Raw genomic sequence first — 72089 nt, forward strand, 5'->3', positions numbered from 1 at the left:
TCGACGCCACGAACGAGCAGGTTCACTGCTTCACCTTTTGGTATGACTAAAGCTTTTCTGGCTGTTTTCTTGTTCAGAACTTCCTTCCGATGTTTATGGAGTTTTGCGGGAGCAGAGGATGCCATATATATATTTATATAAGACCACAATTCTTGAATTGACCCCAGCAGAAACTATAATGAGCAAAATATTACAACCAATAGACATATTGTTGCTCATGAATTTCCTGGCCGGATTGTAGATCAGTTTGATCAGAGAAGAGAGAAGAATTGTTGCAACAAAAAGTGCGTAGCTGCGATTCAAAAACCCATTTGTACAATTCTGAGAACAAATAAATCATTGACTGCCAAATCAAAAAGAAATAGAGGATTTGATGCTCTACCATCAGGGCATCAGTGTAAGTGGTGTGTTATGGTTTCATGGTTGCAATCATTCAACGTCAGGTGAAGAGAGAGGGGGGAAAATTGAGGGTATTTAAGTCTTTTTATTTTTTATTTTTTGATATTTTGGAATAAAAAGAATAAAAAATTAAGAATAAAATTGTTGTTTTACACATTTTTAATGCTACAGAAAAGTAAAATTGGACCTAAATAATACTAATTTTCGAAAGGTGTTTCAAATTAATATTTGATCAAATCTGAAAGCGTGTCAATGAAACTAACCCTTTTATTTTATTTTTAGATTGACAGATAACATTAACAACAATAGTATATAATATCTTAATGCCAATTTAAGAGAGCATCCTTTTAAACTACTATGACTTCACATGTGTGAAAAGCAGGACAACATCCGGTGTATGATACTTGTGAACAACAATAGTGAAGTATAATTGCTTAGTCTTGGGGCCTTTCAAATTTAAAATCAGGAGATGAGGTGTTCTTCTGTTGCGCTTTGTTCAATTCATGTTTTTGACTCAATGTTACAATTTGAGCTAATTGTCATTCTTCTAATGTTTAATTGAATATAAATAAAGTTTAGTCATTTCAATTTGTTCATTGATGGTGGATCACAACATGTTTCTGGTAAATTACAAGTTGTATTCAAAATGTTTATTACATGTTTCTTATACACCATATTCACCTAATATCAGATATTTTTATTGCAAAGTTTTCTACTAGGTGAATATGGTGTATAAACTTTTTTGCACTATCTGAAATAGAAGGCAATCTGTATTGGAGGTTTATTTCTGGGTTACTAGTTAATACCTGGGTTTCTTTTGTATTCTAGAGCAGTTACAACGTAGAGTTTGATTATGCATGGAGAAATTGTTTTATTAATTTAAAGTTTTGGATCTAACTCTGTAACTGTTGATGCTGATTATGTTCACTTCATACTTTAACTATAAATCGCGATAAAATATGCATTTTCTTTCACAACCTATTCATGATCACTACACTTCCTGTTCTTATGTAATTTTGTGGATCTCTCTATTCCAACCTCATTCTAGGACTTTCATCTTAAAATGGTTAATTGAATCCGCATATCCTGCTCAAAGCATTGCTCAATGCCACATTTCTTGCAGATTGTGCTGACAGTTGCTGAACATCACAGTGCCATTGTTCCTTGGCAACTTGTAGCTCAAAAGACTGGTGCTGTTTTACGGTTTGTGAGCTTAACTGGAGACGAAGTTCCAGATACTGGGAAGTTGAGAGAGATGCTCTCAAGGAAGACAAAACTTGTGGTTGTTCATCACATCTCAAATGTGGTTGGTGAGTTAATTGGAAATTTTCTTTTGTACATTAATATAAATAACCTCTCTTTTTCTTCCACTTCATCCAAGTGTGTCAGAGGAGGTTGTGGGCATTTTATCCAACGTCACGGTTGGAGTACATAGAGTTGACTTGTTTAATATTACCAGCCAATACATAGACATTCGGTCCCTCTTTTTCTTCTTCTTTTTCTTTTTCTTTTTATTTTTTGGGAGGGGCAGGGAATTGGAGGTAGGGATGAGTCTTGAGATATATGGCTGATAAGTATTACTATTGGTAGGGTTTGATCCGAATCTGTAGGGTCTTAACACGAGTAAAAATCATTATCTTGGGCCTGAGCCTTTTGTGATATTAATTACTGGTACCCTGGTTAGTTGGAGAATTTAGTGCGCCAAATTTTATAGATCTGAAACTTAGCATTTGTGTCAATAGACAACATTCTAGACATGTAACATTCTAAAAGCTGGGTCTCATTGTAGTTATTTGAAACAAACTTATATTAATTCTTGCTTAAAAGATTTAGGATTGCATGTATGTCTAGTGTGTTCTAATGTGGAATAAGATCAATGAACTTTTTTTTGGTGTACTTTGTTGTAGCTTCTGTTCTTCCAATTCATGAAATTGTGCCTTGGGCACATGATGTTGGGCAAAAGTGGTAGTAGATGCTTGCCAAGTGTTCCACACATGGGGGTTGATGTCCAGAACGTTGATGCTGATTTTCTTGTTGCTTCTTCTCACAAGGTTAGGTTATTGCCATATATTATGATATTAAAGCCTTGTGGATGAGTTCTTGAAGTCAAGTAATAACCATGCTTGATAACCACGAGTTCTTAAATATTGGCATTTCTGGGATTATTGGTTGGAAATGAGTTTCAAGTGTTCCTCTGACAATGGGGATCCCACTTTTCGCAATGCGAGGGAAACATCTAGGAAGCACATGGGAGATGGTGGGAGTTTAACAGGCTGAGGCATAGAAATGTTCCTGAGTAATATTGTTTTTCCATTCATTCCTCTTACCTGCTTTCCCTTTAATTTATTATTTATTTTTTTAAATTTCACTTCTCGTATTTTACCCTATTTTAAAAGATTCAGTATCTCATACTTTTTCTCATTATTGTTAGTGTCCTTCATTCCTTTTTGTGATGTCCCAAAATAGGTCTTCTTTGAAAGTTAAATGTAATCCAATTGTAGTTTTCCAAATTATCCGACTTCTAAAAACTTTCCTAATCAATAATATATATCCTTAAAACTTTTGGAGGGCTAGTTTTGAAATTTTAAGGGCATATGTGCATTAAGTGCATGAGGGGGAGCCTTGGCGAACAACGTAAGGTTGCTCCATTGTTACTTGGAGGTTATGGGTTTGAAAAAAGAAAACATACTGTTCATGAGCCTCCTTTTTTATTCATTAAGTGGATGTCTCTTTAGAAAATTGGAGTCCTTAAAAGGGACATTAATTTTGGGAAGGAGTACTTTTTAGAGATCACTAAAAACTAGTGAGGGTTCCCCAAATAACTCTGCAAATATGGACTATTTATGTTATGGCGAATCATCTCCTTTTTGTGATCCATTAGGGCCAGGGGCGGAGTCATGTTTCTATTAACCAGATCTGACCTTTGAATTAAAGGAGATTATTTGTCAAGTTTGTTTCTGATTTCTGGCTGTTGTGTTAGTCTTTGTTTGGATTGTTGTGCTAGTTAAGGAATCAAGTAAGAAATCTCACTTTGCCAACCATTCGTAAACTTGAATACTAACTCAATGGTCTAATTATTTGATCAAGATACATAGACCTTACTTTTTGTCAATGTGCTTTGAATGCTTTAGCAATGAGCTTGTTATAAACAAGTGGTATGAGTTGGCTGAATCTCATACTACAGTCTTCTTTCCTGTCAATTGTTGGCTGCGACATTATCTCTTACTATCTCAATCCCTGACTCTATGTTACCTTTTTCTCCTTTCCAAGGTATTCCACCCCTTAAGACTCACACAAGTGACTCAATTGGGGTACTCATTGTTTTCTACTACGCATGACCAAATCATCTTATTTCACTTGCTCTAACTATGCCCCCTCGATTTTGTCCCCACTTGGTGTTTTAAAACTTTTTACTATATCATGCACACGTGTTGTTTTGTGAATTTATATGAAAAGCTTCCTTGTTCCTCATGGTTTGAAACGATGGCTTACATCAACAATAAAGCATTCCGTGTTACACCATTTCAGCAGCCTTAAATTTAATATTAATATCAAGTATTTTAATGGCCGTGTATTATGGATTTTCCCTGTAAGTGTTTATAAGCGGGAATCCTTTTTGGCACTTGCCTTCCACCTTTTTATTTCATTTTATATGCTAGTTTGTAAATCATTGTACATGCGGCTGCAACTTGGGCGGGGCGGGTTAACCCAACCCAACCCAAAAAATTTAAAATTAGGACTTATATTCACAAATCGGGTTCATGTTCGGGTTGGGTTTTATCAAAACCCAGACATATTCGGGTTGAGCTCGAGCTCAACCCGAACCCAACCCAAAACCCAAATTTTTTTTTTTTTTTTCCTCCTTCTCTCTCCTCTCTCTTCTTTCTCTCTCTGTCTCTGCCGCCGTCCATGGACGAAACCTGAGAGTTGAAAGGGGGGCAAGCTTGAGAGTTGAGAGGGGGGCTTAAATTTTTTTTTTGCGTCCCTCGCGTCAGCCACTGATCCACCGTCGGCGTCCCTCGCCTCAGCCACTGATCCACAACCGCCGTCCCTCCGCCGCCGTGACTTCCAAAAATAAATTAAAACAAAACCCATACATACAAGTTAGCAGTTGCAGAGAGAGAGAAAGTCCATAGGTTTTGAACTTTTGATTCTTGCAGAAAGATGGATAAACAGAAATATATGGGTTTTGAACTTGTGATTCTTGGTTGATTTTGTAGCTTGCAGTTGCACACAGAGAGAGAGAGAGAGAGAGGGGTGGCAATTTCAGAGTAGAGAACGAGGAGAGATTGAGGCGATTGGGGAGGCAAAATGATTGCCCTAAAAAAATATATATTTTTAATAATAATATAATCAAATTGAGGCGATTGGGGAGGCAAAATGATTGCCCTAAAAAAAAAATATTTTTAATAATAATATAATCAAATATATATAATATACATATATATATATATATAATATAATATATATAAATTCAAAAAAAAATTATATATATATAAAATTAAATTTTTAAAAAAATAAAAATAAAAATTCAACCGATCAACCCGACCCAACCCGACCGAAAATATTCGGTCCGGATTATGATCTCAATCCATGTTAAGTATAATTCGGGTTAGCCCAACCCAACCCGATTCGGGTTGAAGTTAGGTTGGGACTAGACTAGGTTGGACCAGCCCAACTTGTACATCCACTCTTCAATTAAGGTGTTAGAATTTGTCACTTGTATGAGTGAAATCCATGTATCTAAATTTGGATATAAAGAGAAATGGAGTTCAAATCTGATGGCCTTCGTTCTTCTGTGGACACAACATATTTGATTTCTGCATGTACTCAATTAGTCGGTTACTCACTCATCTCTCTCTCTCTCCCTCTCTCTCATATATATATTTTTCATCTGGGTGGTGGGTCCATTAGAGATGGCCCTCCCTAATTTTTATGGATTTTCCAGATTCTTTTTAATCCCGACTTCAATTCAAGGCGGGATTAGTGAAAGACAGTGGTACAGCCATCTAGAAACCTTTTCAATTGAGACCTGCAATTGCTACTTGTTAAAAACAGCAAATTGTAGAATAATGATGAGAAACCTAGTATCACACAATTTTTTTTTTTCTTTTCATGAATTTATCCTAGGGTTTGGAAGCATCACTCATTCGAGTAGGGCACGAATTTCTCAATAAAGTTTTCATAGTAAATGGTGCAGCTGCAGCCTATTATTTGCATTTTGAAACTTCTTACATTATTCTTTACATTTTCTGCTAGATAATTTACTTTACGAGAGAATTTTAGGTGTTACTGATTAAGCTTTCACCTTCCAATATCAAATTAGGAAAAACTTGAGCAAGAATTTAACTGAGTTCTGATTTTTTTGGTGCATTACATTAATATAAAGCGGAGTGAATATGAGTCATATGACTTTAGAAGTTAGTAATTCTAAAGGTATGCTATACCAAGAGGGATGTTTGTATGATTCGGTGGCTTTTGATTCCAATTTTGTGTTTCCAGGTAGAACTGTCTAATTATCTGTATGAAAACCTACGATCACTCCCCAACGTACAAATATATTGCCCAGTACCTTCCCAAATTGTCCAGCGAGCTGCGCTTTTTTCTTTCAACGTTAAAGACATTCATCCTACAGATATTGCAACTTTTCTTGATCAACAGGTATATACAAAAATTCAGGACCTTTCCAGTGCAGTAGATTTATGTGTTGCATATTATTCTAATGTTTCAGGGGAGGTAAGTGGAATTTACAGTCAGCTTCTTCACATCTTTCAAGTAGGTGAGAACCTCTGAATGCTGGATGTGTCTAAATTGGGTTCTTTACTTTGCTTATGTTATGAGAGAAAAGTATATTGTACAATGGAGGTTGGAGAATTCATGTGGCCGAACCCACTGTTATGGGATTAAGGCAATAATGATGATGATGTATAATGGCATCCGCTTTCTTCCTTTTGTCTTTTTTTTTTCTTTTTTCTTTTTGTAATCATAATAAGAGCTATTCATGAGTCATTAAATGATTTATGAGTACTTGTACATCAACTGTTGGCATGATCTTTTGTCTTGTGGTGTATAAGCTTTGGTATATTAATGAAAGATGGTCGTCACAGGCGCCTAAGTGCAAAATTCTGAATTGAGAATGGGGTTGCAGAAGTTGGAAAGAGGGCTTGTTACAAAAATTATTTTCTCCGGACTAAACCAAACATGTCTTGCTTCGCAACTTCAATTGTCAGTCTCAGCAAACTTTCGAAAACTAAACCAGAGTTATTCACTATAAAATGAGAGCTTAGTGTCACGGACCCAGAGATTTGGCGCAGCGGCACGGCCCGTGTAGCACCAAGGCGTTGCTTCAGCTCGCGTAAGCGCCCTGGTCAGCCATTACGACCTGCCCTCCCAAAGATACATGCTGACTGGTTTCGACCTGCCTTGGTCTCATCAGGGGAACGGCTCCAGCTCCCAACCAATTTGTGCATGGATGGCTAACTCCCTTCTTCATAGTCAAGTCCACGACCAGCGACACACACCACGAACTGAACCGAGTCAACCTGCTTAAACTCTTAAGAGGTACCATCCTGTTCTCCTACACGCCCCTTCCCTGGAACCATTCCTAGTCAAACTCTGCTCTTTGCCAACCAGCATGCGTGTCTTCCATCCTCCAAGCGTCTTAGGAATCACTTCGTGACATTCTCCCCCACCTAAATCCTGCGACGCCCTCGTCGTAGTGCGGCGCTTCATTACTGCGCCCACTCTCTTCCAAAGTCTGCCTCCATGCGGTATGCTCGTTTTCCTACCATCGCTTCCTTGTGCAGCTCCCTGCACTGCACTCGCCCAATGATAAGCCTCGGACCAAGGGGACGTCCACTCCTCAAGGACACCACTCCTCAAGGACGTGACTCTTCTCCGTCATGCCGCCTCCACGACATCCCGAGCAAGCAATGGCCTCCTGCCGATTTGATGCTCGCCCTTCACCATGGTTTGCATCACCCACGGACTAAGCACGAACTTTGGTGCGCGCGGCCCTCCGGCCCTCCAATGCGCAACTTCAACGGACGCCTCTTCCTAGGGAGATGGAGGCTCTCCCCCCCAACTGCATTGATTCCTCCTCTTCGACGCAGCTTCAGTGCACCGTCTTCATTCTCTGACCCCTCCCAGACCGACAAGGGGGCACCCCACCGTGCCTTACCCCAAGTCCTGCTCTGATACCATTTGTCACAGACCCAGAGATTTGGCGCAGCGGCACGGCCCGTGTAGCACCAAGGCGTTGCTTCAGCTCGCGTAAGCGCCCTGGTCAGCCATTACGACCTGCCCTCCCAAAGATACATGCTGACTGGTTTCGACCTGCCTTGGTCTCATCAGGGGAACGGCTCCAGCTCCCAACCAATTTGTGCAGGGATGGCTAACTCCCTTCTTCATAGTCAAGTCCACGACCAGCGACACACACCACGAACTGAACCGAGTCAACCTGCTTAAACTCTTAAGAGGTACCATCCTGTTCTCCTACACGCCCCTTCCCTGGAACCATTCCTAGTCAAACTATGCTCTTTGCCAACCAGCATGCGTGTCTTCCATCCTCCAAGCGTCTTAGGAATCACTTCGTGACATTAGGCTTCCGGTCACATGTTTTTGTCCATCTTATCCTCAAAAACTGGAATTGGCTTTTCTAGATTTGCCAATTAACAATTGGTATTCTCAGATAAATAGTGACCTTATTACCCAATTTGAACCCAATTCTCTTTGCTAGAAACATTTGTTCCCTATCGATAAGCTGACCATATCAATCTACAGAATAAGAGGGAGAAGGAAGAGCTGTTCCCATTCCTCTGCGGGTGCCAAAATTATTGAGATGGCTTTTTCACGTCGAATAAAAAAGGAACCAAAAATGGGGTCCCCTGACTAAATGCTCACCGGAGGCTAAGTACTCGAACCTCACTGGGATGAATAAAACCCTTACACATTGAAAGCACGTAGATGGCACAAATACAGTATAAAACCCTTGCACATTGAAAGCACATGAATTGCAGAAATACAAAAATGTTTTCAACACAACCACTTGTAGTCTACTTCCTCTGACAAATTGCTATAGACATTGTACCTAAAATTGATAAAAATGTTTATAAGTACAACAAACAAGAGCAATTCTAGGCTACAATTATTGTCCGAGACACAGAGTCCTGTGAGGCAAGGGTACTCTTCAGGTTTAACCAGACAGTCTTTCAAAACCAGATAGTCCTTCAAAACAACACGCTCTTGGAGCTGTACATTACTGCAAATAACGGAACCTTGATAGCATGGTTCATCACAACTGAATTAACAACCTGCGGATACAAGGGATCAAAACAATTTGCAATTATCTCAACTGTAGTTCTGCAACGAGTCTACGATATAAATAAAGTCCAGTATTAGTTAATAATAAAAGTTCCAGCTCTTTGTAACCAAATAATATATAGATGAAAATCCTTTATGGTTTTCTTTTTTCTTCTTCGGAGGTAGATGCTTCATAATAACATCCTCTTTACAGTAGTTTCATTTTCCCTTTACATTGGAACCTATCTGGCAGTGAGAGCCAATAACAGATCGTTTCACACTGCATTTGTCACCCATTTGTGAACCTTCCCCCAATATACACTGTGGGCCCGCATAATGAAAGCAAATAACTTTATGAGCATACTGAGAATGACCTGGAGTCGGTGAACCACAAATATTCTAATCTAGCAAGATGCAAACACCAATTTAAACTATTTACAAGTACTATTAATCACTAAACCTTTTTTGTCTAATAATTTCCTTTGTAAATAAACCAGTTACAATAAACCAACAAGTTTTCCATAAACAAAGATTGAATGAAGAGAGAGCAACTCACTGTTCTTTTTGAACCAAGAACCGCTGAAGGATGAATTATGTTATTCTGAGCAGAAAATGAATATCCTGACAGGTGACTTGCTTCTCCTATGGCCTGACACACTTAAGTATGACCATCAGCCCCACCTGATCAAACAAATGCAAGAGAAAAAAAGAAACACAAAAGTAAAACAAACTTCTAAGCACTCACAAAAAGTTTCAACTGAAAAAACTCACATCTCGATTTATGTCGCTGAAAGCTTTAATCGAATTCAAGCGTGCACAGTACTTGCTTTTATTGGCAATATAAACACAGCATTTATGGGTTTTCCTCAGAGCAGGAGAAAAACCATTGTCACCAAAGGCATAGAGTTGATGAAAGCTTGGGGTAGATGCATTTGCCAGCAGTTGAGACGGCATTACTTTGTTGCTCTGGAAAGCAACCTTCTTACTGCATCATGTCGTCTATGGGTAGCCGCCACTGCCCTAGGAGGAACATCACAAACAATATCACCACTCACAACCTGCATAAGCATAAAGAACTAATAGTTTTAGTAGAATAACCTTTGTTTTTTTTCTTGAACTCAAACACTATAGAAGATAAGAACTCCAACCAAGATATCGTTTGCAGTCAGATGACCTGCAATGGCCCGAAGAGCACCAGCAGTCCCAACATCCTCAGGGACAGCAGCTACCTGCAAACATATAAAACTGAACTTAAACTCTTTCTTAGAAGAACTTGTGAGTTTCATAGTGATGAAGCGTCCTCAAATATAAATAATGAATAATTGCACAACATAATATGAATGAGGCACGTGTTGCCAGCTCTAAGAAAGGGTGCACAGTGTGTGTGCACCCGAGAGTGTGTGTATGTGTGTGTGTGTGTGTGAGAGAGAGAGAGAGAGAGATTGATTTTGGGCAACTAATGAATCTGGATTAAAAAAAAAAAAATTGAGCTTCGTGTGCTCCTCACAGAAGAGGAATGAGAGTTCTGTTAAACAATACTAATTCTATATTTTCCATAAAGACAACACAGAAACTGCTTACCAATACTCCCCTGATATTGAGACATCTAACATCTAGCTATCTAGGAAAATTACTATGTTTATATTATAATCCACCACATTTTTCTTTAATCAATGTCACTTGCCGCATAAGTTAAGCAATTCAGAGAGGTTATTAGCAGATTTATAAGAATAATATGCCATCAGATGATGGGGGAAAAAAAAAAAACCCCTCCCCATTATTTAGTGAAAGCTGTCAGCCACTATATATTAGAACTCCATTTGATTCATTAAGGTTACTGGCTATCTTGGGTTCTTTCTCTACCATCAGGATCAGAGTCCTGGCTTCCAACCAATACATTAGAATTTCACATTGACTTGGTACCGTTACTAGCTCTCTTGGATTCTCTCTCAACCATCCAAGATCAGTTCCTTCAACCAATACACATGTACATTGATATTGACAGTGACCATTTCCCTGTTCGTTGAAAGTAGAGAGACAAGATACTGAATTTTTCAAGAGTTAACAGCAATGACTCTACTAACAGGTGCTGAACAATCTAACACTTCAAATAAGTTGAGTGAAAGAGCTTTATTGTTCAATGAGAATAAGGGGGTTCTCATTGCAACGCACCCATCACTTCTAAATTTGACATTTGAATTGCTATTGATACAGCATGACACATGGAATATAAAAATTTTCCAATTTAGATTTCACCACTGATTATTATTCTTGCCCTTCCCACATGTGTTTCCCTACTACTTACACAGAAATGCTTCCCCCTGAACCCAAAGACCATTAATTCAATAATTTTTTTCATATAACTAAGAGATGGAGCTTGAGACTCATAAAAAAAAAAAATAAATAAAAAAAAAAAAAAAAAAAAAACACCAGAAACTTAGAGATGGAGTTTGAGAAGGTAGAATTAGCAACCCTTTGATTAGAAAACCAGAAAGACATCTAAGAGATTTGTCCACGTGAAACAAAGATTAAAAGATGCACTTGTAACAAAGAGCGACAACATCAACATTTGAAGGTAGTGCAAGGTAAAAGGGAATACCAACACTACCATGAGATGGTATGGAAAAATACAGTAGTGTTCAGATTAACTCAAGTCTAACCCTAGACAGAGCAGAATGGCAAAAAAATACTCGTGTAATTGAGGATGCGGCAAGTGGCATGGGCCAAATATGGATAGCGGAAACGAGATCGGGTCGAATAGTTGAAGAAGGATCCATGCCAAAGCACCCTGGAATGGGCCGAACGTGGGGGGTCCACCAAGGAAGGTCAAGCCCATTACAAGACCCAGCCCAGAAGGAAGAGAACTTTCGGCTATAAGCCCAATATAATTGGTTAACTGCACCTATAAATAGACTATGACGGGTGGAAAGTAGAGAAAAAAGGCTAGAGAGAGAGAGAGTGGGGATGAGACTAAATCTTGTATCTTCAATTGGCGCCGTCTGTGGGAACCGAGGACGAAGATCAATTCGAGCCCGATCAGTACCATATTAGTTCAATCGAGTTTATGAATATGCAGTGTGACTTCTGGAAGTTGAATCCAGATCAGTGAGATTGTAGTTTGCTCCGAGAGAATTCTTGATTATTGTGGATTCTGAGGCATTTGCTTTAGAAGGACGCAATTGCGATTTGCTCAGTTGCAGTCAGATCCGACGAGTTTGAAGCTAGAAAAGTTCAGATCTAGCAAACAACGATCACGATTTGGTAAAGTTAAGCCCAGATCTAGCAGAGTTTGCATCGGTAAAGCTTAGATCTGTTTCGAAGTTCGTAATTCATGCCTTTGCTTCGATCCGAAATCATGATAGGGGGTGACAACTCTAATACGGTTGAGAACATCCAGCAAGTGAAACTTGATGAATTGATGAACATGATCGAAGCTCTCCGGAGAGAAAATGCAGATCTAAGGAATGAAATACAGCGTCAACAAGCTCCAGTAATTCCACGACCACTTCCGGTAGGCGAAGAAGGTGCACGTACCGATGCAGCACATCACGGTGAAGAGGTTGAAAACAATCTAGTTGATCCTCACCGCGAGGAAATCCGGCGAGACAGTCTGCCGCCAAATCTTCGTCGTATGGATGATCATGAAGGATCAATTCACATGGATCCACGGCGTGAGCAGATCAGGCGAAACGAAGCGATGACTTTTGATCCACATCAAGAAACGCTCAGCCGAGGTGAAGCAACATAGTTGATTCGTCAGAAAGCTATGCCTCCATGGCGCAAGGACTTTGTTGAGGATAGATCATTCGATCCGACCTACCGGCCTTCCATGACGACGTTCGACTATCACAGCTCAAAGAGGAGATCAGTAGACCAGAGAGCAGCCGCGGGATTCCAGAGGGAGAATGAAGCACTCCGTTCAGCAGCTCGAACGGTGGATTCACCGTTCACCGATGAGATTCTGATTGCTCCGAGTCCGAGGAAATTTTCCATAACTGTTTTCATTCTATTCGACGGAACGACTGATCCGATCGATCATGTGTATCACATCCAGCTGTAAATGGCTCTAAACACTGAGAATGATTCTTTGATGTGCAAGTGCTTTCCTACGAGTCTAGCCGGACCAGCTCTGAATTGGTTCAAGAACCTGCCGAGGGGTTCGGTGGATAGTTTCCGAAGCCTGTGCGATCGGTTCATAAGCCAATACTATGGAAACAAGCGTCCAGCGAAAGATATTTCGAGCTTATTCACAATGAAGCAACACGCTGAAGAGCCTCTCCAGGCTTTCCTAACCAGGTTTAACCTTACCAAGAGCATGGTTATTGAATGCCACCCTTCAACGGCAGTTCAAGCATTCATTCTGGCTATGAATCGTGGCACCCCGTTCCACACAAGTTTGGTGGTCAACACGCCGAGGACTATGGATGAACTCAACGAAAGAGCCGATGGATTTGTGCGCTTGGAAGAAGAAGAGGCGGCAAACGCTCGGAAGACATCCGTTATATCTACGGAAGAAAAGACCAAAGCAAAGATCAGGCAAAAACAGGTCCAACCGCAACGCTCCTCGTGGAAATCTGAGAAGAGGCCCAGAGAGGAAGAGCTGATTACTACATTGAAAGTTACCCTAGCAAGACTGTACCAAGAAAATAAAGATAAGTTCCGACCTCCTTTACCAATCAGGCAACCTCTCGAACAGAGGGATCAGTCTAAACACTGTGCATTTCATTCTGATTTTGGCCACCAGACTAACGAATGCAGGAACCTAAGGAGACAGGTAGAGATGCTGATAGCCAGAGGGGAGTTCGCAAGTTATATTCAAGGACCAGCAGTGGAGCAGAACCGGCCAATGGAGCATGTGAAGAAGAATCAAAAATCGAATTCTCACAACACGCAACCAGTTCGAGTAATTCTATTCACGGTCGGCTAGAACCTGCTGAGGAATCAAATGAATTGCTTCGAACACGCCTTCGTCAGGCACGGATGAAGAGAAGGATAGGCAGTGTAAACACCCTGCACCAGCAGAGCGCATCAACGCAGATAAAGTTTGACGCGACAGACTTGTTGCGTGTTCAGATCCCTCATGAGGACCCGCTGGTCGTAAGTTTGACAGTGGCCAAATGCTTGGTGCGCAGAGTTCTAATTGACCCTGGAAGTAGTGTAAACATCATGCCAAGAGATACATTCGATCAACTCGAGATCAAATAGGATCAGCTGAAATCCACCGGGAATCCACTAGTAGGGTTTGATGGAAAGCGAGTGGAGCCCGTCGGCACGGTGGAGGTAGCGGTACATGCTGCCGAGAGGGTTTTGATGGAAACCTTTGTAGTTGTTGAAATTCATCCCTCTTACAATCTTCTGATGGGCAGAGGGTGGATCCACAGGGTTCGAGGTGTTCCTTCCACTCTGCATCAGGTAATGAGATGCCTGGCACCAGACGGAACCAAAGTGATTGACATTCATGGAGACCAAGTTGCAGCTAAAGAATGTTACTCTGTAACGCTGAAACATGCCGGAAAGGGGAAAGCTCCCATTCGTTCAGTAAGTCCGAGATAGCAATTACAGGAGCCTCCCTCTAGGCAGAACGGAGAGGAGGAACCAGAGGGCTTGACTGAAGAACCCTTGCTTGATGTGCAGATCGATCAGTTCCGACCGGAATGGACAACCAGAGTAGGGGAACGACTCATTGAGGAGGAAAAGCAAGAATTAGTTGATTTTTTGTCTCAAAACGCAGATGTGTTCGCATGGAGTCACCTGGACATGCCCGGGATCGATCCTTCGGTATCCTGTCATTCCTTGAACGTTAATCCCAATGCAAAACCTGTAAAACAGAAGCAGCGACGGTTTGCCCCCGAGCGCAACCGAATTATTGCCGAGGAAGTTGATAGGCTGCTTGATGCGGGGTTCATAAGAGAAGTGCACTACCCCGACTGGTTATCGAATGTGGTCGTTGTGCAAAAGAAAAATGGGAAATGGCGCGTATGCATTGATTTTACCAATTTAAACAAAGCTTGTCCGAAGGATAGCTTCCTGCTGCCAAAGATTGATCAGATGGTGGATGCAACAACTGGATATGAACGCTTGACCTTTTTAGATGCTTATTCGGGTTATAATCAGATCCCCATGGACCCCGCTGATGAAGAAAAAACTTCTTTCGTTACTGAACGCGGGACGTATTGCTACAAAGTTATGCCGTTCGGACTAAAGAACGCCGGGGCAACTTACCAAAGACTTATTAGCAAGATTTTTAAGGAACAAATAGGGAAGACAGTGGAGGCTTAAATTGATGATATGGTGGTCAAAAGTAAGAAAAAAGCCGATCATGTGCAGCATCTTCGAGGCGTGTTTGATGTTTTGCGGCGGTATGGAATGAAGCTCAATCCGACCAAGTGCTCGTTCGGTGTAAGTTCAGGCCAATTCCTAGGGCACGTGGTTAATCTCAGAGGCATCGAGGCAAGCCTTGCCCAAGCAGATACTCTGACTAAGAATGCCGAGCCGACGACAATAAAAGAGGTGCAAACGCTTACGGGACGGATTGCTGCACTGAGCCGTTTCATTTCCAAATTGTCAGATCGATGCAAGCCATTTTTTGACACAATCCGAAGCCACGGCAGGCAGGTTTGGGGAGATGAACAACGCCTAGCGTTAACTGCTCTGAAAAAATATATGCAGAACCTTCCGGTACTGTCAGCTCCAGAGTCAGGCGAGAAGCTGTTTCTGTATCTCGGAGTATCCAGCATCGCAACAAGTGGCGTTCTGATCCGCTACGCAAAAGGGAAGCAATATCCAGTGTTCTATGTTAGCAAAACAATGACTGAGGCCGAAAGACGTTATTCAAAGGCAGAGCGGGTGATACTCTCGCTAGTGCATGCGAAAAGAAAGCTCAGGCATTATTTTGAATCCCATCCTATTATCGTTCTAACCACTTTCCCTATCAGAATAATCCTGCACAAACCAGATCTCTCCGGAAGAATGACGAAGTGGGCCATAGAATTAAGCTCATTTGATATCACATACGAACCTAGAACAGCAGTCAAAGGGCAGGCGGTGGCAGATTTTTTACTAGAGTGTGATTCAGAAGACGTGGAGGAGGATCTTTGTAAGTGCTTATGGAAACTCTTCGTTGATGGATCCTCAAATCAGATGGGTGCAGGCATTGGGATCAAACTGCAGACGCCAGAAGGTACAGCCTTAAGCCAAGCGCTTCGGCTTGAATTCGCAGCCACGAACAATGAGGCAGAATATGAAGCGTTGCTGGCAGGAATAAAGCTTGCCAAAGAACTTAAGGTCAGGAATTTGAATGTTTTCAGTGACTCACAGTTAGTCGTTCGGCAGGTGAGGGGTGAGTATGAAACCAAGGACGAAACGATGGAAGCATATCGTTCTGCTGTTATGCGGGAGGCACAGAACTTTGAAAAAATTGAATTCATTCAAATTCCGAGGGAATGTAACGGAGATGCCGACAGGCTAGCATATAGCGCCTCGGGTTCTGGAGAAACATTGGCAAGGGTGGTTCCAGTGGGAATATTAAACCAGCCATCCATTTTCGAAGAGCCTTCAGGCTCAGATCCTTGGCAAGTGAATGTTATTCCATATGAGCCAAGTTGGATTGATCCGATCATAACTTACATCCGAGATGGTACTCTGCCTGAACAAAGAAATGAGGCTAGGAAAATCAAAGCGAATGCTGCAAAGTACGCCATAGTGCATAACCAGTTATACAGAAGATCCTTTTCCGGACCGTACTTAAAGTGCGTTACCCCTACAGAGGCTCGGCAAATATTACGAGCTATTCATGAAGGTGTATGTGGAAACCACTCAAGGGGGAGATCATTAGCACACAAAGCAATGGCTCAAGGGTACTTCTGGCCAAACATGTCGCGAGATTCGGAAGAATTGTCCAGAAGGTGCGATAAGTGCCAAAGGTTCGGACCACTGATTCACCAACCGCCTGAAGACTTGCATGTAATGGCCACACCATGGCCTTTCGCGCAATGGGGGATGGATGTAGTTGGTCCTCTACCAACTGCCAGAGCTCAGAACAAGTATGTGTTGCTAGCTACAGACTACTTTACTAAGTGGGTGGAAGCATAGCCGTACCCGAGCGTTACTCAAACTCATGTGAGACGATTCATTTGGAGTAATATTATTTGCCGGTTTGGTGTTCCGAGGTCAATCGTCATGGATAATGGTACCTACCTTGACAGTAAGCAGGTAAGAGAGCTGTTGGAGGAGTATGGAATTAATCAAAAGCTGGCAGTAGTAAGTCACCCACAGGCCAATGGACAAGCGGAAATTACAAACAGAACAATCTTTACTTATATCAAGAAGAAACTAGAAGAAAGGAAAGGAAGGTGGTTAGATGAACTGCCGAACGTCCTATGGGCCTACAGAACGACCCCAAGAAGACCGACCGGAGAAAGTCCATTCACCATGGCGTATGGAACCGAGGTAGTTATACCGGTCGAGCACTTAGTTCCGACTGTTCGAAGCTTGGCCTGGAGCCGTGAGCATAATGACAATATGCTAAGGTTTAACCTCGATTTGCTGGAAGAAAAAAGAGACGCAGCAGCGGTGAGGCTCGCCTCTTACCAGCAGACACTTGCGAACAGCCATAACAGGAAAGTAAAGCACAGAGACTTTAGGCCAGGTGACCTGGTTCTGAAAAAGAAGGTGGGGATAGTCAAAAAGATGATGCCACCATGGGAAGGCCCATACAGAATTGCAGAGGCCATAGGAAAAGGCGCATATACCTTAGAAACCATGGCCGGAAGGCTGGTTAACAAGCCTTGGAATGCTACTTCTCTAAAGAGGTATTATCAATAAAAAGTTGAGATTCAATACTGAATTCTGTTTATTTTAAATTGAAAACAGTTGAATGTATGAGTTTCTGAGATTTATAAAGATTGCACTCCTCTTTAAAATCCTAAGCAAAGTAAGTGGCAGCTGGCACTATGAGCCGAACGCCAAACACTTGCTAAGAAAAATAAAAGGCCAAGTGGCAAGGGGCATTCCAGCCGAGCGCCAGGCACTTAAGCAAAGTAAGTGGCAGCTGGCACTATGAGCCGAGTGCCAAACACTTGATAAGAAAAATAAAAGGCCAAGTGGCAAGAGGCATTCCAGCCGAGCGCCAGGCACCTAAGCAAAGTAAGTGGCAGCTGGCACTATGAGCCGAACGCCAAACACTTGCTAAGAAAAATAAAAGGCCAAGTGGCAAGAGGCATTCCAGCCGAGCGCCAGGCACCTAAGCAAAGTAAGTGGCAGCTGGTACTATGAGCCGAACGCCAAACACTTGCTAAGAAAAATAAAAGGCCAAGTGGCAAGGGGCATTCCAGCCGAGCGCCAGGCACCTAAGCAAAGTAAGTGGCAGCTGGCACTATGAGCCGAACGCCAAACACTTGCTAAAGAAAATTAGAGGGCCAAGTGGCAAGTGGCATTCTAGCCAAACGCTAGGCACCTGAGCAAAGTAAGTGGCAGTCGGCACAATGAGCCGAACACTAAACACTTGCAAAAAAAAAAAAAAAAAAAAAAGAAGAGTTGACACAAAAAATTTGATCAGGAGTCGGCCATCTCATTAATAAGCTTCAGAAGGTTACAAAAAATGAGGTGTAAAGATGGCACATATGCCAAAGTCAGTACATTTAAAAAAAAAAAAAAGAGAGAGGTCCTAACTAAGAGGCGTTTGCCTTGTCGGCCTCTTGATGATGTTGGGCTACCTCCTCATTGTTGGTGGTGTCGCCATCTTCACGAGGTGGAGAGTCAAGGTGAATGACAGGATCGTTCAGTTGAATCCTACCCTCAGCAGCGTTGGAAGAATCATTCTGCTGAGGGTTATCTTCAGCAGTAACGGCAGATGGAGTCAAAGCGAACATAGGGAGAATGTCCAAAGTCAGAGCGGCAGGAGGAGTAGGAGTGAATCAAGAAGACGCAATCTCCTGACATTCATCAAATATCCCCTCGGCAGCGGTGGAGTCCGGATCGATATAAACACCAGGAGGGTCAATATCCAGATCCTTATCAACATCATCAGAGGTAGAGCCAGTCTGACCCTCATCCGGGATGCGATCGGCGTAACCCTCTCGGAACCCCTGAGCATATCTGAGGGCCCCAACTCTAGAGAATCGAGCGTGCAGAGCTAGCATACCACCATTTACCCTGCTGATGGTATCAAGTAAAGCGTTGCGCTCGTCCAGGGCCCTCTTCTCAAAGGCCATCCGAGCGGACTGCTCGTCATTAAGAAGGCGAAGCAGTTCTTCCTTCTCGGCCCGAAGGGATTCCCGTTCGGTCTGCCAGACACTCTTTTCAAGTTGGAGAGCACTCCTCTCATCCTGAAGAGAGTCGGTTTCCCTCCTCAGCGAATCCATCTCTTTTTCAATTTTACCAAGTTGAACCATCAACCCGGTCTTCTGAGCAGCTAAGTTATCGTTCTCCTTGTTCGCTACGCTAAGGCTGTCAGAAAGCGCGCGGACCTTGGCATTCACCTGCTCAACTTGTTTTTGCATAGCCATCATCTCGTACAAGGTCTGTAGAGATATACAGGACAACTGGTTAAGCCGAGCAGATGGTTAGAAGAAAAAAAGTGGCAAGAGTATGTAAAGATTTATTGACTAAGGGGTAAAAGTTACCTCCATGGCGGACAAGGGGAATCGGCTGAACACCTCCCTCTGGGATAGACCTTTGGCTACCTCGATGTCCTTGGGAGTCAACATACTCCTGTAGTAGGCCATCGCGGTCTGACCATCTTTGAACATGGTCTCGGTCGGTTTCACAGACGATCCGTCTGTTCGGATGAAGCGAGGGCTCCATGGCGCCGTTCTTGAAGCGGAGGCTTGCCCAGAAGGGGTGGGGGGCCTAGCTTGAGGAGGTCTCACTAGGGAAATCACATTCGGCCCAGAGGGCCTAACCCTCTGAGACAAGGGAACGTCATCCATGCTCAGAGCACTGTCAGGTTGATGCCTTTTTCCTCTGGCCTTTTCCCCGTGCGGAAGCAGCAGTAGAGCCAGGAGGATTGTTGACAGAGAGGGCAACGTTCGGGCTGGCAGTCGCCGTGTTAGCGACCGAGTCAGCAGCCGTCGCGGATGGATCGGTGGAAGGAGTGGTGTCAGAAAGAGTAGCGGAGGAAGATGCTGAAGCCGGTGAGGAATTTGACGCAGGAGTGATAGCAGGCCTGGGGGCAGATTTCTTCCTGCCGAAGGAAGGGATCTGGAGTTGGCTCATTGTCTTGCCGAGGACTGAGATGTCGAGGAGATTATCTAAGGTGAGAAGGTCCGAGCAAGAGGGGACGTTGGTCAGAACGTACCGCTTCAAGTAGTTATCCCTATCCCTGCACACACTGTAGCTCAAGTCATCACAAGGAATGCCTAAGGAATGGCACAAGAAAGAACAAAAACGAGGAATGCAGATCTCGCAAGGACAGTCACTCTTATGGTTTTTATATTTCTTGTAAAAAGAGACAGAGCACTCTCCGAAAGCGCTCGGGATAGGGAAACCCTCCGCAGCTGGAGAGAACCAGGCTCCCCTAACCCCAATAATGTTTTTCCTCCAGCCCTTCTCAGATTTGATCTTATCCGTGCAGATAGACCTCTTCTCAATGGGGAAAAAGTGGTAAAACGGTTCGTCAGTTCTGATCTTGCTGACCTTATAACAGAGGAGAAGATCTACGAGGTCTAGATCCAGACCTCTGTCACGAATCAGGAGTAGCATAGCGGATAAAATCCTAAGGAAATTAGGGTTTACTTGTAAAGGTGAAAGATTTAGCTTGTTAAAAACATAGCAAAAGAAAGGATGTAAAGGAAATCTAAGGAGATTGAGGTGGAGTAGTGAAAACAAGGCCTCGCCGGGAAGAAGGCCAGCACCGGTTCTAATATTCACTTCCCGGGGGCAGTTTCTAATTTCTACATCGTCAGGAAGGTGGAGTTTCATGCGCAGAACGTCTAGATCTACTGTCATGGTGAGAGTGGATGAGGATTCCGGGGAGAAGAAAGAAGTCTTCCAAAAGAAAAATGCAAATGAAACTAACCTTAGATAGTGAAAACGGCAGAGAAGTATTGCAAAGCCACTGGAAGGAAGATCTTTCGCAAGAGATCGCCGGAGAGGATTCAAGCAGCAAAAGGTGAGATGGAGACGGTAAAGAGGATCGAGGGAGAATCGATGGAGCTTATAAAGACGAGATGAGCCCAAGAGCCGATGAGTCAAGAAATCGATGGGTTGTCTTTTTGAATCTTGAAGCGCCGACCCCTAGATCTAACCGTCTATTCTCCCACACGATCTCCTCGAGCCGTCAGGTCATCATTAGCAGCCTCTAATAATTACCCCCTAATCAATAAGGGGTAATTATGGGGGCAATTGAGGATGCGGCAAGTGGCATGGGCCGGATATGGATAGCGGAAACGAGATCGGGTCGAATAGTTGAAGAAGGATCCATGCCAAAGCACCCTGGAATGGGCCGAACGTGGGGGGTCCACCAAGGAAGGTGAAGCCCATTACAAGACCCAGCCCAGAAGGAAGAGAACTTTCGGCTATAAGCCCAATGTAATTGGTTAACTGCAAAAAAGGGGGTCATGGCCTATAAATAGACCATGACGGGTGGAAAGTAGAGAAAAAAAGGCTAGAGAGAGAGAGAGAGTGGGGATGAGACTAAATCTTGTATCTTCAGTAATTGAACCCAAATAGTTGAGACAAGTTGAGTTGAGTATACGAAACTCTTATAATGTTTCTGTTTCTCTCCATTTTCTATTTTATAGAATTTTCTGATTTTGAAAGGGCATTTTCGTCTTTTCTCGTTTTGCATGCCGGATACTGTGGGGTGCGCCGGGTGTGTTCGAGAGTTGGTTGGGGTATTTCATTGACTTTAGGACTTTTAGAAATGCACCGGTTGCTACTTCGGCATTTTTCCATTTTTAGGGCCGGACAGTCCCGGGTGAGACCCGCTATCGGGATTGTGTACGGGAGTTGTGTCACGGGTTCATTGCATACCATGGATAATTATTTTGTGCCTAAGTAAAATTGTTTAAATGTTAAATTGTGTGGTTGTAGTGTAATTATAGCATATGTATATATATGTATAAAATTAAAAGAAAAAGTAGGATTTTTGTTGGTGGTGGGACCCACCACTAATTCATTAGTGGCCAAGAGGCCATTTTGGCCTCAAAATTCTCTCTCTCCCCGTAAGCTCTCTCTCTTCCTCACTTTTCTCTTCTTTTTCTTTTCCTTTTCTTCTCAAGCTTCAATCTTCAATTACTCTTTCATCTTTTGGAATTTGTTGGTGCCGTTTGCGGCAAATCGGAGAGCTTGTCAAGATCTACGTGTTGATAGAAATAATTCCTCATTTGGCTAACCCTAGGAATTTTGAATTTGGGATTCAAATTGGGGTTTTTTTTGCATCTTTTGAGGTAGGAGTCTCTAATCCATGCATTCTTGTATCTTTGTAAGTTAATTCTAAGTGATTTGTTGTCAAACATGCTTAATTTGTGTTAATTACCTTTAGAATGACCTATTTGTTGTGTATGAAATTCATGACTGTGTGTTACTTGATTTATATGAAAAGCATGCTTGGTGGTAATTTTTTATGCCTATTGTGAATATTTAACTTGTACAGTATTTGATTCCTCTTATATATATATTGTTGGGAAGCATGAGACATTCATGCATATCATTGGGTAAGAAATGGAAAAAATTGTTTTGAAATGAAAGAAAGGGGTTTTTTGGGAAAAAGTTTGATAAAGGGTTTTGCAAAAACCCGGTCTCCGAGAGGTTACCGAGGGACTATGACGTTAATGTGACCTAGAGGGAACTAGGGAAATCACCCTAGCGTGGTTGAGTTATCTGGGCCCCAAATGACGCCACAGGGGTATCATGGGTCAGGGACAATAGCCAATCCTTCTCTCGTGTCGCCATGGGGTCACCGAGGGACGGTTATGTTAACGGTTTGAAAAGTGATGAATGTAAGTGATTTTGAAAATGGGGAGCGGCATAGTACGACATTGCATTTCATAGCACCACATTGTTCATTTTTGGACTTGAAATTGATGTTGTATTCTCCCCCGGCATAGCATGATCCCTATCATTTTATTCCTATTCATTGCTTAGATTCACGGGGTCACAAGAAGTGTGTCAAGCACCACCTACATAACAATTTTGCTCACCCCTTTATATTAACATTTTTTAGGTCTCGGAAAAGAAGTGGCAGATGATAACCGACCACAAGCTTGAAGGGGGAATAAAAGTTCATTTTGCTATCTTTCGTGTTTTGAGCCTCTTTCTTTTGTAAAAGTATCATTTTGAAATGTATTAAGTTGCATAGCATGGCCTTGTAATTAAATTGTAAGTTTTGATCCTATTTTGATGTAAATTTGGATAAAATGTAAAGACTATTATTAATTCTTAGTTGAATCGGGTAAATGAAGGTGTTTTGTATTTAAATGATGGTGTTTATAATTGTGGCATGTAGCTTTGTCAATTGCAGAGTCTTAGAACTGGTTTAGAACAGGGTGCAAGCCTCCACATAGGCCATTTTTTTCATTTCCTCATTCTCAACATTTCCAGTGGCTGAACCACAGTTCGAAGAACCATTTCGATCGACTGAAATGAACACTTCGGCTGACTGGTTCTTCCAATAGCCTTAGCTACTGTAAGGATCACAACCGGTCGACCGGTTGGCCATTTCAGCCGACCAATTCAGGAAAGGTTTGCTTCGGCCGACCGAACTGATGCTGCTTGGTCTTCTTTGTTCCTTGTTTCAGTATTATCTACCTAGAGCCTTGTGATGTTGATTAGAATTCCTTGTGAAGCATAATTTTGACCAATGAATGAGGTTTTGACCATAGACATGATGGGAATGACTTAGGTAACCTCGAGTTTGGATAAAGACCCATTTAACGGCTCGGACCCACGGGTTTGGGTCGTTACAGAATTGGTATCAGAACCATGGTTCGAAAACCATTCAGGACGACGGGTAGAGGCCTACATAGGGTTGCGTTGGAAGTCATTTGCATTGTTATGTGGCTAATTGCTAAAGTGTTTTATTTTTTGAAAACCATGCTTAACTGTTTACTTACTTACATGCTTATGTGTTTATGTTAATGTGTTTCTTGCATAGCCTTGCATGCTAGTGTTAGTATAGTGTCGTGTTGTGTTGAGTCGTTCTCGGTTGGACCTTAGCGTCATTGTCGTTGAACTGTTTTCTCGTTTTTTTAGCACGATGCCACCGCGAAAGGAACCAAGGGGGCCCTAGGCCGACAAGGGGTGATGTTGGTGAAAGCTCTAGCTCTAATCCCGCGGAGCTAGTTGAAGAGGATACACTTCTTAGGGACTTGATTCCCCCGAAAGGTGTCTCCACTAGAAGGGACGATGTTGTGATGCCCATTGAAGAGGGTGAAGGTTCGGCGAAACTGGCACTGAATCGTTTGTTGCAAAGTGCCTTGAAGGATACAATTGCTTCTCTTTAGCAGCCGGTACCACAACCGGTGGTTCAAACAGAGGAGACAGAAGTACAAAAACGTCTCAAGTTGATTTCTGGGTTTGTGAAGCTCATGCCAGTGATGTTTGAGGGTGGCGCAAATCAGATGGTAGCGGATGATTATCTCGATCAAGTGGAAAGCTACTTGACTTCTATGAATGTGTCGGACGATCAGCTGAAGATCATCTTAGCCACTTATAAGTTTTCTAAGGACACTAAGCTTTGGTGGAAGTCGGTCATTAACCAGCACAAGCTAGACGATATGAGTTGGGATATGTCCAATGAGCTGTTTTATGAGAAGTACTTTCCGATTAACAAGAGGTGGGAGTTAAGGAAGCAGTTTGACGATCTCATACAAGGCAATATGTCGGTGACAGAGTATGAGAACAAGTTTACCTCTCTTTCTCGCTTTGCTCTTGAAATAGTGAGAAATGAGGCTGACAAGACTCGAAAGTTTGTTTCCGGTCTTCATTACCAAATAAGGCCGTTGATAGCAGCACAGTACTTCAAGGTGTATTCAGAGGCAGTGGAAAGAGCATTGATGCTAGAGGCGGAGGCAAAAGATAAAAATGTAGGAAGGGAACAGTGGAAGCAAAAGAGGAATGCAGGGCATCATCAGAGGGGCAGTCATGGAAGAAGAACAGGGGTGGTTCGTCTCAGGTTCAGGGGCAGCAGTCGGCACGATCAGCTTTTACTACTCTTATGTCAATTGGGTCAGATAAGAGTGGGGTCGTTTGTTTTCAGTGCCAACAGCCTCGACATTTCAAGTCCAAATGTCCTATGTACCCGTCTGTAGTTTCTGCAGCATCGAAAGCTTGTTATGGGTGTGGCCATCAAGGCCATATAATTCGGGATTGTCCAAATCGGGGAGCAAGTATCGATAGTGGCAGAGGATCACAGTAGGCTACAGCTCAGTCAGGTTTTAGGCCACCGCCGCCACCACAACCTGCTATGTCTTCACAGGGTTCACGGCCAGCTAGGAGGGATACTCCTGCTATGTCAGTGCAGCAGTCAAGTATTCAAGTTGACAGTTCTCAGGCACACAAGTTCTCAGGGGCGTGTCTATGCAGTTGTTCAGGATGATGCATCTTCTGGTCCATCAGTTCTCCGAGGTATTTTCCTAGTGTTTGGCTCTTGGGCCCATGTTCTGTTTGACTCTGGTGCATCTCATTCCTTCATCTCATCATCATTTGCACTTGCATTGGGGTTAGAGGCCAGTTTCATGGATTGGGCGTTATGTGTTGATACGCCAGTTGGGGTTTCAGTGTATTTGAGCCGAGTCGTGAGGGATTGTTCCATCGTGATAGCCGGACGAACTTTTGTGTTTGACCTCATCTTCCTTGAGATTACTGGCTTTGATGCCATTCTTGAGATGGATTGGTTAGCTTTATTTCATGCTACGATCGATTGTTTCAGAGGAAGAGTCACAGTTTGTACTCCCGAGGGAGATTGCTTCTTTTTCATGGGAAATCGGAGTGATTCCCACACATCATTGTTTTATGGAATTCATGGACGGGGTCGTGGTGATTACTTCTTGGCTAATCTTTTAGCCGAAGAAGATGGTGTTGCAGTAGAGGTTTATCCGGTAGTTGTTCGTGACTTTTTGGATGTTTTTCTGGGGGATTTGATAGAGTTGCCTCCACATCGAGAAATGGAGTTTACTTTTGATTTGATGCCCGGTACTGCACCGATTTCTATGGCACCGTATCGTATGGCACCGGTGGAGTTGGAAGAATTGAAGAAACAGCTTGATGATTTGATGATGAAAGGTTTCATCCGACCGAGTGTGTCACCGTGGGGCGCACCGGTCTTGTTTGTTAAGAAGAAAGATGATTCTATGAGGTTGTGCATTGATTACCGGAAGTTAAATCATGCCACCATTAAGAACAAATATCCTTTGTCGGGGATAAATGATTTATTTGATCAGTTGAGGGGGGAGCTTGCTGTTTTTCGAAGATTGACTTGAGGTCGGGCTACTATCAATTACGGGATAGGGATGAGGATATCTTGAAGACAGCATTCTGTACACGGTATGGACATTATGAGTTATATATATATATATATATATATATATATATATATTGTTAGGAAGCATGAGACATTCATACATATCATTGGGTAAGAAATGGGAAAAATTGTTTTAAAATGAAAGAAATGGGTTTTTTGGGAAAAAATTTGATAAAGGGTTTTGCGAAAACCCGGTCGCAGAGGGGTTACCGAGGGGCCGTGGCGTTAATGTGACCTAGAGGGAACATGGGAAATCACCCCAGCGTGGTTGAGTTATCTAGGCCCCAAATGACGCCACGGGGGTACCATGGGTCAGGGACAGTAGCCAATCCTTCTCTCGTGTCGTCATGGGGTCACCGTGGGACAGTTATGTTAACGGTTTGAAAAGTGATGAATGGAAGTGATTTTGAAAATGGGGAGCGACATAGCATGGCATTGCATTTCATAATACCACATTGTTCATTTTTGGACTTGAAATTGATGTTGTATTCTTCCCCGGCATAGCATGATCCCTATCCTTTATTCCTATTCATTGCTTGGACTCACGGGGTCACAAGAGGTATGTCTTAGGCACCACCTACTTAGCAATTTTGTTCACCCCTTTATATTAACATTTTTTAGGTCTCTAAAAAGAAGTGGCGGATGACAACCCACCACAAGCTTGAAGGGGGAATTGAAGTTCATTTTGCTATTTTTTATGTTTTGAGCCTCTTTCTTTTGTAAAAGTATCATTTTGAAATGTATTAAGTTACATAGCATGGCCTTGTAATTAAATTGTAAGTTTTGATCCTATTTTGATGTAAATTTGGATAAAATGTAAAGACTATTATTAATTCTTAGTTGAATGGGGTAAATGAAGGTGCTTTGTATCTAAATGATGGTGTTTATAATTGTGGCATGTAGCTTTGTCAATTGTAGAGTATTAGAACTGGTTTAGAACAGGGTGCAAGCCTCCACATAGCCCATTTTTTTCATTTCCTCATTCTCAATATTTCTAGTGGCTGAACCACAGTTCGAAGAAATGGGCACTTTGGCCGACCGGTTCTTCCATTAGCCTCAGCTACTGTAGGGATCACAACCGGTTGCCGACCGGTTCGCGCGCGCGCGCGCGGGGGGGGGGGGGGGGGTTGCTTCGGTCGACCGAACTGATGCTGCTTGGTCTTTCTTTGTTCCTTGTTCCAGTATGATCCACCTAGAGCCTTGTGATGTTGATTAGAATTCCTTGTGAAGCATGAATGAGGTTTTGACCCTAGACATGATGGGAATGACTCAAGTGACCTCAGGTTCGGATAAAGACCCAGTTAACGGTTTGGACACACTTGTTCGGGTCATTACAAATCTATTCTCAATTATTGTTGTGGAGTGTGGGTCAATTCTTTGAAATAGATTTGGTTATGTAAGGATCCTTTAAAATGAGATTTTTCTACGGGAGTTGAGGGTTGGCAAGATTCCCTTGACAATATTAATGACACACAACAGCCCCTTTCAAAAGAATCATTTTCTACAGATATTAGTTCTCAAAAAATCTCAACAATTAACAACCTAATGAAGAGGACGCAGTAATTAACTGATCCCGCATATGCAAAGGGGTGAGAAGATGTTCAATTATCTATTTGTGCATTGTCTAGTAATTAGATGTGCACATGGATCCATTAAAATCGTCAGTCCAATACAAACTTTATGGTTTGGTTCAGTTTTGTCCTCTGTGGATCAACAATTCGAATTTTCGAAATTTCCAAAAATCCCCAAAAAATCCCTAAATGATAAAACCCCCAAAAAGAAGAATTTTCGAAATCCCTAAATGATAAAATCCCCAAAAAGATGTAAAAACCCCCAAAAATCCCTAGAATTTTTGAACTTCCTAGGGTTAGCCAAATGGTGAATTCTTTGTATCTACGTGTAAATCTTGACGAGCTCTCCGTTTTGCCACAAACAGCACCCAAAAATTCTCAAAATTGAGAAAGTAAACAAGGATTGAAATTTTGCGAAGAAAAGAAAAAAGAAAATCGAAGAAATGAGAGGGAGAGAGTTTTACGGAGAGAGAGTTTTACGGGGAGAGAGAAGATGTGAGGCCAAATGTGGCCTTTTGGCCACTAAACAATGTAGTGGTGGGTCCCATTACTTAAAAAATATCTTTTTCTTTTAATTTTCTATCACAAATTCAAACACATGCTCTAATTACAATACAACTACCCAATTCAGCATTTAGCACTTAAACAATTTACTTAGGCACAAAATAATTATGCATGGTATGCAAATGACCCGAGACACGACTCCAGTGCACAACAATTCCGGTAGCGGGTCCCGCCCGGGACTTTCTGGTCCGGAAAACGAAAAAATGCCGAAATGGCAACCATTGCATTTCTAAGTCCTGAACTCAAAGGAATGCCCTAACTAACTCTCGGACACACCCGGCACACTCCACGGTGTCCAGTACGCAAAATGAGAAAAGACGAAAATGCACTCGCAAAACAAAAAATTCCAGAAAAATGTGTTGCATATTATTCTAATGTTTCAGGGGAGGTAAGTGGAATTTACCCAAGAATCTTTTGAAATGTTGTGGAAAATGGATTTTATGACAAGGAGCATATTCTGTTTCAGCATGGAGTAGCTATTAGATCTGGTCACCACTGCGCACAGCCTCTCCGTCGATTTTTAGGAATAAATGCAAGTGCACGGGCAAGCCTTCACTTTTACAACACAAAAGAGGACGTTGATGACTTCATTCATGCTCTTAATGACATAGTCAGCTTCTTCACATCTTTCAAGTAGCCGATATCCTCTGTGAATGCTGGACGCGTTTAAATTGGGTTCTTTACTTTGCTTATGTTATGAGATGAGAGAAGAGTATATTGTACCGGAATGCAAGACACTTGCCAACTGATTTTGGTTTTCAAACCAACATGATTATCATTTAGATTCAATTTGATTCATGGATAATGAAGGAACAGAAACATTGTAAAGGAAATCTTCAATTTCTTTTATCCGGTTTGGATATCAGTGAACCAAATGCAACCTTACTGTTTTTATGGAAAATATTGCAGATTATTTGAATCTCATTACAAAAAATTATTCATGGAGCTTATGATTGTACTATGAACTTAATCTAGACAGACACATTCATTCAGTATGAAGGTGGCATCCCAATCAACCTAAGAAAACTAAGGAAATAACTGGCAAAACTGATATTGATCTATTCCTCCCCAAGGAAAAAAGAATACAGAGGCCCAGACTCACTCACTGAACAGCAGCACAACTACTGAAAAAACCAAGGAGATACAAGGGAAGCGATAGGGAAGGTCATTGAGATTGGAATTTCTCTTTCCTCGCCAAGGATTCCCCCTCGTGCTCACTGCTAGCAGTAACAACATAACCTGCTCCAAACCATAGTTGTTAAAGGCTCAAGGCGCACAAAAACGCAAAGGCCTCCTGGAGCCTGAGGCGCAAGGCGCAAGGCGAGGCGCACGCCCGACTGAAGCAAGGCGCACGTTAAAAAAAAAAAAAAAAAAAAAAAAAAAAAAAAAAAAAAAAAAAACCTATATATAAAGATTCAAAAGTCAACTAAATCAATTACTTAAGTTGAATATTCAACATAAAGATGCCAAAGCCAACTAAATCAAGTATTTGAGTTCAACAGTAAATAATTAAACATAATAATATAAAGATGCAAAAGTCAACTAATGAGAATTATGAGATAAAACTAAAACAAACATAGACAATAAAATACTAGGCATCTTTTAAAGTACAAACTACATTCAAATTCAAGATAACAAAATAAATTCATGTCAATTATTGGTGTTGTAACAAAATAAACCAGATTTCAATTAACAAAACCAGATTTCATGTCAATTAGCAAAACCAGATTTCAATTTCAAAGCAATATTAACATTTCAATTAAAAAAAAATACAGAGCTGCAGTCCAGTTCCAAACTTCCAGTTCAGTTCATAAAAAAAGAAAAGAAGACAGAGAGTTGCAGTCCAGTTCCAAACTTCCAGTTCAATTCATTAAAAAAAAAAAAAAAAAAAAAAAAAAAGAGGGAAAAGAAGACACAGAGCTGCAGTCTAGTTCCAAACTTACAGTTCAGTTCAAAAGAGAAAAGAAACGAAGACACATATTTCATTAAAAAAAAAATATTAAAAAAAAAAACTGTGCACAGAGAAAGTTTGCTATAAAGAAGAAAAAGAAGAAGAATCTGCTAAAGAAGAGAGAATAATCTGCCGAAGAAGAGAGAAAAAAAGAGAGAAGAAAAAAAAGAGAAGAGAAAAAAAGAGAGAAGAAGAAGAAGAATCTGCAGAAGAAGAAGAATCTGCCGAAGAAGAGAGAAAAAAAGAGAGAAGAAGAAGAAGAAGAAGAAGAGAGAAAAAAAGAGAGAAGAATCTGCAGAAGAAGAGAGTAGAATATGCCGAAGAGAGAGAAAAGAAGAGAGAAGAAGGAGAGAAAAGTAACTTACCTGGATTCGGATTGTGATTCGTGAGAGAGTCGGCAGATTCAGATCGTGTCTTTGCTTCAAGCCTTCAAATCGCAAGCCTCTGTCTTTCTCTTTGCTTCAAAGTTTCTCAGCCCTAACCGACTCACTTCACTTTTGCACTTTCCTTTTGCGTTTATTTATTCTTTTATTTTAGTAAAGTTGTCTAAAAAGTATAATAAACAAATAATAAATAATAAACAAACAGCAAATAATAACAAAATACTAACAAATTAAAGGAGGCGGGCCTTTTTTACGCCCGGGGCCTCTCGCCTCTTATGTAAAGGCGCACGCCTGCTCAAAGGGCATCGCCTTATGCATACAAAGGCGCAGGACTTGCGCCTGTAGGCGCCTTGCGCCTCGGGCGTGCGCCTTCGGCGCTTTTGACAACTATGCTCCAACCTAAGCTTTGGTAACTCCCCTTTTGAGAGAGATCATGCAGGTGTCATGTCAAATAAAATAAATAAATATATATATATATATATATAGAGAGAGAGAGAGAGAGATCATGCAGGTGTCACGTCAAACTAACCAGCTGGCTCCTGACAAGATAAGGCAGTACATCTTGCCTTAAGCTTTGGTAACTCCCCTTTTGATCAAGAACTTCTCGTAGAGCAGATCTGCAAGAGATTCAAACAGTAGTGAGAAATAGACAAAGCAAAAACAATTTGAGATGACTGAAGGTAAAAAATACATGGAAGCAAAGAACGAAACTTCAAACCTCTTGAATGCATATAAATGAGCGTCCATCAGATGGGCACGAATTTCCATCTACACAAGGATGAAAAAGAGAGCCTGAGAACCAAGGGAAAATTTGTAATATTTTGGGGGATTTTCCAATTGGATGCTCATCTTTTTTTAAAGGAAAAGAAACAGAGAAAACAAGATAACTCAAAAGTCGGAGGAAAAGGAGAGGAAGTAGGAAAAGGTATGAATGGTTGAAAATTCTCAAATTGATGGTTAATATATTTCATCGGCAGGCAGATGCCAGGAAGAGAAAGGTAGAAAATAACTTTTCACAAAAGCATTCACAACTAATGAGGCATACAAACTAGGGGATGGGAAAAGAGTTCAATAAGCAAATGCAATTAAATGCTCTCAGTTACCCCTCCCAATGGCAAACAATACATCCCAAAGTAGGGGAAAAAATACAAGTAATGACAAGGGGAAAAAACCAACAGACAGAAAATTTTCAACTGTTGTTGCATCAGTTGTCACTCCAAGAGGACTTTTTCAGAAGTAAAATAACAGAGTGACACAAAGAAATCCATTTACCTGGCCTACTGCCCGGAGAATGCTCTTTTGAACTCTAACATCTTTCTCGACTTCAGCTCCTATCAAGAGTAACACATGATGCAAAGTAACGGAACATTTCAGATTACATGTCTAATTTTAGAAATTAGAGAACCTCCAATATACAGTAGAAACTGTCTCATGGCGTCCAGCCCTATAATATTGTATCGTCCTGGTTTCTTGGCTTTGTCCTTTCCTCCAGAGGAACCCGTATCTGATGGTCCAGTGACAGGAGCAGAGTAGAGCACTGAAGTAACCACTGCATCATGTCGTCTATGGGTGGCCACCACTGCCCCAGGAGGAACATCACAAACAAGATCACCACTCACAACCTGCATAAGCATAAAGAACTAATAGTTGTAGTAGAATAACCCTTCACCACCCTCCTCTTATTCGGGTCATTAAGACCACGAACATTCCAAGTAATAATTCGTAGCTTCATTAACAACCAGATAAGAGTAACTCCCCTCCCCCCTTCTTTAAACTCCTACTTCTGGTCCTCCCCCTTTCCTTCACCACCCCTTTCTTCCCTTCATAATTAACTTCAGAAATCAGATTCTTGATCTCCTGTGCCCCCTTCCAATACAATAGAGGCCTAGCATTTACCTCAGCGGTCACAGCAATCTCTCTTCCTTCCACTATATCATGAAGGATAGATAAAGTCTTATCATTATTACCCTCTGATTAGACACCCAACAGCTCGCTAGTGGCTCCTATATTATCAATCACCCAGTCCTTTCCCATATCTGCAGAAGAATCAGGTTGCAAAACAGCCAGGGGTTCCACATTTGCACATTCATCCTCCAACCAAGGGGCTAGCTCATTAGAGTAAACCTGTTGGATAGAACTGAGGTCATCATCGTCTTCAACATCTCCCCCATTATCAAACACCGAACCTGTGACATAGTCTTCTACTCCATTAGCCAAATATCTAACAGGTGCATTTTCCTCTGTCCCTGTAGTTGGCAAACAGTAAGACCTTCCAAAGCTACACGCAAAAGACTAACCGATTCATTCTCCGCATCCCCTTCAGAAGGCAAGCGAAGGCCTTTTAAGGCTACATGCAAACGGAGTTCTTTAAACAGAGCCAAAGCCTCAGCATTAGATAACTGAAAATGAAGATCCCTCCCCACACAAACCGTAACCCCCTCAGATGAATCCTTAACTGCGCATTCCCCTGGATCATCATTCCCTGAATCAGAATAGAAAGCAGTCCTTCCTTCCGTATTCAATCCAACCTCAACTTCAGGTTGGTTTGTTTGCAAGAAACCAAGTTGGCATCCATTTCTGACGGGGTGGTAAAAAGTTTGTGGGGAGGAAGATTTGTGGAATGGGAGGCTTTGGATGCTATAGGTTCTTCGGGTGGAATTTTAATTATGTGGGATAGCAAATGGTCGTCTAGAATGGATGTGTGGATGGGGAGATTTTCTGTTTCCTGTGAGTTTAAAATGGAAGAGAATGATTTCAGATGGGTCTTTTCTAGGGTCTATGGACCGCTTGTTGATAATGATAGACCTATTTTTTGGGAGGAGCTAAGCCATGTTCAAGGAATGTGGCCTCTCCCTTGGTGTCTGGGTGGGGACTTCAATTCTGTTAGGTCCCCGTCAGAGAGGTCTATTGAGGGAAGGAGGTCTTTAGATGTCAGTTTTCTGACTTCATTGATGAGCATCTTCTCATTGATCTACCAATGGAAGGCGCAACCTTTACTTGGTCTAGTGGCAGGGATCCAGTTACTCTCTCAAGACTAGACAGATTTCTGATCTCTGGGAAGTGAGAAGAAAATTTCCCGGATGTTGTTCAGGCGGTCTTAGCAAGGGTTGTTTCAGACCATGTTCCTCTGGTCTTGGGTTGTGGAGGTTTGTGTTCTCGTAGAACCCCGTTTCAATTTGAGAATATGTGGTTGAGATCGGAAGATTTCCAAGGGAAAGTTCAATCTTGGTGGGACGGAGCGTTGGTTATTGGAGCACCCAGCTTCATATTAACACAGAAGTTAAGAGCTCTCAAATTCAATCTGAAGCAGTGGAATAAGGATGTTTTGGGGAATCTCGAATGGAGAAAGAACAGAGCCCTTGCTGAAATTTCTGAGATTGATCGTCTTGAAGAGGCGGGTGGAGTTATGGAGTCTCTTTACACTAGGAGAACTTCCTGTCAGGCAGCTCTTGCTGAGATTGCTAGTATAAAAGAGATTTCGTGGAGTCAAAAATCTCGGGCTCTTTGGTTGAAAGAGAGGGATCGTAACACAATTTTTTCACAGATTAGCTAATGCTCATAGAAGGAGTAATCACATTGGACGCATTCGGGGTGGAAGGGAGCTGTGGAGGGAGGAAAAAGTGCGTAATAAGATAGTTTCTCTTTATCAGAAGCTTTACACAGAACCTTTAGGTTGGAGACCCAAACTTGATGGACTCCCTTTTGAGGATATCTTTGAGTTGGGGAGAGATGGGTTAGAGCTTCCTTTCACTGAAGAAGAAGTTCTAAAAGCCTTGTCAAGTTGTAATGGGGATAAAGCGCCGGGGCCTGATGGGTTTACTTTGCGTTTTTTGATGGAAAGCTGGACGGTTGTGAAAGGTGAGGTGATGGGTACCTTTCAGGAGTTTCATACTTCTGGTGTCTTTGAGAAGTCGCTAAATGCATCATTTATTACCCTCATCCCAAAGAAAGGAAGCGCTTCTAACATTAAGGATTTTTGTCCTATCAGTTTGGTGGGTTGTATTTACAAACTTATTGTTAAGGTGCTTGCTCAAAGGATGAAAGAAGTTATGGATGGGATTAGCTCAGACTCCCAGAATGCGTTTGTTGGAGGTAGGCAAATTCTTGATTCAGTTCTTATTGCAGGCGAATGTGTGGATTCAAGATTGCGCAGTGGTGTTCCCGGAGTTCTATGCAAACTTGATATTGAGAAAGCTTATGATCATGTTAATTGGAATTTTCTCCTCTATTTGCTACAAAGAATGGGGTTAGGAAGCAAGTGGAGGAAATAGATTGAGACATGTCTTTCGTCTGTAAGTTTTCAATTCTTGTGAATGGTTCTCCTGCTAGTTTTTTTTGGGTGTTCTCGGGGAATAAGACAAGGTAATCCATTGTCATCTTTCCTCTTTCTTATTGTCATGGAGGGCCTTAGCAAACTTATGCGTAGGGCAGAGAATCTTGGGCTCATTAAGGGATTCAGAGTGGGAAGAGATATTGACCATCAGGTGGAGATTTCTCATTTGCTATTTGCAGATGACACTTTGGTTTTTTGTGATGCAAATGTGTCTCAACTTAGATATTGAGGTGCATTCTAGCATGTTTTCAGGCGGTTTTCGGGCTAAAGGTTAACGTGGCTAAGAGTGAGCTTGTCTGGATTGGGAATGTTCAGGATATCTCTTATTTGGTTGCAGTACTTGGTTGCAAGGTTAGTTCCTTTCCTATTCCTTATTTGGGTTTGCCTTTAGGGGTCTCCTCAAGGTTAGTGGGGAGTTGGGACTCTGTTCTCGACGGGTATGTAAAGAGGTTGGCAGAATGGAAAAAGCAATATTTGTTAAAGGGGGGCAAAATATCTCTTATTAAGAGCACTTTATCTAGTCTTCCCATATATTTTCTTTCTATGTTCCAAATTCCTTGCTCCGTTGCTGAAAGGATTGAAAAAATTCAAAGGGATTTTCTTTGGGGCGGAAGGGGAGAAGAGTTCAAGTATCACCTTGTCAGATGGGAGCGAGTTTGCAAGCCTATGAAGTTGGGTGGTCTTGGTATTAGACGATTGATTCCTTTTAATCAAGCTCTGTTGGGCAAATGGTTGTGGAAGTTCAGAAAGGAAAGGCAACGTCCTTGGCGAAGGCTAGTATCGTGTCGGTATGGGGAAGACGTTGGCAGTTGGACTACACGCCCGGTTTATATTACGGGAGGAGTTGGGGCTTAGAAATTCATTCAGAAGGGTTGGGATGCTTTTTCTTCTCATATTAGATTCAAAGTTCGCGATGGTAGATGCGTCCGTTTCTGGGAAGATCTTTGGTGTGGGGATCAGCTATTAACTCGCACATTTCCCAGATTATACAGTATTGCAGTTGACAAACATGCTTACGTGGTTGACTGTTATCGGCTTGATAATAGTGGAATTACGTGGAATGTGCACTTTAGGCGGTCATTTCAGGACTAGGAGTTGAACAAGGTGAGTTTTTTTCTGGACCAATTGTATCAGCAAGAAGGAATTGGTAGGGGGCATGATAATTTGATATGGATTCCCTCTTCTCACGGTCGTTTTGAAGTAAGATCTTTGTTCTTATGTCTGTCTAATTTTGTTAGCTTTGTCTTCCCTTGGAAAACTATATGGCGCTCTTCGGCACCTAGTAGGGTGGCATTCTTTGTGTGGACAGCTTTGTGGGGTCAGATTCTGACGATTGATAATTTGAGGAAGAGAGGAAATTGTATTGTTAATTGGTGCTGCCTTTGTAAGCAAGATGGAGAATATGTTAATCATCTTCTAATGCATTGCCCAGTGGCATACGATTGTTGGAATCTTATTCTTGGATTGTTTGGCATGTGTTGGGTAATGCCACGTTCTACTAAGGATTTGATTTATGCCTGGAGAGGATGTCGCGTGAGCAGAGGTGTGCGCAATTTCTGGAGAAATGTCCCACATTGCGTATGGTGGAGCATTTGGAAGGAGATAAATAATAGAATGTTTGAAGGAAAAGAGTTGTCTACAGCAACACTAAAACTTGTTATTATGCGCTCTCTCTTTAGTTATGTGAAGAGGAGTTCTTGCTCTTCTTCTGATGCTTTAATTTCTTTTCTGGATTCTTTGGGGCCTTAGTCCCCGATTATTGTTTTAGGGACGCGTTCCCCTTTTGAACGCCTTTTTAATCTATTATTACTTATCAAAAAAAAAAGAATAACCTTTTTTTTTCTTGAACTCAAACACTGTAGAAGATGAGAACTCCAACCAAGATATCGTTTGCAGTCAGATGACCTGCAATGGCCCGAAGAGCACCAGCAGTTCCAACATCCTCAGGGACAGCAGCTACCTGCAAACATATAAAACTGAACTTAAACTCTTTCTTAGAAGAACTTGGGAGTTTCATAGTGATGAAGCGTCCTCAATTATTAACAATGAATAATTGCACAACATAATATGAATGAGGCACATGCTGCCAGCTCTAAGAAAGGGTTGCACAGTGTGTGTGTGTGAGAGAGAGAGAGAGAGAGACGGAGATTAATTTTGGGTAACTTATGAATCTGCATAAAAAAATAATAATAAAAAATAAAAATAAAAAAAATTGAGCTTCTTGTGCTCCTCACGAAGAGGAATGAGAGTTCTGTTAAACAAAACAAATTCCAAATTCTACATTTTCCATAAAGACAACACAGAAGTTGCTTGCCAATACTCCCCTGATATTGAGACATCTAACATCTAGCTATCTAGGACAATTACTATGTTTATATTATAATCCACCACATTTTTCTTTAATAAACGTCACTTGCAGCATAAGTTAAGCACTTTATAAGAATAATATTATTCTTATAGATCTGCTAGATCTGCAAATCCGTATAGAGGCCCATCGATTTTCCTGGATGATGATTCGGTACGAAAAAGAAGAGAAGATCTTCGATCGTGTCTGGTTGGGAAATTTGACAAAGAAGTAGGTGACGGGGCTCAGATTGCAGCTTGGGCCGAGCGTACTTGGAAGATCTCCGCAGGAGTGACGGTCTCAACTCTACCGGATTCTTTGTTGCTTTTCCGGTTTCCCTCATCGACGGAAGCCTCTCGTGTTCTTAAAGGGGGTCGCCGTGACTGGTGTACGGCATCTCTTTGTTTGGAGGCTTGGAGCTTTAGGGTTGGGTGCTCGGAAGTGTTGAAAGAGAAGGGGCTGAAGAAGGTGACGCTGTACGGTCTTCCTCTCCATCTCTGGTGTCATGCTTTGTTCGTGACAGTTGGTGATCTTTGTGGTGGGTTTATTTGGGTGGAAGCTGATGAAGCTTTGGACGCTGAAAGAATCCGTATTACAGTCGCTGATGGTCGGGTTTGCCCTCCGTTTGTGTTCATTCACAATGATCAGTTTTGCTATAAGGTGTTTATTTGGGAGGAGAAGCCTCCTGAGCTTGTTCCAACGACAGATAGCTTGGAAGGGGGTGATGGTTTGCACTTGCTTAAGGAGAAAGAATGGCTGCGGTGGGAATCCATGGGGAAAAAAGAAATGGCAGAATTCCAGGTATGGAAAGAATGGAGGGACACACTTTGGATTCGTAATTCGGAGTGCTTTAAACGGATCTTCAATCAGAAGCGGAAGGAAGGGCTTCCTTTTTTGCAGAATCGCCGTCGGAATGGTGGGCTTCGAATGATGCAGTGGGGCGGAGGTTTCGCCGGATTTGGTCGTCGGACTTTTGTGTAGCAACGGGATCAATCAAGATGAAGAGGTGGTTTCCCCGCACATCAGGCGCGTGGGAGAGAGAGGTTTTCAGAGCGTCCACGTGGTTGGCGCTTAGGATTTGTCCGTTCCCAATGGAGACCAGCTGTCCCCACGGTCAATTCAAATTTCACTTCAAATTTGGCTTCCCATTCAGTTGGGCCTGTTGGAAGGCTTGGTGTCGAGGCTACTATCTCTTGCAATGGTGGGCCTAAGTCTGTTGGGCCGCTTGTTGGGCCTGAAAGGCCTATTTCAGTTTCTAAGAGACCTAGTTCTGTTTCTTTGGGATCTGAATGTGATGTGCAAGTTCCTTGTGCTGTGGTTGGTGGGCTGAGCGTCCAGTCTTCTAAAGAAGTTAATGTTGACGGGTCTGCGGGATTAAAAGGTGGGCCGAGTTGTGGATCTGGGCCGGTGTCTAACAGGTTTGAGCCCTTGCCCTCCTTGCGAGATGATAGAGCTCCTTGTGTTGCTGGGTCGATGAAAACGAGAACGAATGTTGATCGGCGAGTGAAGGTTCCGGTCCTAAGACGTCGGTTGCCGAAGAAAAAGGTGATCCTTCCCGCTTTTCGTAAGAAATGGTCACGAAAGGATAAGCAAAAATGGGTGGTATCTTCACAATCCGGTTTTGAATCGGGTATGTTTTCAGCTCCTTCTTGTTCTTCTCCTACTAAACCGTGTTTCTCTTCTTCTTCTTCTCCTTTTTTTGGGGGAGTCGACAATGTCTTTGGAACGGGTGAAGGGTGGGACAGCTTCTGCTTCGTTCTCTAAAGAATCGGAGGGTGAGAGGGACTCCGTTCTTGTGGACAGACAGGATGGTGATTCTGGGTTTAGACTTGGTTTCTCTCGGTGAGGTGAAGGTTCGTGCGAGGGAGTTACAGTTTGTGTTGGTCGGGATGTGAAGGTGAAGCTTGATGATGATACGGCTGTCTTTCTGTTGAAGGAGATATGGGACCATTTGGCGTCGAAAGGCTTTCTTGGTGATTCAGGAGGAGTTTTGACAGAGGAGGAGCCTGTTTCACAGTTTTGCTCGCATTCCTCTTCTGTTCTTGATGATTGGGAGGGAGCTGCAGGTTCTTCTTTGGATGGTGACTCGGGCATGATTCCATGGGAAGACTTGGAACAAGCAATGAATTTGGCTGTTCCTTTGGCTGTTGTTCTTCTTGGGGGTAATTGGGTTAGCAACTCGAATGTTGTCGGAGTGAATGATCTTGAGAAGGAGTGGGTAAGGGAGAAGGGATTGGAAGTGGGTCCTTTGTTGGGGGTTTCTTTTGAGGGTAGAGTGGATGAGGCACTGTGTTTGTTTAATGATGTCCTCAATTCTCATTTTCAGGTAAAAGCAGGTGGTAAGATAAGGTTGCAGGAGGAGAGAGGGGAGACAGTGATGCAAAGCCCCAATGACTTTATCACGTATGAAAGGAGAAATAGGGGGTCCAGATCAGGAGGGAGAGGTGGTGGAAGGAAGGGAGGGTTTGCTTTCTAAAGTGTTTCCCTATGAAGTTACAAATTCTTTTATGGAATGTCCGGGGTCTCAATGATCCGGTTAGGAGGAAAGTGGTGAAGTCGGTTATTCGTAAAGGTCGGGGTCATGTGGTATGTCTCCAAGAGACCAAACTTTCTTCGATGTCTGATAGGATTGTGAGGAGTTTTTGGGCTGGGAGATTTGTGGAGTGGATTGCTTTGGAAGCTATTAGTTCCTCGGGGGGCATCTTGATCATATGGGATTACAGAGAGGTGTCTAAAGTAGAGGCTCAGGTGGGGCGCTTCTCTATTTCTTGTGTTCTTGCTTTGGTTGAGGATGGTTTTAATTGGGTCTTTTCAGGTGTTTATGGTCCTTCGGAGGATGGTGTGCACCACTTGCTTTGGGAGGAGTTGGGGGAGATTAGAAGTCGATGGTGTTTGCCTTGGTGTATTGGTGGGGACTTCAATGTGGTTCGCTCTCCTTTTGAGAGGTCAACGGGTGGTAGGTGGACGTCTGATATGGTGGCTTTCTCGGAGTTTATTGATGAATTCGGGTTGGTTGATTTGCCTTTGGTTGGAGGGCCGTTTACTTGGTCCAGTGACCGTACCCCTCCTACCCTTTCCCGGATTGACAGATTCCTTGTGTCGGGGGAGTGGGAGGAGAGGTTCTCGGAAGTTATTTAAGCATCGTTGCCTCATCCTATCTCTGACCATGTTCCGTTGTTGTTGGATTGTGGCGGGTTGTGCAGTAGACAATCTCCTTTCAGATTTGAGAATATGTGGTTGCGGGCTGAGGGCTTTCTTGAGCGGGTTCGTCTTTAGTGGGAGGGGTATGGTGTGGTGGGTACCCCTAGTCATCTGCTAGCAGGCAAATTACGTCTTTTAAAGGAGAATCTTAAGACTTGGAATAAAGAGGTCTTTAGGAATCTGGAATGGAGAAAAAATCGGGTTCTTACGGAGATTGCGGCTATTGACTGTATAGAGGGTCAAGGGGATTTGGTGGAAGCTTTGAAGCTTAGGAGGGCAGACTGCAAGGCCGAGTTTTCTGAGATTGCTATCATAGAGGAGATCTCATGGAGGCAAAAATCTCGAGCCTTATGGCTCAAGGAGGGGGATAGAAACACGAAATTTTTCCACAGATTGGCCAATGCTCATAAAAGAGGAAATCACATAGGGAGGATTCGGGTTGAGGGGGTTACTCTTTGTAAGGAGGAGGACATCTGCAAAGGAATTTCAGAGTTCTTTGAGAAGTTGTTCTTTGAGACTGTTGAGTGGAGACCTTTGCTTGAAGGGTTGCAGTTTGCCTCTATTTCTGAGGAGGAGTGCTTGGGTTTGGAGGTGCCTTTTTCTGAGGAGGAAGTGCTGATTGCTTTGAAGAGCTGCAATGGGGATAAGGCCCCAGGTCCAGATGGTTTCACCATGAGGTTTCTTCTTGATTGCTAAGGGGTGGTTAAAGGAGAGGTGATGGGCACTTTCCATGCTTACCATTCTCGGGGATTTTTTTAGAAAAGCTTGAATGCCACGTTCATCGCTCTCATTCCGAAAAAGGGGGGGGCATTGGATGTGAGGGATTTTCGCCCTATTAGTTTGGTGGGTTGTATCTACAAGTTGATTGCCAAAGTGCTCTCTTCTAGATTGAGGAAAGTTTTGGATGGTATCATTTCGGAATCTCAAAATGCTTTTGTAGGAGGCCGTCAGATTTTGGATTCAGTCCTTATTGCTAGTGAGTGTGTGGACTACAGATTGTGTAGTGGGGTCCCGGGTGTTCTTTGTAAGTTGGACATTGAGAAAGCGTATGACCATGTGAGTTAGAGCTTTCTTCTGTACTTGATGGAGAGGATGGGGTTCGGTGATAGGTGGAGGAGATGGATTCAGTTTTGTATTTCCAGTGCTCGCATTTCGGTCCTTGTTAATGGTGCTCCTACCGGTTTTTTCTCTAGCTCAAGGGGCTTGAGACAGGGGGATCCTCTCTCCCCCTTCTTGTTCTTGCTTGTGATGGAGGCCCTTAGTAGATTGATGCGAAGGGCTACTGATTTGGGTTTTGTGAGAGGCTTTCGGGTAGGCAGGGATGCTGTTTCCCAGTTGGAGATCTCTCATCTGATGTTTGCTGATGACACTCTGATTCTTTGTGATGCGAATGTGTCCCAGATTAGATATCTGAGATGTGTCTTGATTTGGTTCCAAGTCGTCTCTAGCCTTAAGGTGAATGTGGGCAAGAGCGTTTTGGTGCCTGCTGGGGAGGTTCCTGAGATTGAGACTTTTGCTGACATCCTTGGATGTCGAACTGCTGCTTTTCCCATTTCTTACTTAGGTTTGCCTCTGGGAGCTCCTTCGAGGTGTGTGGGGATTTGGGATCCAGTTGTGGATAGATTTGAGAGAAGGTTGGCAGGTTGGAAGAAGCAGTATCTTTCCAAGGGCGGCAGGGTCACTCTGATTAAGAGTACCCTCTCTAGCCTTCCCACTTATTTTATCTCTCTCTTTCAGATTCCATCTTCAGTTGCGGAGAGGATTGAGAGGTTGCAGCGTAATTTTCTATGGGGGAGCAGAGGTGAAGAGTTTAAGTTCCATTTGGTGAGATGGGATCAGGTATGCAGGCCTATTCAGAATGGTGGGCTGGGTCTTCGTAGATTGGTGCCCTTTAATAAGGCCCTTCTTGGAAAATGGTTGTGGAGGTTTGGTGTGGAGAGACATTGGCTTTGGAGGAGGGTTGTGGCTTGTCGTTTTGGAGAGATGAGAGGAGGGTGGAGCTCTTTGGAAGTTAGAAATCCTCGGAGGGTGGGAGTTTGGAAATTTATTCGGAAGGGTTGGGATGATTTTTCCAAGCACATTCGGTTTCGTCTTAGAGATGGGAGGAGGATTTGTTTTTGGGAGGATGTGTGGTGTGGTGATGCTCCTCTTGCTCTTGCCTTTCCTCAGCTTTACAGGATTGCTTCGGATAGGCAGGCCTTGGTGGTTAACTGTTATCATCTTGATAATGGGAGACTGGTTTGGGATGTTCGATTCAGGCGTGCCTTTCAGGATTGGGAGATTGATGAGCCAATTCGTCTCTTGGAGTTGTTATATCGCCAAAGGATTGTGGTGGAGGATTTGGATTGTTGGTATTGGGTCGCAAACTCCAAGGGGCATTTTAAGGTGAGGTCTTTCTTCAAGTGCCTCTCTTTTGATCCTGGAGTTCGTTTTCCTTGGAAGTCTGTTTGGCGTTCTAAGGCTCCTCTCAAAGTGGCTTTCTTTGTGTGGACTTCGGTTCTGGGTAGGATCTTAACCCAGGATAATTTGAGAAGGAGAAGCCAGGTGGTGGTCAATCGTTGTTATATGTGTCTTCGTGATGAGGAATCTGTGGATCACCTTCTTATTCATTGCTCTTTGGCTAGAGAGTGTTGGGATTTGATGCTTGGCTTATTTGGGTTTTATTGGGTTATGCCAGGATCTACTAGAGAGTTGATTGAGATGTGGAGAGGTTGCCATGCGGGGGCTCTCAGTCAGGATTCGTGGAGAGTTACGCCGCTTTGTGTGTGGTGGTGTATTTGGCTTGAAAGGAATAGGAGATACTTTGAAGGAAAGGCGATGTCGATTTCGGTGCTTAAATTCTCGATTATTTCAACTCTTTTTTGTTGGGTTTCAGGGAGAGATCATAGATCGTTGGGGGAAATTGTTGATTTTTTAGCCTCTATGAAGGCTTGAGTCCTTTGTGCTCTTTTGTATTTCCTTGGGTTTCACTCCCCTCTTGGGCGTCTTTTAATAATATTCTTTTATTTATCAAAAAAAATATTATTCCATCAGATGATGGTGGGAAAAAAAAAACACCCCTCCCCATTATTTAGTGAAAGCTATCAGCCACTATATATTAGAACTCCATTTGATTCATTAACGTTACTGGCTCTCTTGGGTTCTTTCTCTACCATCAGGATCAGGGTCCTGGCTTCCAACCAATACAGTCATTACAGATTAGAATTTCAAATTGATTTGGTACCGTTAAAAGCTCTCTTGGATTCTTTCTCTACCATCCGGGATCAGGTCCTTGCTTCAACCAATACACATGTGCATTGATATTGAAGTGACCATTTCCCCGTTCGTTGGAAGTAGAGAGACAAGATATTGATTTTTTCAAGAGTTAACAGCAATGACTCTACTAATGGGTGCTGGACGATCTAACACTTCAAATAAGTTGAGTGAAAGAGCTTTATTGTTCAATGAGAATAAGGGGACTCTCATTACAGCGCACCCATCACTTAATAGCATACTACGACAATCTAAATTTGATATTGGAGGTGCTATTGATACAGCATGACACATGGACTATAGAAAATAATCAGTCTAGATTTCACCATTGATTATCATTCTTGCCCTTCACACATGTATTTCCCTACTACTTGCACAGAAATGCTTCCCCCTGAACCCAAAGACCATTAATTCAATAATTTTTTTCATATAACTAAGAGATGGAGTTTGAGAAGGTAGATCTAGCAACCCTTTGATTATAAAACCAGAGAAGACATCTAAGAGATTTGTCCACGTCAAACAAAGATTAAAAGATGCACTTGTAACAAAGAGTGACAACATCAACATTTGAAGGTAGCGCAAGGTAAAAGGGAATACCAACAGCACCATGAGATGGTATGGAAAAAACACAGTAGTGTTCGGATTAACTTAAGCCTAAACTTAGACAGAGCGGAATGGCAAAAAAGCCCAAATAGTTGAGACAAGGTGAGTTGAGTATACGACAATCTATTCTCGATTCTTGTTGCGGAGTGCGGGGTCAATTCTTTGAAATAGATTTGGTTATGTGAGGATCCTATACGATGAGATTTTCTACGGGAGTTGAGGGTTGGCAAGAATCCCTTGAAAAGCTTAATGACACACAACAGCCCCTTTCAAAAGAATCATTTTCTACGGATTTTAGTTCTCAAAAAATCTCAACAATTAACAACCTAATGAAGAGGACGCAGTAATTAACTGATCCTGCATATGCAGAGGGGTGAGAAGATGTTCAATCATCTATTTGTGCATTGTCTAGTAATTAGATGTGCACATGGATCCATTAAAATCGTCAGTCCAATCCAAACTGTATGGTTTGGTTTAGTTTTGTCATCTGTGGATCAACGGTTCGATTTCAATTCCAAGATTAGCAGAACAGTTGAGATTGGTTCAGTTCATGGTTTAGATGTCACAAAAACCGAACCGAAAAACTTAAACATAAATATATTTGCTTTCATTTTATTACTTGATAAATTAGTTAACCATATGCTTACATAAAAAATATAAAATAAAAAAGAGGGCAGCCCAGTGCACAAAGGGAGGGTAAAATGTACGAACATCACCACCACACGCAGTGTGCCTTATATAAAGTTAAATAAAGGTTATATATATATATATATATATATATATATACATGTCCTTTAATCTTGATCCTCATTCTCATAAATATATTAACAAAATAGTTTTTCAGTTCTTGAAATGTATATATTATTGCTATGTTACTAGCATATTCTAGATATAGAAATGCAACATCAAGTAGGTAAATAGAGGAACTTTTTGTTTAGGTCATCAAAATTAGGTTTAAGTTAAACTAATTTAGTTTTATTAAAGATATTACAAAGTAAGCTTAATCCACTAAACTGGACCGAAACAAACCTTTCTTATATGGTTCTGATTGGTTTAATTTAAACAAACCTTTCTTATATGGTTCTGATTCAGTTCTTCCTAACTTCTAAAGAGTAAGAATTCCAGAAGTTACAATCATAGAGGTCAATCACCACTTGAGTAGCTTTAACAAGCCAATTCTCTAATATAGTTGATAGTTACCTCAACATGTAGACGATCAACATAAGCCCCCGAAATCCAAGCACCAACCTGAAGAGTTGCGTCTTGCCCTTCAACTACCTACACAGCACACCACTGAGCAAATCAAGAACCCCAATTTGCACAGAATCATAATTTTCCTTAACAAATCAAAAGTCATAGCATTAAAGACTCCTTTTGTAAATAAATAACAAATAAAAAAAAAATCAATCGATCACTCGCAAATTACAAAAACAAAAAACAAAATGGTTCCAGTGAAAACCAAACCGATAAGTAATTAGGGCACAGTAGAGAAAGAGAGAGACGTACAACAATGAGATCTTTGAAATTACTTTGTTCCAAAAGTTCGAGAACTTAGGAGAGGACCGGCCGGTTCGCCACAGGAAGTAGCGCTTTTGGAATCTCCTGTACAAATTTTCAGAAAATGTTATCCATACATATATATAGATATAGTAGTTACTAAGGTGTATATGTATATGTGCATTGGTTGTTTTTGAGGTTGAGAGGAGAAAACCTTGGAAACCAGAGGCACGAGATTTTTTGAAGCGGCGAGTACCACCACCTGAAAATCTATTTCTAGAGAGAGAGTGTGTGCGCGCGTTTGAGAGAGAGAGAAGGGGAGGAGCTACTGGGGTTTCAGGGGTTTCTCTCTCTGGGAAGTTTAAGCAATGGGAAGTTTAAGCTCTGGTAACGAGCGCAGGCACTTGTTATCCGATTCCAATGCTAAACTGTTGGGGCGATATTACGCAGGGGCTAAAAAACCCCTCTTGTTCATTCAAACTATCTACTAACCCTTTCCAGTATTAAAAAAACCCGATATAACATAAACTATACCATTAACTGTTAAATTCCTGGAAAGTGACAAGAATGCTCTTAATAGTATATTAATATTTATTTAAAAATTAAATATATTATTTATAAAATGACAAGAATACCTTAATAGTATATTAATATTTATTTAAATATAATTATAGTAATTATATATATAATTATATATAGTTATACATAATTTTAATTATAAACGCATAGATAATCAGTTAACCAATCCAATGCTCCAACAAAAAATTCAAGATTTTGAACAGCAGATAAAAAATCAAGTCTGTTCTGATCTCCCAACTACCTTCTGGCATATAAAAAGACATTCCGTCAAGTTACCTTACATTAAAGGCTTTAGAAGAAGACACATTCCTACTAAAGCAAACCCATTCAAATGAGTCCAGAAGTCATGGAATTTTGTAAAAAAGAAATTGATGATCTTCTACATAAGAAGATTATCAAAAAAAAAGTAAGTCACCCTGGTCCTGCCCAACTTTCTATGGTCAGAAAAACTCTGAAATAGAAAGAGGAGTTCCTCGCTTAGTCATAAACTATAAACTACTCAATAAGGTTTTAGAATGGATTAGGTATCCTATCCCTAATAAGAAAGACCTTATTAGCCGCCTTAGTCAAGCTGTCATCTTTTCCAAATTCGATATGAAGTCAGGATTTTGGCAAATCCGTTTAAGTAAAAAGGATAGATATAAGACTGCCTTCACCACTCCTTTTGGTCATTATGAGTGGAAAGTTATGCCTTTGGGATTAAAAAATGCCCCTAGTGAATTCCAATGATATTTTTAATCCTTACAGCCATTTTTCCATTGTTTATATTGATGATATTCTTCTTTTTTCCAAGTCCATTGATGAACACTGGAAGCATTTGAAAACATTTCTAACTGTCATCTTTGGTATCTGGATTGGAAATTGATACGGGGAATATTGGAAATTGAAAACATTTCTTCTGCACTGTATAATCCATTACCATTGATTTAATGGTAATGGATTCAGTGTGGTATAAGATGTCTCTAAAAAATGTAAGAGTTTTTTGGGGATGACTTGGGGCAAAGTGAAAGTTACTTGGGAAGTAGTATCGTGCTAACTCAATAGGATCTTTGATGTGACTAACATGTGGTTCGATGCAAAATAGAACAATAGGAGGTTTTTCATAGTATGGGCTTGGTCGTTTTTTAGTAGTTGATATTTGGACTTGGGACCGAGCTGGACTTTTCAGTTGGACTTGGAAGGGGTCTGTTGCTGGATTGACCAAAGCTGACTTAAAGGTTGATGGGGAGGCAAGTGGTTGGAATCGGTTAGTTACTGCTAATGCAGAGGATTGTGACTGGGATCTGGTGACTGGAGTTTTACCGGACCAAATATCAAAGGGTTTGACTAGTTGAGGCCTCAGGGGAGGCTGCCGATCTGCCATCAGATTTCTGCAAGAATTCTCTGGTAAGAAAATCTAGAATAGAATTGTCACTTCTTTTGATATATTCTATATCAAAATCAAATATACTTAAGATAGCTTGCCACCGGGCAAAAATTTGTTTAGAAGCAATATTTTCAACATCTTTTTCTAAAACATATTTTGCACTTTGACAATCAACTTTGACTAAAAACTTTTGATTTAAAATATCATCTTGAAACTTACTAATACACAAAACAACAGATAAAATTTATTTTTTAATAGTACTATAATTACTTTGTGCTTTTGTAAAAACATATTGGAATCGAACTAATTGTTCAGGTGCGCTTGGACTGACTCGCTGTTTAAGGATGCCATCATAACCAATGTCAGAGGCATCAGTTTCAATGATTTTAAAAGAATCAGTAGTTGGAATGCCAAGGCAGGGCAATGTCTTAACATATTCTTTGATAGATTGGACTATATTAGTATGAACAGAAGTCCATGGAAGAGGATTACTTTGAAAACACTCAAAGAGTGGTTTACATTGCTTACGAAGATCTTTGTAGAAATCAGCAATGTAATTGAGGGATCCTAAGAACCTCTGGAGTTGTGATTAGTAAGTTACTGTAGATGAACAATATCTTGTCGGGGATATTGTGGAAATAGTGATTCTGCCGACAATTACTGTAGAAATAGTGATTTTGACTTTTACTGTAGCAATTTTGACTTTTCCCATATCAATCTTTAATTGAACGGATCTTGGTATGAATTTTGACTATCTTGAAACACAGAGTCATCATATAGGTAGGTCTACACCTACCTCTCCTACACCTTCTGATTTTGTTGTAAATTTTAATGCTCTAAATCCTCATTTAAATATTATTAGTAAACCTTTTCAGTATGATTCTTCAAAATTACATGATGACTACTCTTCCCCAAGTAATAAAGAAAAGCTGCCATCTTTTTGAGCTCTTTTATTTCTGATTTGGGAGCATGTTTTCGTGACTTAGTGGAGAAAGTAGTCCCAGTAGGGGAAGACTGTTTTTGTTGAACGACTTACTTTACTGGGGGAGTGACCTGAGCCTGAGTAACTTGGATTGAGGATTGTTTGGGATATTCATCTTTGACATATCCAATAATCCTGTCTACTTTGAAAAAATCCCACCATTTAACATAGTGGTGATGAATGCATTTATTATCCTGGATATCATATTGCCAAACTACTCTTGATGGGTTGACTGATTAAAACAGACTATTTTCATGATTCTCTCCAAGTGGTATCTATACCCTATCCACGCGCTCATCCGCTCATGCTGCACCGCTCAGGCCCTCTCTTTGGGACTTACTGTTTGGTTCTAGAACTTACTGTTTGGATCTGGACTCACAAGAAACGAAATAGGACTACAAAGTGAGAAATAATAAATAGATTGTTCTAACAGAATCAACAAAGCAAGATAAGTTTAGAGAAAAGGAACAGAATAGATTACTCAATCAACCACCAAATGGCTCTGATACCAAAGGGGAAGCGCACATTAACTTAAAATGGATAAACAGATATAAACAAGATATAAACAGATAATAATAACATAAACAACATAAAATGTAAATAGATAATTATAAGGCGGTGTGTAATCTGCCAAAGTATAATATAATATAAAATAAAATGACTAAAATAAAATGACTGGAATTAACTGATATTAAAGAAAGATATAATTACAAATGATAACTTACAAACAGAATTGTTACTGGTAGAAGGTTGTATACAGCATACTAGAGATATAATAAAATGAAAGTACAAATATCATAAACAGATAATAACATAAACTGAAACTTGAATCCTCTCTCTCGGAATGAAGCCTACTTTGCAAAGGAATTGGCCCCTGTATTTATAGCCAAGCTTCTGCACTGTTAGAAATGTTAATTATGTATCTGGAAATTGTGAATTATGTTTGTTAACTTTATGCACAGTGTGGAAATATTTAACTTGGTCTGCAAGGGATAGTGGCAAGATTTCTGGGATGGCGCCATGAATAGACCACCATTGTAGAAACCAAGCAGGTAATTGACTTTTGAAATGACTATCAAAATTGAGAAACCAAGAGTGAGTATATGACTTATTTTGGTATAGAAATATGGCTGACCAGACGGTTATATAATCATAATATGTAAACTGAATATTATATATATAATTATAATTATATATATAACTATAATTATAATTATATATATAGTAATTTTATATAATTAATAGTAATTATATAGGGAATTGATTGCAACAAACCAAAAATCATGGATGAGCGCCCCTGTGTGGGCTTCTACAGTTGATGACCTCAGGTCGATTTGGCTGTTTTGTTGTGTAGATGTGGTGATCAAAGATTTACAGCGCCGCGGTGACGATCTGAAGTGGTGGTTGTGGGTGTCACATGTCCCTTCTCACTACCTCTTCTCCATCTTTCTAATTCTACAACCAATTTCAAGACAAAACCCTAACACACACTGTCAATGCCTCTACTAATTTCCTCGATGATGTCGACGAATTGCTCGCCACCATTCATGATTGGACTCCCATGACAGCTAAGAAGCTCGTTGAAGTATGTCATCGTAGGTGACCATCAATGATATGCAGGAGATCACAAAGTGGATGGTGGCATGTACAATAATTGTATTGAATTAAATCTCACCCAATTTAACAACACACCTAAAAATCCCTAATTTTTTTAGGTAAGGAAAAATCTATAATTTTTATTTTTGTTCCAAACTCTAACCACCATATTCACAGCAATCGGCTCTCTCTCTACACAATTGCATCTCTGTAAAGGTCCTATGGAGAGAAATATGAGTGTTCGCTTTGTCCTAGTACTGTTCACCTTGTTGAGAACCCAAGACCCAGCACTGTTCGCCTTATCACCGCATCGTGCCTTCACTTTTGCCGGAATCCATAGATGTGCGACAGTAGAAAAGAAGATAAATATTGTAGGGAAGGACAAGTTGGTAATTACATCATTATAAGGGCATTTTGATCAATTAAAACTAACAAGGGATGCATGTGACAATCATGTGATTTGCCCGTTAATTTTAGATGGTCAACTAACGGGGAAGGGGTGGTATGATAGTTTATGTAGTTGAGGGGGTTAGTAGATAGTTTTTGTAAACAATAAGAGGGTTTTTAGATTTTAGCCCTATTATATACCTACTCTTATAAACCTAATACCCTCCCCATTATATGGGAGTGACAATTTGTGTTGGCGGGTCATAATAGCGTCATGTCAATTTATAAGTATTCTTAACAAGTAAAGTCGAACACAATCCTGTGTCAGGATCCATTGACATGAACATGATCGTTTATTAAATAAGTAACATAACACAATTTGTATAACCTATTTAATAAACGGGTCATGTAATGACACGACTCGGTTAATGAGTTGTTTAACCCGTTAATTTAAATAGGTCATGTAACCCATTTATCAATTTAAGTATATAATGCAAATATAATAAAAAGTTGAGATAAGGAATGACTAAATTCATGAAAATAATAAAAATGGAGATAACGTGTGTATATATATATATATATATAGAGAGAGAGAGAGAGAGAGAGAGAGTGTGTGTGTGTGTGTGTGTGTTTTTTTTTTAAAGGGCCAAATACAACATACATATTGGATTGATATTGAAATGTTCATAGTAAATGGTTTAAAACAAGTTACAAATTAATTGGGTTTACCTCACATGATTAATTTAACAACTTTAATCGGATTAAATAAGTTGAGCTTCATAATACGAACATAACACCATAACAGCTCTAATCGGATTAAAAAGGTTGAGCTTCATAATACGAACACAATACTATTATGACACGAATACATTATGATCAACACAAGCACTTTCTTTAGTTGTTGTTCAATTATATATAAATTTATGATTATTATGTTTAGTGAATATATGTACCTACTAAGAACCATCCAAGCTTTTCTGTATTGAGAGCAACACTGCTTTGGCATGTACTTGATGTTACAATGTTTATATGCATATCATTATGAGGACTTTCAGGATATCACAATTGTAGACACCATAAAAATAATGTCAAATACTGGGAGTCAAATGCAATGAAACTTAGCAAATAAGACCACCATGCCAACTACTGAAGACAAACATGAAAATCTGTTAGAAGCTGAGTTAATTATAATTTTTTTTAAATAATAATAAATAAATAAATAAATAAAGTTAGAACATTAATGTGATCATGATGAAGTAGAATATGTCTTCAAGTTTAAGTATGAAGATCAAATGAACTCAAACTTTATCTTCCAAATTGCCAAAGCTTAACTGAGGATGAAAATCAATACTTGAACATAACATCCAAAGTGGCATTAAAAAGATAAATATTGTATCATCAGGATGAAATATTTCAAAACAAAAATTTCAAAATCATGATGATCCCTCCTCCGTCTACATCTAGGTTGAAGGTGGCGCGGGGTGAGAAACAACATCCGTTTGTCTAGCCGGTTGAAGTGAAGAAGGGGCAGGGGCAGGGGCAGAAGCAATATCATCATCAGAACTCCCAACCCAGAGGCCTTCAGCTTGTGCCAAGGCGAATATTTGACTTTTTCCAATTTCTGGCTGCAATTCTATTGCTTTATCAACTCCAAAAGTTTTGAGTAAATGGATGATGATCGGTAAGTTCACCCTTTTTTCCTCCGTCGTCATATTGTCAAAAAAATTGTTTAATTTTTGCATCTTGTTGATATTCCAGTCAATTGTAATGGTTTCCATTTCACCAACAGAAGGATCTGTCATTTTTATCCTAGAAATGGAAAACAATATATATAACAACTATATATATATATATATGAAAGATGTAATTAACAACAGGTAACAAAAGTATTCAAACCCCCAATATATGCAAATTTTAGACGATATATTTGGGATTCAAATCATATGACATATAATCCCAATTTAAAATTAATAATGCTGAGTTGGAAATAATGGATTCTTGTTTTGAAAATTAAATTTCAAAAATTTAGTTGAAATTACATACTCCTATTTTATGAATTCAAATTCCACCAAATCTAAATTTATAATGCCAGTTGGAAATAATGGATTTTGCGTTTTGAAATTAAAATTTTAAAAATTTAGTTTAAATTGCATACTCCTGTTTTAAAAATTCAAATTCCACCAAATCTAGGCATTAAACATAGTATTAATATTTCTCCAAAAAAATAAAAACACATTGCGCCCATTTTTAATATTTCATTATTTTAAGAGTGATTTGACATTCGAAGCTCCAAACAAAGCGAAAGAAATCACAATATTTATGAGTAGATTTTGGCTTAAATGCTGCTGAAAATTAAACCCAGAAGATCTGCTCGAATTGCTCAGCGTGCCATTATCTGCAAGGGTCAAACTAGATCTGGCTTAAATACTGATGGCGACGCAAATTCTCCTAAGAGGTAACTTTCTTTCCCTCTTCCTACACATGCATATTATAATCATGACATATTATATTTGATTTTGATTATATAGTGAATCTTTTTGCTGAATATTTTGTTGATTATTCTAGATAGTTTATGTTCTGAAGCAAGAGGCTTTGTTTGTTACAATGATGCATCTATGTATGGATAAATTGTAAAATTTCTGGTTGATGCATACGATCCGCTCAGATAAATGCCCAACTGAAGGGATGGGGATTCTTGGGATGTAATTACATAGGTGATTGCCGTTTTTAAAGTCGTTATCTTGGGGGGTTAGGTTCCTGAAATTGATTAACCAAATTGTAATGACCCTAATCCGTGGGTCCGAACAGTTAATTGGGTCCTTACTCGAACCCGAGCTCAACTAGGGACAACACCGTCTTTTTCTATGTCAATATCTGATACATAAGTCAGTCCATGTCAATATCTAATACACAAGTCAGTCCAAGACCAAGGTACTCTAAAGGTATAACTTTACAATAATGGTCAAGTGTGCAGATCAAAGGGGAAGGGTCAGCCGGCTGATGGCCCTAGGTCGGCCGACTGACAGGCAGGTTCGGTCAGCTGACCTACATGGTCGGCTAGCTAAAACGATTGTCAAAATGACATGCTCTCGGGGCTTTCCAAAGATAGCTTGTCGGTCAGCTGCGAATAAGGTTCGGTCGGTCGATGGTTAGGTTCGGTCGACCGAAACAATGCTCCTCACATCAGAACTCTCTGGAATGGTCTCGAATGGCTCTGTCGGTCGGCTGATTCTCCCTGTCAGCCGGCCAACATGCCCTGAATAGCTGTTATCTGCAATGTGAAACCTCCACAAACTGGACTCATTGTGAGCCAAACCTGTTAAAACAACCTTATGTGCAAACAATCCCAAATTCACGGCAAATACTATACAACATTATACAGTAAAAAACATCCATGATTTCTCAAAAAAAAATACAACTTTATTTCCCATTCAACATCAAATATTTACATAGTCTTAAATTTACACCAAACTACTTTCATATGTCATAGTTACATTACAAGAACATGGTTTACAAAATGAATACACTTTTCTAAGGATTGAGACTTTACAAAAGAATGGGTTTTAAGATACAATAGTTATCAAAAAATGAGATTCTATCCCCCTTCAAGCTTGTGGGGGATTGTCATCCGCCACCTCTTTTTTGTGAACTGAAAAATATTAATAATAAGGGGTGAGCAAATTGCTCAGTATGTGGTGCCCAAGACATACCTTTTGTGATCCTGTGAATCTATACAATGAATAGAAATAAGAAAGCGGGATCATGCTGAGTCAGGGGAAAATCTTAGCAACAAAGTCAACAATTACGAATCAAAATCATAATGAACTATGCCATGAAATGAAATGCAATATCATGCAATGTCGCTTCCAATTTTCCAAAACCTTTCTGTCTTCGTTTCCAAACTGTTATTGCAACCCATCCTATGGCAACTTTATGGCGGCACGAGAGGAGGATTGGCTAACTGTCCATGACTGAGGATGCAGTAAGTGGCATGGGCCGGTTATAGCTTGCTGGCATGGGATCGGGTTGAGCAATTGAAGTATGGCCCATGCTAAAGCACCCCGGAATGGGCCGAACTTGGAGGATCCATTGAGGAAGATCAAACCCATTGGAAAATCAGGCCCAAAAGGAAGAAAACCCTTGAATATAGGCCCAATGTAATCAATTAGTGAGAATATATGTAGTGGTCTATAAATAGACCATCATGGGTGGATAAGAAGGGATTTTTTGGATTCTATTGAAGTGTAAGAATTCTAGAGAGAGAAAAAAGAATGAATTTCTTGCATCTTCAATTGGCGCGGTCGGTGAGGTTCGGACCACTGATTCACCAACCATCTGAGGACTTGCACGTAATGGCCACACCATGGCCTTTCGCACAGTGGGGGATGGATGTGGTTGGTCCTCTACCAACTGCAAGAGCTCAGAACAAGTATGTGCTACTGGCTACAGATTACTTTACTAAGTGGATGGAAGCAGAGCCATACCCGAGCGTTACTCAAACTCATGTGAGACGATTCATTTGGAGTAATATTATTTGCCGGTTTGGTGTTCCGAGGTCAATCGTCATGGATAATGGGACTAACCTTGACAGTAAGCAAGTAAGAGGGTTGTTGGAGGAATATGGAATTAATCAAAAGCTGGCGGCAGTAAGTCACCCACAGGCCAATGGACAGGCGGAAATCACAAATAGAACAATCTTTTCTTGTATCAAGAAGAAGCTAAAAGAAAAGAAAGGAAAATGGTTAGATGAACTACCGAACGTCCTATGGGCTTACAGAACGACCCCAAGGCGACCGATCGGAGAAAGCCCATTCACCATGGCGTATGGTACCGAGGCAGTTATACTGGTCAAGCACTTGGTTCCGACTGTTCGAAGCTTAACATGGAACCAAGAGCATAATGACAGTATGTTGAGGTTTAACCTCGATTTGTTGGAGGAAAAAAGAGATGCAGTGGCGGTAAGGCTCGCATCCTACCAGCAAACGCTTGCGAATAGCCATAACAAAAAAGTAAAGCATAGAGACTTTAGACCGGGTGATCTGGTCCTGTAAAAGAAGGTGTGGATAGTCAAAAAGATGATGCCACCATGGGAAGGTCCATACAGAATTGCAGAAGCCATAGGAAATGGGGCATATACCTCAGAGACCATGGCCAGAAGGCTGGTTAACAAGCCTTGGAATGCTACTTCTCTGAAGAGGTATTATCAATAAAAAGTTGAATTTCAATATTGAATTTTGTTCATTTTCAATTCAATACAGGTGAATGTACAAGTTTATGAGATTTATAAAAATAATATTCCTCTTTAAGAGGTAGAGTAAGTAAAAATGACAAAGCCAAGTGGCAAGTGGCAAGTGGCATTCTAGCCGAGCGCTAGGCACCTAAGCAAAGTAAGTGGCAGCTGGCACTATGAGCCAAATGACAAACACTTGCTAAGAAATAAAAGGCCAAGTGGTAAGTGGCATTCTAGCCGAGCGCCAGGCACCTAAGCAAAGTAAGTGGCAGCTGGCACTATGAGCCGTACGTCAAACACTTGCTAAGAAATAAAAGGCCAAGTGGCAAGTAGCATTCTAGCCGAGCGCCAGGCACCTAAGCAAAGTAAGTGGCAACTGGCACTATGAGCCAAACGCCAAACACTTGCCAAAAGAAGTAAAAGAATGAAAGTGGCAAGTGGTGTTCTACCCGAGCGCCAATCACTCAGCAAAATAAGTGGCAGCTGGCACTATGAGCCGAACGCCAAAAAATTAGCCGAAAGCCAACCACTGACATATAGGGAAGAACCAGATCAGATCGTTGAAATAAAGAGTTTACAGAAAAAGTTTGATCAAAAGTCGGCCATCTCATTAATAATAAAATTTAAAGAGTTACAAAAACGATGAGGTATACAGATGGCAAAAATACAAAAGAAGGAAAGTCAGTACATCAAAAAAGTTCTAACTAAGAAGCGTTTGCCTCGTCAGCCTCTTGATGGTGCTGGACGGTCTCCTCATTATTGTTGGTATCACCATCCTCACGAGGAAGAGAGTCAAGGTGAATGACAGAATCGTTCTGTTGAGTCCTACCCTCAATAGCATTGGGAGAATCATTCCGCTGAGGGTTATCTTCAGCAGTAGTAACAGATGGAGCCACGGTGGACAGAGGAAGAATGTCCAAAGTCAGAGCAGCAGAAGGAGTAGGAGTGATCCGGGAAGAGGCAATCTCTTGACACTCATCAAATATGCCCTCAGCAGCGGTGGAGTCTGGATCGGCATAAATACCAATCTCCAGTTCCTTGTCAATATCATCAGAACCAGTCTGACCCTCATCCGGAACACGATTGGCATAACCCTCTCGGAACCCCTGAGTATATCTGAGGACCCCAACTCTAGAAAACCGAGCATGCAGAGCTAGCATACCACCATTCACCTTACTAATGGTGTCGAGTAAAGCATTGCGCTCGTCCAAAGCCCTTTTCTCAAAGGCCATCCGAGCGGCTTGCTCATCACTCAGAAGGCATAGCAGTTCTTCCTTTTCAGCCTTAAGGGATTCCCGCTCGGTATGCCAGACGCTCTTTTCGAGCTGCAATGCATTCCTCTTATCCTGAAGAGAGTCGGTCTCCTTCCTCAGCGAGTCCCTCTCCTTTTCAATCTTACCAAGCTGAACCATCAACCCGGTCTTCTAAGCAGCCAAAGCATCGTTCTCCTTGTTCGCTGCATTAAGGCTGTCAGAGAGCGCACGAACCTTGGCGTCCACAAGCTCAACCTGCTTCTGCATAGCCATCATCCCGTACAGGGTCTGCAGAGATATACAGGACAACTGGTTAAGCCGAGTAGATGGTTAGAAGAAACTAAGTGTAAAGACTGTATAAAGACTTATTGACTAAGAGGTAGAAGTTACATCCATGGCAAATAAGGGAAATCGGCTAAACACTTCCCTTTGAGGCAGACCCTTGGCTACCTTAATGTCCTTAGGAGTCCACATGCTCCTGTAGAACGCCATAGCGGTCTGACCATCCTTGAACATGGTCTCGTTCGGTTTTACAGACGATCCGTCTGTTCGAATGAAGCAAGGGTTCCATGGTGCCGTTCCTGAAGCAGAGGCATGCCCAGAAGGGGTAGGGGGCCTAGTCTGAGGAGGCCTTGCTAGAGATATCACATTCGGCCTAGAGGGCCTGACCCTCTGTGACGAAGGAACATCATCGACGCTGAGGGCACTATCAGGTTGGTGCCTTTTTCCTCTTGCCTTTTCCCGTGCGGAAGCAGTAGTAGAGCCGAGAGGATTGCTGACAGAGGGGGTCACGTTCGGACTGGCGGTCGTTGTGTTGGCGACAGGGTCAGTAGCCGTCTCAGTCGGATCGGTGGAAGGAGTGGTATCAGAAACGGTAGCAGAGGAAGATGCTGATGCTGGTGAAGAATTTGATGCAGGGGTGATAACAGGCCTGGGGGCAGTTTTCGTCCTGCCGAAGGAAGGGATCTGGAGTTGACTCATTGTCTTGCCGAGGGCTGAGAGAGCGAGGAGGTTGTCTGAAGTGAGGAGGTCCGAGCAGGAGGGAACGTTGGTCAGAATGTACTGCTTCAGGTAGTTATTCCTATCCCTGCACACACCGTAGCTCAAATCATCACAAGGAATGCCTAAGGAACGACACAAGAAAGTACAAAAACGGGGAATGCAAATCTCGCAAGGACAGTCACTCTTACGGGTTTTGTATTTCTTGTAAGAAGAGACAGAACACTGTCCAAAAGCGCTCGGGATAGGGAAATCCTCCGCAGCTAGAGGGAACCAGGCTCCCCTAACCCCAATTATATTTTTCCTCCAACTTTTCTCGGATTTGATTTTATCTGTGAAGATGGACCTCTTCTCAATGGGAAAAAAGTGGTAAAACGATTCATCAGTTCTGATCTTGCTAACCTTGTAACAGAGGAGAAGATCTATGAGGTCCAGTTCTAGACCTCTGTCACGGATCAGAAGTAGCATAACGGACAAAATCTTAAGGAAATTTGGGTTTACTTGCAAAGGGGAAAGTTTTAGTTTGTTGAAAACATAGCAAAAGAAGGGATGCAAAGGGAACCTAAGGAGATTAAAATGAAGGAGTGAAAACAGAACCTCGCCTGGAAGAAGGCCAGCACCGGTTCTAATATTCACCTCTCTGGGGCAATTTCTAATTTGTACATCGTCCGGGAGGTGAAGTTTCATGCGAAGAACATCTAGATCTACAGTCATGGTGAAAATGAATGAAGATTTTAAGGAAGAGAGAGAGGTCTTCCAAAAGAAAAATGTAAATGAAACTAACCTCAGAAAGTGAGAACGGCAAAGAGTACTGCAAGGTCGCTGGAAGGAGGATCTTTTATAAGAAATCACCAGAAAAGATTCGAACAACAGAAAGTGAGATAGAGACGGTAAAGAGAATCGATGGAACATCTATAAGGCTTATAAAGACAAGGTGGGCCCGAGGGCCGAGGAGTCAGGAAAGCGAGGAGTTTTTTGAATCTCGAAATGCCGACCTCCAAATCTAACCGTCCATTATCCCACGCAATCTTCTCGAGCCGTCGGGTCATGATTAGCAGCCTCTAATAATTACCCCATAATCAATAGGAAGTAATTATGGGGGCAGTTGAGGATGCAGTAAGTGGCATGGGCCGGTTATAGCTCGCTGGCATGGGATCGGGTTGAGCAATTGAAGTATGGCCCATGCAAAAGCACCCCGGAATGGGCCGAACTTGAAGGATCCACTGAGGAAGATCAAGCCTATTGGAAAATCAGGCCCAAAAGGAAGAAAACCCTTGAATATAGGCCCAATGTAATTAGTTAGTGAGAATATATGTAATGGTCTATACATAGACCATCATGGGTGGATAAGATGGGATTTTTTGGATTCTATTAAAGTGTAAGAATTCTAGAGAGAGAAAGAAGAATGAATTTCTTGCATCTTCAATGACCCATGGCAACTCCATGACATCATTTGGGGCCCAGGTAACTCAACCACGCTAGGGTGCTCTCCCCAGTCCCCTCTAGGCTACACTAATGCCACGGTCCCTAGACAACTCCTAGGTGGCTGGGTTTTTTTGCAAACCCTTTCATAAAAAAAAATTCCCAAAAAAAACCCCTTTTTATTCCTTTCAAACCAATTTCCCATTTCCTTTCCAATGTAATGCATGGATAATTCATGCTTCACAAATGTCATAGGATTGTACAACTCTGCCTTAACACTTGTATGCTTAAATAAGAAATTTTGTATGAAACATAATATGCTTATACATGGCAAAATCTCAACAATTACACCTCAAAGGCAAAATACAATCATTTAAGCATGCTTATATCATATTTCATCAACAATCAAATATATAAATCACTAAACATGAAGTTTAGTTGGAATTATAATTCATACACATAAGATAGAGGCAACTTGGCATGAATTAATCACAATTTAACATGTTATACTACAAATTATGAGAGATTAATTCACCAAGAACCAAGAGATTGTAGATTAAACACCCCTACCTCTAAATTGATGAAAAGCCCCAATTTCCCCAATTCCAAGCCCTGGAATTCAAAATTCCTAGGGTGCACCAAAATCACTTTTGCTCCGATCAAATCGAAGATCTCAACGAACTCTCCAATTTGCCGCAAATAGCATTAACAAATTCCAAATGGTTGGAGAAAAATTAAGATTTGAAGCTTGAAGGGAAAAAAAAAATGAAAAAGAGAATGAGTTAGAGAGAGATTCGTAGAGAGAGAAAGAGGGAGAAAAAGTGAGGCCAAAAATGGCCTCTTAGCCCTCTTTAAAAAAAATGGTGGGTCCCCCAAAAGATTCTTCTTTTTCCTTTAATTTCCACCACAAACATATATATATATACATACATATATTAAATCACAACCACACATTAATCATTTAAGTCATTAAATATATACAATAAAATAATACATGGAATGTAATGAACCCGAGACGCAACCCTTGTACACAACAATTCCGGTAACGGGTCCCACCTGGGACTTTGCAGTCTGAAAAATGGAAAAATACCGAAATGGCAACCAGTGCATTTCTAAGAGTTCCGAACTCAAGGAAATGTTCCACCCAACCCTCAGACACACCCGGCACACCCCCCGGTGTCTAGCATGCAAAACGAGAAAAGACGAAAATGCCGTTGTAAAAAGGAAAAAATTTCGAAAAATGAAAAATGGCAAAAATTGGAAACAGTACACAAATCCTTTAGGTTACATGTTATGGTACTTTTTGGTGTTGTGCATAATCAAGCTTGTTCGAAGCATATCTAATGTAAGTTGGCAACTTAAATTTTTTTTTTAAAATTTTTATGTATTAGTTGTTATTCATATTAATTTTTCTTTAATTATTTGAGGAGTTAAAACATGGGTATGGTGATTTTCAGGTCAATACTACTTAAAAACATTAGTTTTCGGTGAAAACCTTTGGTGACACTTTTTAACCATATACTACGTAACTCTGATTGTGTGCATACTTTTATCATTTTGGTTTTTGATGAAAGTGATAGTGTTTAAATGCTTGAAATGTATTTTATTTTGAATTCATATTATCATATGTTTTCCTATATATGTTCTCCATTAAGGAAGTTGCAAATAGCTGGAGCAATTGTACTATTGGGAATTGTAAGGTTGTTTTCTTCTTTTCATGGAGTAATCATATATAACATTCTTCTTTGATTTCTGGCTGATGTTCTATATAATTCTAGTTTAGCTACAAGCTTATCCGCATCTGCAATCCTTTGAGTTCCCATAAAAGTCAAAAGGTTCTAAAATGTAACCTAAAACTCAGAATTCAACTATTCCAACTGTATTTCATGTGCTCTTACATCTCATTTTTGCGGATTATTCGTGTCATATTATTTATTAAAAAATTAGTTGGACTGTAAACATGTTTTGGAGAATGTGAATGTCATTTTCTTAAAAAAAATAAAAACAAAAAGGAATGTGCAATATTATTCTTTCAGATCGTCACATTTCAGTATTTCACATGTTTTATTTTTTTCTTGCTTAGAGATTATAAATTCTTTCTCAAAAGCATTTTAATATCCGACAACTCAAGTACTCTTTACACCTCACACGTCAAGCACTCTTACATCCTCCAACTCAAATCACTTTACAGCTTAAATACTCTTATCACACTTTTGAGGATAATCGTGCTATTAAAATTTAAGTGGATTTTAAAGAATATTTTAAGGGTTACATATCGTTTCTTAAGAAAAATGCTAACCATTCCGACTTGTAATCCAGGTATGTTACCAAGCTAGTTTTAAAAAACTTACTATGCAGTTTCTATTATCTGTGGACTCTATTTGTGATCCCACCTTACCAATTAGTGAAATTTTAAGTGTAGTCTGCTTACAATTTTGATATGTATACCACAACTCTTCCTTAAAGAAATTGGAAGAAATAATATGAGAAATGCAATGGTATCAATTGAAATGCTTTTGACTCAACAAGTGAAAAGTATATACATGTATGTGTATAGAGAGATTGGGGCGAGAAAGGGAAAACCATGTAAAATAGAGAAAAAGAACTTGAATAAATACATAATTAGTTCTCATGTCAATAGACGATTTGTTAGTTTTTCAAAAGAAAAGGGGGCTTATGGAAGAACGTGAATGTAGTTACTTTGCTCATCATCATTTTCAAGGTTACTCTTGAGAGTTTAAGCGCACTAAGGCTTCAAATTTAAAAATAAAATTCATAATATGCTATTTATGATATGTGATTAATCCGTAAGGTGCATATCTGTTTGGAGGATGGAGTGGTAATTCACTGTGTGCAATATGAATGTATCCTTGTGGAAGCACTTTGGTAATATTACTACAATTGAGTTTAAATTGTTTCAGCCACTTGGGTTTTTTGTTAGTTGACACTGCCTTCACCTCCAAACAGTATTACATGTCAAAGTGTGAGTTACGCGGTGCAGAAGTGGTTTGTTAATTTAGTGAAATTAGATGTTCCTAAGACTTGGATGAGGGTGAATAGGTTTTCTTGCTCAATTTTTATGATTGATTAATAACCCACACCGATTAACAATTATATCCAAACCAATCACAAAATAAGCAACAAAGTAAAGCAAGTAAAGGAAAGAACACTATATTTTTGTAACGTGGAAAAACTTCATCAAGGAAAAACCATAGAGACTAGCCATATCCGGCAAATCATTCCACTATGTTAGAAAAAAAGTACAACTTGTTTCGTTGCCTTCGAAACTGTTCCCCACTCATAATGCATTCGAAATAATCTGAAACATCATTTCATGCCAACGAAATTGCCTCACTAATGCGAATATGTAAGAGAAAATCTGCTGCTCTGATCGAATTGAGTAAATTGATATGGACTTTAAAAATCCTTTTGATCATATGAAGAGCATCACCTAAAATTCTCACATGTATGTGTGTGCTTTCAAATATGAAAATATTTTTCCCTCAACTGTTTCTCCAACAATGTTGTGTAAAATATTTTATATGTTTTCCCCCAAAGTCTCTACATGTGCTGGACAAAAGTTGAAATACTTAAGGTAGTCCAAATAAAAGTGGAAAAAGTGATGTTAAAATCCTATTTGACATCCTAGAGTTTTGGTGAAAATAGCAATCAAAATTTGATAAAAAATAAATAAATAGAATCTCGTATATATCAGGTTAAGTCCAAACAGTTAGTAAATTTATTTATTTTTGATAAGTCAACTTGTTGGTAATTTTCCAACCCATTGGACTGTGCAAGTAGGCAAAAGTGCTCAATTCCCAAGAGCACTCCAATTCGTTTGTAATTTATTAACCTGTAAGACTCTATAGGTAGGTAAAAATTCACAATTCCCGAGAGCACTTCAATCCATTGGTAATTTACCAACCCATTTGACTTTTATGGATTATTGTGAATTCTGAGAAACTCCAATGCGTTGCTAATTTTACCAACCCATTGGACTTCCAGAAAAAATAAAAAATAATATTTAAAAACAATTTTTTTCAAAGTCCCAATCCAACCAAACTTGTTGTGCATTGTGTCCTCACTTATATACATGACTGATCTAAATGATGTATTCCTCTAATTCTACAGTATCGAGACACTTGCTATTCAGCTTCCACGATCGAGACCCAAAATAAATTAAAATTACAACTCGATCAACAAGTTTTGACACCAAAATTTGTCAACATTAAAAGTAAACATCTCTTTTTCTTTTTCTTCTTAGTTTTTTTTGTTTATATTCTTGTGAATTTCATATTATGAGTTGGTTCTTTGAGATCCTATTTGAAGTTGCATTTTTCTTTGAAAAAAAATAGTCATTTCTAAAGTTGCTGATAGCTAGAGTTAATAATATCTCCCATTATTTCAAGGTTGTTGCTTGTTCAAGTAGAAGAAAGATGAAAAAAAAAAATGCACCTTTTCTTCTTGTAGAGGTCATATTCAACATCTTGAATTATTTACCTGATGAGGTTTTATGCAATGTGATGAGGTATGTTTGCCTAGGGTGCTATAATGTGATCATTCCCTATTCCATTAACGCACACACTTTCAAAAATCAGTTAATGGCCTCTTAATCGGAAGTTGCAACATTTCAAAATTGGTCTGTTTTGTGGAGATACGCAATTATGATATTTAGATAAGACAGTTAAGGTACAGGTTTTGACTGCATTTTTTTGGTAGTTGTGATAGTTTAGCTTCTCTCACTGCAATGATAAGCGTATCTACTATGTTGCGAATCCTATTACGAAGCAACTAGTGACCTCCCTTCCATTTTCTAATACATAAGAGATAAGTTCTCCTTGTATACCATATGTTCGCTCTACAGGAAGACACATAGTGATGCTTATCATCCTCGATGAAAATAGTGATGATGTCTGCTTAATTAACTATGGGTACTGATAATGCTTAGAAAACATGTTTTATGGTAGTTGTGATGGTTTAGTTTTCTTTCACTTCAATGATAAGCGTATCTACTATGTTGCGAATCCTATTACGAAGCAACTAGTGACCTCCCCACCATTTTCTAATACACAGTGGATAAATTCTCCTCGTATAACATATGCTCGCTCTATAAGGAGATACAAAGTGATGCTTATCATCCTCCAAGAAAATAGTGATGATATCTATTTAATTAACTATGGGTACTGATATTGCTTGGAGATGAATTGATACTACACAATTGCCAAACTTTGATCCGTGTTTGTTACCATCTGAGTCATTTTCTACCAGAGGGTATATTTATTTGACTTGTGATGGTGTTGCTCAAATTTTTGCTTTGGATGTTTTTTTTTGCTTTGGATGTTGAAGCTTTAATATTCACCAATTTCTTGTTCCAAAGGTCTACCACAAGGCACTAAGTGGTAGCTTTATAGAGCGAAAAATCTTTCTGGCTTTGGGGGCTCATTGTGCTGGATTTGTTTAGGAAGTTTTGGCCTTGACGGAATTGAATACGGGAGAGTGGACAGGATTTTTAGCATTGACTTGAGAGGTCAAAGAGGTATGATTGAGCAAATATTTGATGTCCCGAATGGTGAATGGTCTCTGGATCATTATTTATCAATAAAAAAAAAAAAAAAAAACCTTCTCTAGATCGTTGTTTGGTTCCTATTGTCTGGTTTAAAAATAGAGAGTTAGTGATGTTCCGTGGTGTAGATCCATTCAAATTTACCTTGTTTACGTCCTGAAGACAAGTGAAGTTTCTTCATTTGTGGTGGGAAATTGTGAGAAACATAAATACTGATGCCATGCCTTTACAACTTGGTTTTCTTGGAAGTCTCTTAGTTCCTGTCTTTCATTTTGTTTTTCTATTTTTAATTTTATTTTTTTAACCAAAGGTGATGAGTACTGGTGTCCTGAGGAGGAGAATTTTATATGTCATGACTTATTTTTTTCATAAGTAGTTATCTCTCATTAGAGACAATATCTCTATTTTTTCATAAATTCTAGTAAGATTCAGTTTTATAATGGAATCATTTGTTTCTGGATTACTTTATCGATTCATAAGTTTTGTTATCCTAATTTTCATTTTAGAGCATAAATACACCGACCTTATTCAATTGACTTGGGTTAACTTTACAAAATAGACAATCTCGACTTTTTGAACGGTTATTATACTGACTAAACATATGTTTCTTTTTCATTACTATTGCTACTATAACTAATCCGACATGTTCTTACTAGCCTTTATTTAAAAGAACGTGTATCAATGATAGTGAGTTTAAAATTGGTTTTGTTACAATGTTGCTTAAATTGTAAAATTTCTGGTTGTTGCAAATGAACTTTTCGATTAAATGCCTAACTGAAGGGTTGGGGATTCTTGGGATGCAGTTACATAGACTATCATTTTTAAGGTTATTCTCTTGGTGGGTTTGGATCCTGGAATTGATACAGGGGAAAAAACATTTATCCCTAAAACTCAAGCAATGACACAATAGCTTGGTTAAGGTATGGAACGTACAGCTGGTGAAGTGTCCAATCACCATATGTGGCGACATCCATGGCCAGCTAGTACTATGACCAACTTGAGCTGTTTCGAATCGGTGGTACTGCTCCCAACACTAATTACCTCTTCATTGGAGATTACGTAGGTCAGTTGAATTACTATATATATATATATATATATATGTATATATATATATATGTATATATATATATATATATGTATATATATATTTCGTAATGTTAATTGGGGTTTGATTTTCTTCACATTGTGTTTTTTCTGGTGGATGTGATGTAATGTTAATGTTAGCTTTGCTTGAGAAGAGGAAATGTCATTATGATCACAAACCATTTTTGGTTTAGTTAAGGGCTTTCACTAAGTTATTTTGAACTTATGTTCCTTTCTGTTCCTATCAACACATCTCAAATTTGAGGATTATTTGCATCTTTTTATTCATTAAAAAATTAATTGGAGTGTAAAAATGCTTTGGAGAAATTTGAATGTCATTTAAAAAAAAAAATGAAAACAAAAAGGAAAGTGCAATGGCATCTCTCCTGAATTGTACTTCACTTGTTTTATTTTTTTTTCTTGTAGAGGGATACTACGATTCTCTCTCAAAAGCACTTCACAGCTCCAACTCAAGTACTTTTTACACCTCACACATCAATTACTCTTACATACCCTAACTCAAAGCACCTCTCACAGCTTAAATTCTCTTATCACCCTGAAGATAATTGTGTTATTAAATTTTAAGTGGGATTTAAGAATATTTTAAGGAGTTTTTATTGTTTCTTGGGAAAAATGCTAACCATTCTGACTTTGTAATCCAGGTTAGTTAGCGAGCTAGTGTTAAAAAACTTGCTATGCAGTTTCTTTTCTTTGCGCATTCTACATGTGATCCCACTTTACCATACCAAAGTAAAATTTTAAGATTGGTGTTATTCATTGTCTGTAATATGAATGTATCCTTGTGAAAGCACTTTGGTAATATTACTACAGTTGAGTTTACACAATTTGAGTCACTTAAATGCTCTGGAAGTTGACACTGTTTTCGCCTTTAAACATTATTACCTGCTAATAACTAACTTTGCTAGCCTATCCCTTTTTAAACAAGGATGATAACAACAATCCACCATTTACTTCCATATTTGACCGATTCCCAAGCTACTTATTGCATTTGTTAACAACCATATGCTCCAAAAGCTCAAGCTATTAGAGAGGGTGAAACTTTAATATTTATATCATTCAACTCGCCCCCCTCAAGTGCGGCTTTCTCTTTGGTCCAACATATGTTTTTTTAATTTTATTAGGGTGATGGTGATGTTTGAACTTGAGACCTTTGGCTTTAATACCATATTAATAACCATATATTCCAAAAACTGAAGCTATTAGAGAGGTGCAACTTTAATAATTATATCCTTCAACAACATTAATTTCCAGGAAAAAACTAAATGCATTTTTCTAAGAAGTTGTAAATGGAATGTATTTTTACTATCTTAGATATTCAAGATTCACTTTTCTTTATGTAAAACTAGTTATACTACTGTATGATTTCCAATTGAAGCATCCAAGTCCGAGTTGTATATTGGATTGAACACGTATAGAAATTAAAGTACCTGGATGTTGAATTAGTATGCTCAATACTTGTTTCTTGAAATGGGATAGTGTAAATTTTTTAGAAAGACTTAGGCTTCGCCTTTGGTGAAGACCATAGCTAAAGAATTATATCCTTCTTTGACTTCCTTTTTGGTAGAGTTTAGGTAATTTGTGTTAGTGTTTTATAGAAATTCTTTTAATATATCCTTATTTAATGTGATAGGGTTTTATTGAAAATAAAATAGGTAATTTGTGGTACAATTTTATAAAAATTATTTATTTTCTTTAAATATATATATCATTGTCTAATTAGATTTTCTATTATTAAAAAACTGTAATTTGTGTTAGAGTTTTAGAAAAATTATTAATAAATATTTTCTTGTCTAATTAGATTTTCTTTTAATAAATAGATAAATAGGTAAATTGTGTTAGAATTTTATAAAAACTCTTTTAAAACCTCTTTTTTACATTAATTAATAATTTTTTTTATATTAATAATAGTCGTATAATTAGATTTCTTTTTATTAAAAAAAACTCATAATAAATATATAAATAGGTAATTTGTGTTAGAATTTTATAAAAATTATTTTATTTCCTTTAAATATATCCTTGTCTAATTAGATTTTTTTATTAAAAAATTATGATAAAAGGTAATTTGTGGTAGAATTTTATAAAAATTATTTTATTTTATACATCATTTAATAAAAAAAATTTATATTAAAAATTCTTGTCTAATTAGATTTTCTTTTATTTTAACTCAAAAATAATAAATAAAATATGTGATAGAGTTTTATTGAAAATAAAATGGGTAATTTGTGGTAAAGTTTTAAAGAAATTATTTTGTTTTCTTTAAATATATCTTTGTCTAATTAAATTTTCTTTTATTAAAAAACTCATAATATAAGATAATTTGTGGTAGAGTTTTAGATTAATTATTTTATTTTCTATATCAATTAATAAATATTTTTATATTAATAATTTCTTGTCAAATTAAATTTTCTATCATAATAAATGTATAATGTAATAGAGTTTTATAGAAAATAAACCGCTAATTTATGTTAGATTTTATAGAAATCATTTTATTTTCTTTAAATATATATTTTTTAATTATATTTTCTTCTATTAAAAATGTGACGGACCAGTGCGCCCTGTGATGAGAAGAAATTTGACTCGATAACGGATCCGAAATGCGGAAGCGAAAATAGAAATCAAGTCTCTAGAGATGCAGTGCATCCCTAAGACACCAAAGTAACCTTCTATGAGGCCACGGAACTTAACGAGAACGAAAGATGAAACAAAGGTCAAAATGGGCAAAATCCATTAATCAAGGGTAAAATGGTCAAATTACAAATAAAAAGAGAAACTTGACTCTAAACAAGTTAAACTAGGTGAATAAAACCTAACCTAGTCATTTCACAACATTTCAAGAGGTTCTAAGAACTTTGGTTAAGAATCCCATGAAACACTCATTCCTAGTTTAAGCAAAATCTGACACTCTCTCCTTAAAACATGAATAACTCCAACTGTGATTTGAATTTGAGATTGGAATTGGTACAATTGGAAAGATAACTCAAAATCCTTAAATTTAGGCTCAAGAATTACCCCATTTGGATTAGAAGTGAAGAAGTTATGACAGTTTGAAAGTCAAAGCAATAGTGTTGTCCCAAAACTGAAAAGTAAAGAACTGAAACATTTAGGTCGACCGAAATGAACCCAAAATGGCCCAAAATATGTAAAATGAGGGAAAACCATTTAGGTCGACCGAAACGAAGAACAGGTCGACCGGTTGTGACCTAAACAGTGCGAAAGCTACTGGAAAATGATTTTTTATTGTTCAATTAAAACCATAAAGCCACCAGTCGACCGAAACAACATTTCAGTCGGCCGAAATGACCCAAGAAAGTGCAAAAAAGTCCTACTATGCACAAGAAATATTGAGGCTTCACCCATGCCTCAAACTCCAACATGAATTTGTCCAAAAACAACACCTAAAGCTGTATATACGTGCCAACAAACGAAATTTGCATTTTAAAATGTGTCACAATGGCCATGGCCTCATTGCATATCATTTACTTCAAATCATATGCCAAACCTCCAAAGTTAGAAAAATTACATTTCAAAGGCAAGACTTGAAATTTAAATGCATACACTTGAACTTTACAGTTTGTGGCCATTAGCCTCGTGCCATACATATCAAATAGGTTCCAAATAGTGTATCTAAGTACACTTTACATACCATAATGCAAAAAGGGCATATTGAACCTAGCTAAGCATGATATCTTTATAAGTAAAACTTAAACATGCTAACACTTGTATGTGAACAAGAATACATTAAAAGTACTTCAATTCAATGAATCGACCTAGAGATATTGTGTACCCGAAACTAAGGTATCCGTACCTAAAAAATAACCCTATAACTTTGGGGTGAGTAAACAAGTTACTCGTAGGGAATGCGCATGCAAAGACCTAATGTTTTACAAATTTATTTAGTTGATACAAATTAATTCATACGGTTCATACCATCTAATGTCTATGTCCAAGGTGAGACTCAAGGAGCATCCTAAGCTACCTCAGATCATTTCTAGCATAAACCACATCATTCATGCAATTTAAACAACATATAAGCATGCGGTATAACGCAACGAGATATTCGATATACAAGTACACAAAACATAGGTATACTAGATAAAAATGAACTATCATGCACCAAAGCACAAGTTGAAAGTAATAATCTATATCCATAATATTTAACCGACATAAGAACTCCCAACACAACGCAATAAAATATAAACTCACAAAGCTATCAATTTGGAATTTAAAGTGCGAAATCAAACAAAAGTGGATACTCGGACATCACGCCGGATCAGACCGACAACGTGGTTACTTTAGGGTTACTAGCCCACGGGTAACCTCCCTATGTGCGCACTAGACTTGCAAGGGGACAATTCCCCGTACTAGAACCATGCCCTAGCCATAGTCATACAACGACGTCCCAAATTTCCAAAATCAACAAATTATGTAACAACGTATATAACATCATGTATATAGAAGATAATAAACTATCTACCATGCACAACGAAATTTGGAAACACATACAATACATGCTCTAAGTCCACAACAACTATAGCATGAAAAATGTCAAATACTAAGTATGTGACTCATTACACGAGACAACAACATATTCAATAAGGGAAACATATTCTCATGAATATAAATATAACAACAATGTTTTGCAATACACCAAAACATAACCAAGTGAATATACAACAAGTCCAAGTCCAAGATTTAAACATAGAATCAACTTCTGAAACATAATTGATTCCATAGAACAATTAGATAGAATCTAATTAAATAAAATAATTAAATTCTCTAGATTTCAAATCAATTCCAAATAACCTCAAATTAATATATGTTAAATGACATAGCATGGTCATCACATATATCACATCAAATATCAAATTAAGTGATTAGAACACTTAAAATAAAATTAATTAAGCTAATTAATTAATTTCCTCTAGATTTTTAAATAATTCCAAATTTCCTCAAATTAACATAGGTTGAAGAATATACTAAAGCCTATTTTAATATCGCATTATAAGTTGATTTCATGCTAGTTACAGCGATGCAAATTAAATTTTCATAAAAGAAAATTATTAAATAAAAGTCTCAATACTTATTCAAATCCACCCAATTTAATATATGTTAATGAACATATCAAGGTTTAATTTAATAGCATGCCACAATTTGATTTTAAGCTATATACAATCATGTGAATTAAATCTTATACATGAAAATAATTAAATTAAATTCTAGAATTAATAAAAAAGCATGCTCACAAGTTGTGTATGCTTATAAAACTATCAATACAACACATATATAAACCTACAACATCCTCTACCTCAATTTGAGATTAAAATATCAAAAGCCACCAAAAGGAAACCGCTCTGAATCCTACGATACTTCAGGGTTTTGTTGGGGACAATAAGGTGAACATTAAACCCTAAGGAGGTCACACCAAATTCCAAACTTGGCTTCAAATCCGAGCTCAAAAAATGGCCGAAACTGGATTCTAATAAGGGGGAAAGGACTGCATCGCCAAGGCCTACGATAAACACTAAGGCACTAGGACATTTTACTAAAGGGAAGTGGTCAGAAAAGAAGGAAGAAGGGTGCCATGGCTGCCGGCCAAGAGGGGAGGAAGATCAGAAAAATCTAATTTTTTATTTACTAACCCCCTATTTATAGAAAAACCCTAAAAGTGCCCCGAATTGGTCCCACCGGGTCCGAAAAAGTGAAATTTGAGTAGACGTGCTCAAACAGCAAAACACCATGAGTGAAAAA

General features: G+C 39.7%; 1 protein-coding gene and 1 long non-coding RNA gene across 5 annotated transcripts; one reads left to right on the top strand and one right to left on the bottom strand.

Moving 5' to 3' along the window:
- The first annotated feature begins 2152 nt into the window (after positions 1 to 2152).
- On the top strand, positions 2153 to 28992 carry LOC132306126 (cysteine desulfurase 1, chloroplastic-like). Of its 2 annotated transcripts, none has more exons than XM_059803367.1 (3): positions 2153 to 2450; positions 5902 to 6060; positions 28763 to 28992. In XM_059803367.1, exons 1-3 carry the CDS (start codon positions 2325 to 2327, stop codon positions 28931 to 28933), a joined length of 456 nt encoding a protein of 151 aa, XP_059659350.1. In that variant the 5' UTR covers positions 2153 to 2324; the 3' UTR covers positions 28934 to 28992. The 2 variants fall into 2 exon arrangements, with proteins under 2 accessions (XP_059659350.1, XP_059659351.1); XM_059803368.1 differs by lacking the exon at positions 28763 to 28992 and adding an exon at positions 22865 to 23087.
- LOC132306127 (uncharacterized) lies at positions 6881 to 46329 on the bottom strand. Of its 3 annotated transcripts, XR_009481827.1 has the most exons (7): positions 46075 to 46329; positions 45870 to 45965; positions 45564 to 45641; positions 36796 to 36923; positions 31349 to 31398; positions 31160 to 31247; positions 6881 to 8711 (listed from the first exon to the last, which is right to left on the bottom strand). It is a non-coding gene; the product is annotated as an uncharacterized LOC132306127 (long non-coding RNA). The 3 variants fall into 3 exon arrangements; XR_009481828.1 differs by lacking the exon at positions 31349 to 31398 and having other exon boundaries at positions 6882 to 8711; XR_009481829.1 differs by lacking the exons at positions 6881 to 8711; positions 31349 to 31398 and adding an exon at positions 9894 to 9929.
- Positions 46330 to 72089: the final 25760 nt, after the last annotated feature.

The sequence above is a fragment of the Cornus florida genome, unplaced genomic scaffold (assembly GCF_030987335.1).
Source record: "Cornus florida cultivar Cherokee Brave unplaced genomic scaffold, ASM3098733v1 CherokeeBrave_3.0.0_Hap2_Chr05, whole genome shotgun sequence".
In the NCBI taxonomy this organism is placed as follows: domain Eukaryota; kingdom Viridiplantae; phylum Streptophyta; class Magnoliopsida; order Cornales; family Cornaceae; genus Cornus; species Cornus florida.

Bases quoted from the DNA above. Each gene is read 5' to 3' on its own strand.
- LOC132306126 (XM_059803367.1), top strand. From the start codon at position 2,325: ATGAAATTGTGCCTTGGGCACATGATGTTGGGCAAAAGTGGTAGTAGA. The intron at 2,451-5,901 runs GTTAGGTTATTG...TTGTGTTTCCAG, and splicing joins TTGTTGCTTCTTCTCACAAG to GTAGAACTGTCTAATTATCT. The intron at 6,061-28,762 runs GTATATACAAAA...ATTCTGTTTCAG, and splicing joins CAACTTTTCTTGATCAACAG to CATGGAGTAGCTATTAGATC.